Raw genomic sequence first — 66839 nt, 5'->3', positions numbered from 1 at the left:
CTTGTGAGAGAGAGAGAGAGAGAGAGGGTCAGGAGAGGTAGGCGAGGGACACCCACGCACACCCACGCGAGGGGAGGTGTGTATCGAGGTGACGGCCTAGATGGAGGAGGTAACGTTACAGTGATGACGAAGTCTCACTGATGACGCTACGCTGCCTTCCCATAATGGCGGTCAGTTTAAATGGAATGTGTGATTTACAATACGTGTCTGCTGGCAAAATGGCTGGCCAATCAGAACACGTGTATAGGTGTGTGCGTGCGTGTGTGTGTAAGAGAGGGAGAAAAGGAAAAGAGAGAGTGAGAATAACGCTTGCGCACCGGAGCCGAGGTTCTGACCTGCACCCGAGAATATCGAGCTGAGTTATGCCCACTACAACACAGCGAGATCAGACTCTGATGAGACGATCTCAGGATTCATTCAGCAATTCATTCATTCATTCATTTTATGACTTTCAGTCACCCCAAACAGGCTTTATGGCTCCAACAAGGCCCCTGAAACAGGCTTTGGGGGTCCCACAAGGCTCCTGGAAAATCTCTTTGTTCGACCACATGGCCGGACCCAACTACAGCGAGTCCTCCTCCAGACTTTTTACCGCTCTGTTTCTTCCTGTCTGCCCAAACTAGTGAAAATCTGGCTAGTTGCACTGAACAGTAAACTTAAGTAGCAATGACTTCATGAGCTTCTTCTATAATAAAATTATTACTATTAGAGAAAAAATTTATCACCAACTGCCATCAACGGTTATCAGTGGCTCTCCAAGTTCAGGGACTTCTGTCAATGTAAACTTAGATGTATATTTAGACTGTTTTTCTGCTATCGATCTTCATCAGTTAACTTCAATCATTTCTTCATCGAAGCCATCAACCTGTCTGTTAGACCCGATCCCAACTAGGCTGCTTAAAGAAGTTGTTCCCTTAATTGGCACTTCTTTACTGGATATGATTAATCTTTCTTTATTATCAGGATATGTACCACAGTCCTTTAAAGTAGCTGTAATTAAACCCCTTCTTAAAAAGTCTACTCTTGACCCAGGGGTTTTAGCCAACTATAGACCGATTTCTAACCTCCCGTTCCTCTCTAAGATTCTGGAGAAAGTAGTCGCCAAAGAGTTGTGTGACTTTCTACATAACAATAGTTTATTTGAGGATTTTCAGTCAGGATTTAGAGTTCATCATAGCACAGAGACAGCTCTGGTTAAAGTTAATAATGACCTTCTGACTGCTTCTGACAATGGACTTGTCTCTGTACTTGTATTATTAGATCTTAGTGCTGCATTTGACACCATTGACCATGATATTCTTTTACAGAGACTTGAGCATCAAATTGGCATTAAAGGAACTGCCCTAACCTGGTTTAAGTCATACTTATCAGATCGTTCTCAGTTTGTACATGTTAACGATGAATCCTCCATAAATACTAAAGTTAGTCATGGAGTTCCACAAGGTTCTGTACTTGGACCAATACTATTTACTTTATATATGCTCCCTTTAGGCAACATTATTAGGAATCACTCCATTAACTTTCACTGTTATGCAGATGATACGCAGTTATATCTATCAATCAAACCCAATGAAATTAATCAATTATCTAAATTACAAACATGTCTTAAGGACATAAAATCCTGGATGACCTGCAATTTTCTGATGTTAAACTCAGAAAAAAACCGAAATTCTTGTTCTTGGCCCCAAAAACCTTAGAGACTCATTGTCTAAAGATATAGTCACTCTAGATGGCATTAACTTGGCCTCTAGCACCACTGTCAGGAATCTTGGAGTTATCTTTGATCAGGATTTGTCATTTAACTCCCACATAAAGCAGACCTCTAGGACTGCCTTCTTTCATTTACGTAATATTAGAAAAATTAGACACATACTATCACAGACAGATGCAGAAAAACTAATCCATGCATTTGTTACTTCAAGGCTGGATTACTGCAACTCTTTATTATCAGGTTGCCCCAATAAGTCCATTAAAACGCTCCAATTAATTCAGAACGCTGCAGCACGAGTACTGACAGGAACTAGAAAAAGAGATCACATCTCTCCTGTACTAGCTACTCTGCATTGGCTCCCTATAAAATGTAGAATTGAATTTAAAATACTCCTCCTCACCTATAAAGCTCTTCATGGTCAGGCCCCTTCATATCTTAAAGGGCTCATAGTACCCTATTACCCCACTAGAACACTACGTTCTCTGAATGCTGGGCTACTTGTGGTTCCTATAGTCTCTAAAAGTAGAACAGGAGCCAGAGCCTTCAGTTACCAAGCTCCTCTCCTGTGGAACCAGCTTCCAGTTGTGGTTCGGGAGGCAGACACCCTCTCCACATTCAAGAGTAGGCTTAAGACATTCCTCTTTGATAAAGCTTATAGTTAGGGCTGGATCAGGTGAGTCCTGAACCATCCCTTAGTTATGCTGCTATAGGCCTAGACTATCGGGGGATTTCCCATGGCGCACTGAGCTACTCTCTTCCTCTCTCTTTCTGCACTCATTCATGTCCCTTTAATGCATGTTACTAACTCCACTTCTTCCCCGGAGTTCTTGTGCTTTCTCGTCTCGCAGGTTCTCATGGATCCTGGTGGAGCCTCCTGCCATGGTCCTGCTTGACTGCCATTGCCAATACTGTTGTTGCTGTGCACCTGTCTGTCTGTCTGTTCGTCTCTCTCTCTCTCTCTCTCTCTCTCTCTCTCTCTCACCCCAACTGGTCGAGACAGACGACCACCCACCTAGAGCCGGAGGATCTGTCCTAGGTTTCTGCCTTTTAACAGGCAGTTTTTCCTTGCCCTTGTCGCCAAGTGCTTGCTCATGGTGGTACTGTTGGGTCTCTGTAATTAATGTTAAAGAGTTCGGTCTAGACCTGCTCTATTTGAAAAGTGTCCTGAGATAACTTCTGTTATGAATTGGCGCTATACAAATAAAATTGAATTGAATTGAATTGAATTGAACAGTCTGGTGTAATGTCATTCAGACATGTCTCCGTCAGACATAATATGCTGCACTCCCGATACTCTCGCTGTCCGTTGACCAGGGCCGAGAGCTCGTCCATCTTGTTGTTTAGCGGGTGTACGTTTCCCATGACAACCGAGGGAAGACATGGCTCGTATCTCCACCGCCTCTCTGTCTTCTCGGTCCTCACCAACGTGCCTGCTCTGGTTCCTCTCCTTTGTCTCCTTAACTCCACCGGGATCTCCCTCGGGCATGCGACACGTAAATCCTGATACCGTAGGAAGTCCTCACGTGATTAACCTCCAGTGTTTTGTTGTGTGGTGGTTGTTGTGTCCACATTCCTACACATTGTTTATATTAAAAAAAACTAAATTCAACTACGGCTAAAAAAGTTAAAAAAATAACTACCAACACTGGAGGTCTGTTTACAACAATAAACACAGTGCTGTTTAAGAAGGAATAAAGCGCTAACGTTAGTAAGATTTAAGGCGAAAAAATAAGAGGCGGAGCGGGAGCTGTTGCGGCAAGCTGCCACTCTCTGCAGCGCTTCTAGAACGAAGGAGTTGTTTTCTCAACTGCTGTTCCCATGGTTACGGGTGAACTTTGAACCCCAGTGTTTAGGATAACATAGGCAAGTCCTTAAATGTCAACTGTGTAGCATTTAGGAGGATCTATTGGCAGAAACAGAATATAATATTCAATGGTATGTTTTCATTAGTGTATAATGACCCGAAAATAAGAATCGTGTTTTCATTACCTTGGAATGAGCTGTTTTTATCTACAGAGGGAGCGGGTCTTTTTCCACGGAGGTCGCCATGTTGAACCACCATGTTTCTACAGTAGCCCTAAACAAACAAACCCACCAAAGCAGTGTTTCCCAAACTTTTTTTTCTGGGGACCTACTTTTTAAAAATGACAAACCATGGCGACCCAATTGACAGAGAAGAGCAAATTTGAGCATAAATAAACATTACTGACCATTTTCACTGCTATTTCTGCATCATGTCATTTTCCTGAACAGATAAACCAGCCATTTTGAAGAGATATATGTTTGATAAATCATAACTTTGTTTTATGAATGTGTAATTGAAGACATGCAATAAATACTATAAATAAGACCTAATGAATGCTTAAACTAAGTGGACTAAACTTACCTAACAGACTGAACACAAAGAGGAACATACTGTATGTAATGGCTGATCAGACCACTTCTGAAACAAAAGCAGTAACACAAAGACAAATACTACTAACTACAAAAAGTGTTTAACAATCATAAAACCAAAAAAATAATCTTGACTAAATGGAAATGAACAAAATCTCTAAACTACAGACCCTCTTGCGATGGGATCACCAGCTGCAATGCCGATCAATGTGACCCCTTCTCTGGGAATGAATTAACTAAACTAATAAGGAGAACTTGACTCAAGCTATGCTAACTCAACATGAACTGAGTAGACATACGACATAGGGAACATACTGTATATAATGGCTGATCAGACCACTTAGGAAACAAAAGCAGTAACACAAACACAAATACTATAAACTAAACTACAAATAAAACAAAACAGAACAGTAAGTCTATTAGTATGAATATTTTAACAGTCTAATTGACCACGCTGGATGTAACAGCTCTGCTCATGTATTTATTCTAAACTAGGATGAGTGCAGCAGGGTTACTGACATTTATCACTTTATCACTTAAAGTGCGGCCATTACAGGAAGCAACATGTTGATAAGGCCTGAATCAGAAAAACAGCTTTTGAAATGTATTCAACTTTTAACACAACTCTCTACAGTTTGCAATATTTTCAGGCCCACCTCCATTAAACCTTATTCAGCCGTACATTTCAATGCTTGGCCTTATTCGCCTGTTTCAGATCAGACAACTCGTGGCCTCAGTCTGCTGTCAGAATGGAGGATGCAACGCTACAGATTCTGAGCATGACCTCTAACCTGAATGGCCTCTACCAGTGTGAAGCATCTAACACTTATGGATCAAAATGTGGTCACCTCTATGTGCATGTGACTTCAGGTGAGATCAGGTTTGATTTAGCTGTGGGTTTTTATCAAATAGATAGATAGATAGATAGATAGATAGATAGATAGATAGATAGATAGATAGATAGATAGATAGATAGATAGATAGATAGATAGATAGATAGATACTGGAAGTGTTAATTAAAAGTTCTTTTGTTTTTGTGACATTCAGCTGTAAATATTTGTCTGTGCACCACTGTGTGAACTGGGTTTATGCATTTGTTCCTCTACTGTGTTTTTGGATTTCATCCTGTTGTGAATGTTTCAAAAAAATTCTGGAGAAAGTGGCCAAACAGTTGTGTGACTTTTTACATAACAACAACTTATTTAGGTATTTTTTTCTCTCTGGTTTTTACCACTATTAAAACCCAGAGCTCCTTTACAAGCATTAGACAGTGACAGTAAAGAGGCAGACAGGAAATGAGGGAGAGAGAAGGGTCAGGGCAAGGGACACGCAACCAATGTCACCAAAAACAGTAGTACTGCAGACACTTACATACTGCTATGTATATAAGCATATACTATGTAAATCCTTTGTTGTATATTCATTGTTTTTTCCAGTATGGGAAAAGGTACAAGCAGATAGGGGTCAAGAAGGCGTAGCTGAAGCAGTGAGTCTACGTGCAGAAGTAAACATACAATATTTAAATTGTTACAGTTCAAAGTTAAATCTGTGTGCCTCAAAACCTTTTTTAATATAAAGTATAACAACTATCTCAAACAGTTAAATTTATGATGTTTTTTTACAGTGTTTGTTTACAGTATTACTGTTGCTTTTCTTGTTTATCATAAATGTTCTTTTTGAAATCTGCAGACATCCTGACACTCATTTGAAATTAATATAATGTTTTGAATTATCTGTCTTAGGAATCTCTTTGACATCCTTGGAAACTGGGTTTCAGTTGGAAGGAGAGGACAGGAATGTTGAAAGAGCCGCAAGAGGAGGAGGGTGAACTGAACCAGGAGGGTGGAGCAGCAAGTGGACCTGCAGGAAGGCCAGAGCTACCAAACCAACTCCAGAGTTTTGTAATACTCCTGAGATTATATATATATATAACAAATCATATATAGTTTTTCTAAAATAGTGTGTTGTGGTTAATAATACAAAAATATCTATTGAAGAGATTAAACATTCATAAGTTATCATTTTATCAGTAGAAGAGTATTTTTTTTAATAAATTGGAGGTTAATTTGAAATCATTAGAAACATCAGTTAGTGCTTTTTGCTGTAAGATTAAGGTTGATCTACAGGAAATATTAGTTAATGGGCATTGCAATAATTAAAAGCTATAAATGGACATGTTTCACTTGAATCATGTTTATTTTTTGTCTTTACAGCTAATGTGTGAGTTTTATTCAGTCTTTGGAATATAGTTATTAACACAGAATCATGTCAGCTGGATGTCTTAGCTTAGTGTAAAGAGATTTGCATGTTCTGTTGTGTTGTGTATATCATACTTCATACTATTCATGTTTTATTTAGATTAGATTTGTCTATAATATGTAGAGACGTGGCTATGTGGAGTTTGTAGGAGGAAACACAGGAAAGAGATTAACATCAGTACTCTGAGAAGCTTCAATGGTTGTTTCAGTCAATGAAGGAAGGATGTACGTCAGACACGCAATCATTTACACAGCTAAAGCTCCTTGTTTCAATAATCCTGTGTGAATAAATTGTAATCTGTGTTTGAAAGAAAGGTAGACAGTCTGAATGCCACGCTCATCACACCTTGTACGAGTCAGGATACACAGTTTCACAACTGTTTGTCTAAGTGAGGACTGTCTTCATGGTTGTAAAGGATGTGTAACGGGCTGTTAACAAGCAGAACCTTTGTGAATCAGTCACAGCAGCTATTATGTGCATTTATACGAAAATACTGTGGTATTCACAAACAAATTCAACACTTGGGAGTAAGCATTGATCATCTTTTGGTGACAACCACTTTCAGCCATCTTGTTATATAATTTTAAGGCAGGTTTATTAACCTGATGGTCAGTAACATTTATTTCTTCAGTATACTGATGAAGAATAGCATAAAAGGTCTATGAAAATATTTAGTTACATCAACATGTGTTTAGAGAAATATAGGAGTACTGCTGATGTGATGAACAATGCAGTATTTCCACTCACTAATGTGCTGTATCTAGGTGAGCTTAAGGAAAGTAAATGCCATGTACATAAATGGTAGACTGCTAGCTCATATATTTATATTACAGAAATGTACATTAAAGATGAGATGAACAGAAAGATCAACTCAACCACAGATTGTCATGAAGAAGCTAAGTAACCCACAGATTTCCACATGAGTCCATGGAAAGTAGTTTTACTGGTCAATGTGTATTTCCTGTACAAACATCAGGTTATGGGATGGGGATGACCTGCGAAAAGTTACAGGAGTCTGCTTTTATGAGTTTATGTAGTTATTTGTAGTACATTGTTATATATAAATTGTATTTAACAATTGTGTGTTTGTGTTATGTGCATGACGTTGCAGTGTGACTTGTATTTATGTGAAACTGATACAGATATTAATAATGTACAGCGAGAAGCAAAAAGTAATTTATTAAAAACATATGTTTTAATGTAAATTTAAATGTAACATTGAGTAACACATCTCTGAAGTATTTTTTATTTATAATAATAAGTAGGCTAATATAATCATTGTGACGAATGTGTTTGAGAAATTATTATTATTATTATTAATGAATTAAAAGTTACTAAATTGCATTAAGGTTTCATAGTTTACAATTTAAGCCATTATAAAATTAGTTTGTATTATAAACTTAAGATCACAATTATTTTCACAACTTCCGTTTATGACGTTTGTGTTGATGCCCCGCCCCCTTCCTGTACTGCGTTGTGATTGGCTGAATTCAACTTGTTTGGCGCTAAACGTATAAATTGTTTGTTCGCTGTGTAGATGTAGCTTTGTTTTTTTGCAGAACAGAGAGTTGTTGTTTTTGTTGTTGTTTTTGTAAGGCTTAGAGAGAGTGAGAGAGATATTTCAACCCTTTTCAAGGATTTGAACTAAGCGACTGACGGTGAGTTTATTTATATTTACAGTCAGAATGAGGTCTAAATTGTTGTTGTAGTTGATAATGTGTGTACTGTTGTTTAGTAAATACTGTATGTACTCACTGTGTTTGGCTAGCTCAGACCTAACGCAGGTAAACACAGCAGATACTGAGTGTTTGTGTGTATGATGTATCAATAATAACTGTAACTGTAAAATCTCATCATCAATAATCAATCATGTCACTTTTAGATGCCACGTGGCAGAAACTACCGTCGGTCTCAGGCTGCTCGGAAGAGAGCGGAAGGCCGCAGAAGACAAGCGGCCGTGGAGCTGCTGCCACCCTGCCCTGACTTTGTTCCCCGTATGTGTACAGTGGAAATTGTTTTATGATGACAGCCCAAAGCAATTTGTTGCTTGTTTTCTTTTCATTTGGGGAAGGCAAATGTTTGTTGTTGTTTGTGTAATTCTTGTAATGTTTGTTTATGAATAGGTTGTGGAACAGGGACACGCAGTCCTGTGAAACAATATCCAATTTCTGTGTCGGGAAAGACTCTCAAACTGGTTATTCCAGCTGAGTCTGCTAATAAGAAGGTAATTTATTCATTATTGACCAATGTATTAACAAAAGCAAATTAAAAAAGTAAAAGCAAAAGTAAAAAAATGTGATGTCTAAACAAATCTTTTCCCCCAGTTCGTGCTTATCATTGGGGATTCCCATCTGCGCGCCATTGCAGACGGAACTGTGGGAATTTCAAAGGGAAATCTTTCCTTTGGGGTCATGTCGACTCCAGGGGCCAGTGCGTCTCACCTGAGGACCGAGTTGCTCAACGCGACACTTCCTCGGACCCCCGATGCAGTGTGTATTTTGGCCCCCGGGAACAACCTGACGACCAGCAGTACCCACGATGTGGCCGGAGAAGAGTTCCGGGAGCTTCTGATCAGTGCACGTGATCGTTGGGATAACGTGGGTTATTTTATTTTCTATAACATTATATATTTTTTGGTTTAGTAATTGGGTGTTGTAATTTTAACGTATATGTATTCTAATGGGTTGTCATTTTAAACAACTAGTCTTGTAATTAACAGCTGTTGTTGTGTTTTTAGGTGTTTGTGTTGGACTTTGTTCCGCGGCTGTCTGTTGCACCAGAACTACAGAAGCTCATCAGTCAGGAGTTTCAATCTGTGGCGAAGTCAATGGGTATGTTTCAAATACCAGTGACATGTTTTTAATGGGTCATATTTTCTAGTTATATAGGATAATGTATTACAAATTGATTTTACACTTTCTTAATTAGCAAAAGATAACATTAATTAGTATATTAATTCATATATATTTTTCCCTTTGTAGATATTCCGTACTACTCCACATTTGAACATTTCCCGTTGGGTCAGCTGGATCTGTGGTTCAAAGATAGTGTAAGTAGAATATACTGTGTTCACATGGCAAATGGGGAAGTTTCATGCACAGTCTTCAGTTCAATTTAACTGTTTACATATTGAAAGCAAATGAAATGTTTAGTAGATGTATTGTATCCTTTTCAGGTTCACTTGAGCGATGAGAAGGGCATGGGGGTTCTTGTTAAGTTGCTGCAGGATGCTGCCTATAATCAACTGGAGGTGCAGCAGGATTCTCCCAGAACATCACCCTCAGGTCGGAGGTCGATGGTGATGGAAGAGGTCTTTGTTCCTCCTCCCCCCTCTGACCCATATGTCTGGATGGAAAGGGTGAATGGCAAGAAGGTAATATTTGTAATGTAATTGTGTTTTTGACAGATTTGCTAAACAGTTTACTTGAAAAAAAATGTTCAACGTGCACTGCTTTTAATAAAATAAAAATTTGTCATTGCAGAGGATCCAATCTGAGGAACAGCCCTCTAGTGCACCCAAAAGGAGGCTGGTTCAGCATCAGGTTTGTAGAATAGAACATTAATGGTTAGGATATGTTTATTGGTTGTATATCTATGTAACGTTTTTTTTTTTTTTGTGCAAATGTGACCAATATGCTGTTTCTGTTAATGTTCACAGGTGGATGGAAGTCCAGTTGTGTTGAAGGAGTGTTTCATCCCACTGAATCCTGTCTGGTTCAGCAGTTCCATGTTGGCTGCTATGGATGCTGTGGTTCCATCGCTTCTTCCTAGCCCCGACTGCCCAACCGTTCCACAAGACAAAGAGGTAATTTGATTACAAATGTGTTAATTGAGGTATTTTAAAACTGTTCTTTTCCCTTAAAACACTCCAATATCTGTTTATAAACGTGTGTGTGTGATGTTCTATCAGAAACCGGTCGTGGAACAAGGACTGAAACCTGTTGCCTGCAAGAGGAGACATGCAATGCACCAGGTTTGTCTTTATTTTATAAATATTTATCTGTACAAATGACACGCCCCAATAATGCAATTGTTTCTTTACCGTTGCATTACTTTGTCAATTGGCACTGCAGAACGATGAGTAAATGCATGATTTTGTTTTTGTGTAAACAGGTCAAGGCGACACTCGGTGTTGTGGAGGTGTCTCCCGGGTCGACATTTGCCACCGTTGTGGAAGTGGTTGCAAATGAGGTTAGTACACCTTACACAACAGTTTAGTTTAATTTGATGTGCATGTTTGCGTTTGGCCAATATGAACAAAATGATTGTATATCACTAGCAACGTATATACTATATACACTGTAAATGCAGTCAGTTTTGTTAATGTAATATATTAACCTCCCCCCCCCTTTTTTTTTTGTTAGGTGGATGAAACACCATCTGTTGTGTGTCTGCCTAAAATGAAGACAAACCCTACTTCAGGTTGTGTAGTTGAAGAAGTGTCTGCTATTGAAGATGTTACAGAACAGCAAAATAATACATTAACATTTAACCCATTGTGCCCTAAAGTTGCTAAGAGACTGTGTACTAAATTTAATGTGGACTTGGAACTGCAAGATGTACACAGGTCAGCAGTGTCTGGCTCTTTAGGTCATGTATGTGAGACAGATAAAATTAAAGAAGATGGCAATGGTTTCTTTAGAGCTGTAGCTCAAGTTATCAGTGGTTCTCAAAAGAGCCATAGGAAAATTAGGCTTGCTGCTGTTAAGTATATGCAGATTCAATGTAATGAAAAGATGCAGTTAGCAGTAAAAGACTACATTCAGGAGTCAAAGATGAACTTTGTTGGCATTTGTGCCACAAAGAAAGAAATTCAAGCTACGGCTAATGCTTTTGGAGTCGACATATTTACGTACAGTGATGGAAAATGGCTTAAGTACAGCTGTAAAGCTAAACTATCTAATGGAGGAATATACTTGAAACATTGTGAAAATAATCATTTCGAGCCAGTAGTTTGTGTCCAACAGGTTAACGAGCAAGTTTGTTTTCAATTGTGCAAAAGGTCGGAGACACGGTACCATCTAAGAGATCCAAAAGTACAAGAACAGAGTCCAATGGACACAACAAGTACAATGAAAAAGACAAATTGTTTATCAAAGTATATGAAAAACAAACGTCGCTTCCAAAGTATGTTCAGATATCATAACAATGTGTTGTATAGGGAGAAAGTTAAGGAAAGGAATAGGAGATACCAAGAGCGTGGTTTGGATAAGTTAAAATGAGTATAAGGAAATATCAGATTGATAATTTTGCAGAGAGAAAGTTGCAAGTATCATAGATCTGAACATAAAAACTAAGTGCAGGAACAAAAGTCAAATCGGAACAATTTTATTTTGTGTGCTGCGTTTTCTATAGAGGGCTGTTTAGACGTAAGGTTTTAACTTGTTGGGCTGATTATAATGAGATATAATTGCAGCTAAAATGCATGTAAGGTGTTGGTGTTTTGTGTATATATACATAATGTAATGATGACTGTGTAATGCCATGTCAGTGGTTAAATGCAGCTAGAGGTAACGTGTGGATCTGTTACAGTTGTCATTGTAAGATTAATAGATGTGAATGTTCATTAAACAATTTGGCAGTTAATCCTATTCCACCAGAATTGGCTTGTTTTGAACAGCATTAAATAGCATTACACACATTTATGTCGATGTTGGCGTTACGAAAAGGCTCCTACATGACAGACAGCAACATTGTATGTTCCAGGACAACTGTCTCATGCCTGTTGACATTGGTCAGGAAGCACTGCAATGCAATAGCAATAATCCTCTTAAATTGATCAGGCAAATAAGGACATAATGCATATCATCAAATAAGACAGCATCGTTTCACATTGTCACAGTATTTTAATGATCGGACGATGATGGTGTATATATTTTTTGCACACTAAATGTCTGAGGTTGAGCAGGTGTCAAAAGTAAATGGAGTTAAAATTCAAACTTAGTGAAGACATTAGACTTTGATGGGTATTGTTTCCTTAAACCTATTAGAGATTTCCAAACTTTTTGGTCTGGGAGCACAGCGTGACCTGTTGGCCTCTGTCCGTCAGATAGTTCTGTTTGTTTTCCTCCGCTGATATGCGCTAGAAAAGTTCTTTCTAGTATTTTGAAACGGGAAGGTAGAACAAAACCACTGAAGATTTGTGTGAGCAGATGTGATGTGACCTTTTGTTCCGCAATCCTCTAAACGCAGCAAAAATTGGATTTTTGCTGGCATTGTTTTTTGAGACAGGTCTTTGATGTCTCGTCTCATCCAATTTGCAAAATTGGGGACTACTTTTATAGGTCATACAGCACTGTGGTTTACGGTGTCCATTGCCTCTTTTGGATTGAAGATGCCCCGTTAATTGATGAAACACAGATGAAGAAATAGTTCAGTTCATTGATAAATATGTAACTTGTGAATTACCTTAAGAAGATGAAAAGATGTCGACGTTCAAAAAGAATAAAACTGCAAACCACTATTAAAATGCTGGAATGCTATTATTGATTGATCCAGTTTGTTGTTGGTGCTCACGCATGTATAGTGTACATTATTTCCTATATTTCAAAGGCAGAAACAGATGGGATTGTTAGGAAATGCACAGAGGGTGGCAGCAAAGGAAGGCAATGCTAAAGATGCACTCCCATTAAAGGGAAACACTGTATGTAGATATAGGTTGTGATTTGTGTTCTAACTTATTTAAGGTAGACTTTAAAAACTATACCAATAAAAAGCCTCCTGTCCACCAACTAACCGCCTAATTCGACTGCAGCCTTACATTTCGCCAGGAGAGGTCACTGTAAGTGAAGTTTAGAGTAATGAACCCATTTTCGACACAACTGGTTCAAGTGGTTCAGCAAAAGCTTCATTTGTCCACGTGTGCACGACGCGTGCACGACGTCAGAGCGAGTCAGCGTCATTCACAGTAAAATGGAGAGAACAGCCAAGCCTGACAGTTCACACTTGGATGTACCCTTACTGTCAATGGATGTGCCCTGAGACGTCCTTTCCTCTGAAGCCTCACTAGTATCGACGGCTGGATCACAGCTGGATCAGCGGTCAGTTTTTAAGTTTAGCTGCTTCATGATATTTTCTGCAGTGACATTACTGCGTGCATGGAAACGTTTAAAGTGACAGAAAGCATCCTCACCAGTAAAGTAAGAAAACACTCATCGGCTACATCAATACAACACAGAATAGATAAAGAAATCACCTGAAAGCTCGCGTTGCTCGACAGAGGAAGCACAGGACTAATTTCTACTGGCACCCTTTATATTATTTGTTCATTATGTGGATCTGTATGTAGTGAGATTGTGACTGGATGGAAATGACGACAGACTTCCGTGAAAGCTGAACTAAGGGCTGAGACGAGAGTGCTAGTGGGCGATCGTGGAAATAAGCGACCTAACGGGACAAGTGAATCCAAAGCAGCTGCGTCATATGGCCGTGTAAGGTCCATACCAGCATAAAGAGAAACGTAGTAATGGGTGTGGTCACTATTTGTGTAATTTCTATGATAACCTATGGACACCGTGTTTCTACTATGGTTTTATTGATGTCAACGATGATCCTGAGCTCAGTTACAGAAGGTATGAAGGCTGAATGTTTTTTTTTTAACAACTTACAAGGAGATTTATATATATGTGTTTGTATACACATATATTTTTATCCAGTATATATGTGCATATATACAATTTCTATGATGTTGGAAATGAAACTTTATCCTCCACAAACACAAGGTAAACAGTATAAAAATGCTCATTACAGATTATTAGGGACGGAGCACTAACAAGTGCAAGGACGCTGTTGTTCCTCTAGGAATTATTATTATACCTCTGGGACTTCGACCGCATATTTGGCCCCCACAACATGCTCAAAATGTCATGAAAATTTGCACAAAACTCAGACGTAGCTAAAATACCAATATGACATTGTCCCCGCGCACGTAAGTCCGACATGTTCGAAAATTGCTACGCATGTGTATCATGATAAAAGAAGCAGAAAGGCCTCTTGGACCCATGCCCCAAAACCCACAGGAAGTCTGCAATTTCAATTTTTAATTTTCATCATTTTATGGTCATTTTGACTTTTGGGCTTGTATTTGAACATACTCCTCCTAGGGAATTTCTAGGATCTGCTTCAAAATTGGTCAGTACAGTCAAAACATGGTGCTGAATGAACGCTGTTCATTTTTTGACTGTACGTTGAAGGGCGTGTCCGTGGCGTGCTGTCAAAGTTGGCCATTTGAATGTCACACTGTGATGTCATTTTTGGCATTTCAGGGCTCCTATTTTAACTAACTCCTCCTACAGGTTTTATTGGATCTACTTCAAAATTGGTCAGTGCAGTCAGTTTTTTTCGTCCAACATTGTGCCCGTGGCGTGGCGTCCCGTGGCATCCAATTTCAAACCTTCACCATGAAAGAGGGATTCGTCATAACTTCTGCGTACATGATCCGACTGCAACGAAACTTCACATGTCTGATAAGAGTCCCGCCCTGAACACGTCTATGCGATAATATTCAGACATAGTGATAGCGCCACATGGTGGCAACAGGAAGCAACCGCTGCGTGGCGTTTTTAGCTGATTTACGTGAGATTTTCATGTCGTGGTCCGCACGTGTTACGACAGCACGTGACGCGGCCGCAGCACGCCCCGAGTTGCGTGAAGTGCGAGGTCCGTCCAATGCTGCTTGCAGCTTTAATTATACTAATGTTTGCTTGTGTTATGTGATTGGTTGGATGGTGGTGCATTGTGTTGTTTGAGCCAGGCTCAGCTTCTCTCTGTTCCAATCCAGTGCTCTCATTACAATGAAAACACATCTCTACCTGAACATAATTTACACTATACTAAGCCAGCAAATTTTTATTTTGATATTTCTGAAAAGACAACTGAACATGACCGATGTTGTAACACCTGATATTCATAACATTCAAATGTTTACAGTCCCCTCTTTTTTAAAACTGAAAACAAAGACAACAACCTAAGAAACAAAACAAAGTGGCATATAACAGACAATTCTAACCCAGGCTGCATACTCAATACCACTGTGGACAACGAAATTCAAACAGAAAACAACAGCAAAAAAATGACAGTGATAATTTAAAAAAATACATAAAGGGTGCCTTGAGTATAGTTACAGTTACATCTACCAGTTAATTAATCGGAGGCCAGAAAGGAGCTCAAGAATGGTTTATAAATATCTTCCCTGTATGTAACTGTATTGAAACAAATTCAGTACATCCTCCAACAGGTGCTTTTTTCTTTTTTTTACACAGAAATACAACATGTGTAAAAGAGTACTAGGTTCTTTTTCACATCTTCCAGTGTGAATGCTTTCCATCTATGTATGTTTTTACTTGTGTTCGTGCCTTCTGAGCTGTGATTTTCTGAGCCTTACAGCTCTCCAGGTGACTGGAGGAAACATGACCGTGGTCCAAGGAGGGACCGTTGTCTTACCCTGCAAACTCACTGACACCACCGAGGACCTCAATCAGATTTCATGGCAGCGGAAGACCAAAGAAAGACCTCGGAATGAAAATTTCTTTACCATCGTACAACAAGCTGGACCAAAGTTTGTCAATGGAGAGGATCTTCGATTTAAATTTGTTGGGAGCATGAGTGACCTCAATGGATCTCTCCAGCTATCCAGTGTCACTTTGTTGGACGAAGGCATCTACACGTGTATCTTCACTTTGTTCCCCAGCGGAAACCACATCACAGAGATACCTCTAAACGTTCTTGGTATAATGCAATGAATTTAAACTATTGTACGAGAGAGAGTCTTGTTTCACCTTCTTGCTTGCATGTTGACTTTTTTATGTACCTTGACTCTCTTAGTGCCTCCGGTCTCAAGCCTGAAGGATAATCATCCTGCTTTGGGTAAAGAGGAGGTTTCCCTAGGTACCTGCACAGCTGCTGCTTCCAAACCTCCTGCACAGGTGAAGTGGGTAATTGGTCCTCTGGAAGGAAAAGTGAATGCAATAACCAGCTCCACCAAGCATGACAACGATACGACCACCACAGTCAGCTCGCTGTTGGGAGTACCAACCAGAGAAATCAACCAGCGTTTGGTCCATTGTGTCATCACCAGTGCAGCCCTGTCGAAAGAAGAAACCCTGCCCTTCACCATTCAGGTCTACTGTGCGTACACTAATATTTACATACATCATTAAATTACCTAGCTCACACCTACAGTAAATAATGTGCCTTTTGAGGGGAACATTTGTTTTTATAGCCTGAAGAGATGATGATTGTGTTATTTATGACAGTGAGATTAGAAGACTCAACAAGATTGGCATTCAGTGACTCTCTCTGCATGTTTGGCTTTTGCTGTTGTGGTCTTATTGTTAATCTGACCTTATGGACAGATTGCATTCATCGGCCTGAAACAAAACGTTTATGAGACGATTCTCTAATTTAAACCAGGTCTACGCAGCATGCATGAGCATTGAGTGACAGCTGCGTTGCTGAACTGCTGAGGCTCACACACCTGTGGTGTCCACACAGAGAGCATTTGTGCTGCTGCTCTTCTTTCTACATTGAGTTTGCCTTTGATAAATAGAATAGTAGAATTGTTAAACATTAATGGATTCTGTCCACAGAAACACCAGAGAGCTTTTTTTTTTTTCGTCTGACATTATACAGATATAGACACCGAAACTGTGTGAAAGACAATGACAAAGGAAAAATAAAGACTGATAAAGAAGAAGAGAATGACAAAACATGTTTTGCAATAACCATCATTTGGTTGCCAAACCAGAAGACTAAAAAGAAAAAAATATATGGGTAACAGGTCCTTTCTAAAGTATGTACTGTCCACCAGTCATTGCAAATGCTTAAAGCAGCTTTTTGAATAAGCACCAATGGAGCCTTAATTTATGTATACTCCCAGGCTACCGGAATGTTGCTGGTGGACTCAGTTGTTCCTACCCACTTTTCTACTGACAGAGATAACAATGCATCATTGTCTGCAGGGCACCCTGATACACTCCCACATACAATTTCAACGATCTGTTGTCAGTTATTAAAACATTCCTGTGTGAAACATATAACAGTCAGCCTTTGTCTGACAATAGCTCGACTGTAGCTCTTGCCTCCTGTAATGTTTAAGGTTCTTGTGAATGGTAGATACTTGTTCATTTGAGAAATACAAGCTTTAAATAAACACTGCTGGTGTCTGTGTTTGATAACCTGGGAATGAGAACGGGCTGTGAAGCTGAGAAACTATGGTCGCTGCGAAACTCAGGGTTTGGTTTGTCCATTCTGGGCTACTGTAGAAACATGGCAGACTCCATGGAAGGCAACCTATGGTGTCTGTAGATGTAAATGCCTCATTCTAAGAAAACAAAACCACAATTCCTATAATCAGATGATAATACACATGATTATTATGTATACACAAGTCCAAGGGTCCTTAAATGAAGTGTTTTAGAAAGCCAGATAACGTTGTATCAATATAGATGGGATTGGATCCACATTTAGAGGTTCAGTAATATTCTGATGTATTTTTAGCATTTTCAGCCCTTTCTCTCTCCCTTTGTCTCACAGTCGCACCCATGGAAGTGATCATTCATGAACGAACCAAAGACACATTTGAATGTGTGACTGAAGCCAATCCAAATGCAGACATTACCTGGAGCAGGTACAGTAGTTTGAATGAACCATTCTTAATCAAACAACATTATGCTTCCCTTTTCCCTTGAAGCATTGTTTAGTTTGTCATATTATGTTTCCTGCAGATGTAGCACAGGTAGTATGTCAAATGCAGGATTGACAATGTTTTTATTTCCTATTCTCTCAAACTCAGTCTCTGGGAATGAATAAATTAAACTACTAATACTACTAAATTAAACTACTAATAAGGAGAACTTAACTCAGGCTATGCTAATTTATTTTATGTAGACTAAAAGAAACAAAAGTGGTAACACAAAGACAAATACTACAAACTAAACTACAAATAAAACAGTATTAATATTTTAACAATTAATCATAATCAAGGGCCAAAAACTAATCTTGAACAAAAAATCTCTAAACTACAGATCCTCTTGTGATGGGGTCACCAGCCGCAACGCCAGTCAACATCTTGATGTTCTGGCTCGGATCACACCCATCTTAAAACTCTGCCTTCATTATGGCTGCCTTCTTATTCGCCTGTTTCAGATCTGACAACTCGTGGCCTCAGTCTGCTGTCAGAATGGAGGATGCAACGCTACAGTTTCTGAGCATGACCTCTAACCTGAATGGCCTCTACCAGTGTGAAGCATCTAACACTTATGGAACAAAACTTGGACACCTCTATGTGCATGTGTCTTCAGGTGAGATCAGGTTTGATTTGGTTGTTGTGAATGTTGGTTGGATTGAGTGGGTTTCTGTAGCAAGTTATACCTATGGACTCCTTACACGATGAGAAGCTCACACATCTAGGCCTCCTGTAAAGTTTCCAGCCATGTCCAGATAATTTAATTTGGTATCCGCCTAGCAGCTGAGTAGATGTTGTACTGCCCACTCTCCAATGCATATGGGTAATGATTGCAATGTACTTCAAAACTTAAAGCATGTCCTGTCTTGTGAAGTACTCCGGTCATGGTAATTTCATCTCTCAGTTGCTTTCATAATTCAGGACCTGCAAGGACAGAAAAGCTTGTAGCAAGGGTTCAGTTGGTGTTTGAACTCACTATTAATCAGCTAAACGTAAAGTGCAATATAAAACTAAAAATGTAAAACATCTGTGCATGTCGTAACATTTCACCATATAGACTGAAAACACAAACATGGGTAACTGCTTTCATTAGTAAATGATGTCAAGAGACCTTTTTTCCCAGCAGACATTTCAGGCATGTCATTGCAGGAAAAGCATGTAACACTGAAACCAGCTGCATTCCATTTAGGTGAGCTGGTTGACTCACTCTCTGTTATGGAAATCATTTGTTTCCCCTTCATAAGTAAATTCAAAAAGGTTGTCATTATTTTATATATACTATTAATTGATTCCTATTATAATTTTTGAATTGATTGAAATACTAGAAGTTATTAAGTGAATAAAATATTAAAATGTTGTTGCACATCAACTTGTTAATAGATGATAAAGTGTTTGTAAGCATTTAAAGAATATATTAAGTATCCAGTAAGAGTCTGGCTCCACCATCAATAACTGAATTATGATCACCAAGTTGCACATTTAAATTCTACAAAGCTGGACATGCACTCATTAATCAATAAATCACTGATCACCTGTTGCTTTGCTCATTAAACCAGTCAGACACACAGTAACACATTGAGCTGTCATAACTTAAGCTGGGTATTTTTTCCTCCCTGGTTTCCACCACTATTAAAACCCAGAGCTCCTTTAAAAGCTAAAGACAGACAGTGACAATGAAGAGGAAGACAGAAAATGAGGGAGAGGGGTATGACATGCAACAAAGGTCACCAGCTAGAATCAAACTGGAGCCAGTTGTGATCATGTGTTACATAGCATTCACTGTAACCATTCAGATACAGACCAACCAGATCTCATTTGACTGCCAACGGACAAGGATAGGCTTTCTGGTGGGAGATTAATCAAGATGTATAAATTGGCAGTGTGTATCAGTGTTTTCTGTTCCTGTATTCTTCTTTTATTGTGTCCTGTCTCCCTACAGAGTCCTGCACTGCTGGTTGGACCTTATTTGGTATTTTGCTTTTCCTGAATGCTGCTATTGCTGCTGCAGTGTGGTATCTGTATAAATCCGGGAAATTTCAAAGGTACCAAAAACAGTAGTACTGCAGACACTTACATACTACTGCTTTGTATATAAGCATTTTATATACTATGTAAGTCATGTGGTGGCTATTAGTTAAATAAAGCATACAAAGTATGATCTTGTCTTTCTGTAAAGTTTTATTCAAGTTGTCCATGAACTGTCACACACTCTCGTATATGAAAGCCTGAAAGAGTCAAAATTGAAAGCAGTATCATTTTATGTATCATATCACAGTTACACGTTCCTGAGTTCTGGGACAGTACACAGACAGATAGTGTGGTGCGATGATCATGTCATTGGCTTCTTAGTGAAGTCTCAACATCCCGCTGTTTACTTGACATAGAGTGCAGTTAGAAACAGGGTTAAAGGTTATGTATGGTTTTACAATGACCAGGTAAAAGGGTTATGTAGGTTCTTAAAAATTGCCATTACAATCCTTTGTTGTATATTAATTGTTTTTTTTCCAGTATGGGAAAAGGTACAAGCAAAAGGACGCCGGAAGCTGCGGGCAGGGATCAGGAAAGTGAAGAACAAGCAGTGAGTTGTTACAGGGAATTCTTTTTTTTATTTCCCTCAAAGTTAAATCTGTGTGCATTGAAACCTTCTTTAATAAAAAATATAACAACTATCTCTGATACACAAACATCATACCGGCATTTCTGAAAAGTGTGTAAGTGTAAATGTTCTTTCAGAAATCTGCAGACATCCTGATACTCATTTGAAATTAATATAATATTTTGAATTGTCTGCCTTAGGAATCTCTTTGACATCCTTGGAAGCAACAAGATGGAGCACAGGTGACTGATTTACAGGGTCCACATCAAACAACCTTCCTCACTCAGCTGGTTAGTGAGATGAAGCAGTCATCAACCGTTCAATCAAATGTCATTACTTTGGTAATGTTGTTGTGGAAATTTCTCTGCTGCTGGTGAAGAATGAAATAGAGAACTTCTGCCGTCCGACAAGGTTTTTATTTTCTTTGCAAAGAAAAGGTCAATCAACACGCGAGCGGTCAAAGATGAAGAAAGACCCCAAACATGGGGAGATCTAAACATTTATACCTGAGGACCACCTCTTTCACACCCCTTTGTCTGCTGTAGGGGTCTGGCCCTCCAGGAAGTGCTTTCACACCCCTCTGCCCACTGCAGACATCGGGGCCGACCCCCTGCTGGTGTGTTTTACATATGAGGTGTCCTGCAGGATCTTGCATTCAGGGGGGCATGTAGGAGCACGAGTGCATGGAAATATTAGCGCGAAGGGTCTTGCATCACCAGTTTCTTTTTCTGGGAAGTTAGGGGAGGGAATACCAACACCTGATTGGTTTACAAGCAGTTCGCTTCGCTCGTGTTTTAATATTTTCTGGTATATCTAAGAGTTACCCAGGAGCTCTGTTGACATAGGCTTAGCTAACGTTAGCTACAGCTTGATGAATTGAGTCATTGAACACAGCAGGAGAGAACGCAACGTTAGCCAGCTAAAGCTAGGGTAGACAATTATTATCTAACGCTATCGTTAACGTTAGCCTAACATTAGCTAGATATTGTTACTAAAGTTAGCTGCTAGCTTGTATAGCTAAGAGTTAATCACAAAAAAGAAATAATAAAATGTATTAAAATCTGAATGACATAACATTGTATTGGCTGTCAATCATGATGGAAGAGTAGACAAGTTAAGTTACAGCATGTCCACCATCTCTTGTGGGGGTTATGCATTAAGCCATTTGTGGTGCTTTTACCACATTGTGCCTCATATACTGTAAATGTTAGACCCAGGGACAGGCTGGCATGAAATGGCTTGCATAATACTGAGTAAGGAGGCCATAATATTTTTGACTCATGGCTGAAGTTAAGTTTCTCCAGCTCTCCCCAGGTTGGCAAAAAATGCATCTCAAAATGCATCACATTGATGCTTTAAAATATGGAATATCCAAAATGTTCTGATGCTGATAATAGCAGAGGATTATGAAGTATATTGACATGATATTCTCTATTTTGATATTCCTTCTAAACTGATGTTATGTGTTGGGCAGGTTTTAATCTTTCCAACATCAGTGTTACACAGCTTTTGTATTTTGAGCTCTATGTTCTGGGTAAACTTACTGAAGACAGACTGACCTCAAAGTCAGCCAAAATAAGACGACATGTTAAAGTTCAAAGGTTAAAATTAAGTTCTGTGTTACAAATGCTGCAGAAAAAATATTTTTTCTAAAATGAATACAAAGTGTTGTTACTGCATATTCTTATAAGAACATCATAATCAGTCAAATTCTTGTCAAGACAATCACTATGAACCGGTATGGAGCTGCTAATAGCGCTAGAGGAAACTTTAGTGGACCTCTAAAGTTATCAGGTTACTTGGTTAATCATGAGGACCATAAAGTTCCAACCTAATGGGGGTGCAATAAAATCCGAGGATAGAGACACTCAGGTCCATCCGCTGGGGACCCTGAATGCGGTGGACTAACAAATCCCCACCATTTCTAGATCTGTTTTTAGATTTATAAAGTGTCAATCATAAACCTGAAACCTGTCTGTTTAATGTTGTCCTTCCCTTTCTGGGCTTGGAGTAGAGTAGATAAGTAGATCTCCTTTACTCAATGTAAATATGGCAAGACAGTAAACACACACCTCAAACCAACAAACTCACTCTCTCTCAGGCCTCAGAAGATCATCATCAAAACACTGCACTGTAGCGCTTCAAAATCTCCACAGGGGAGTAAGGGAAGACTAACAGGGAGAAGGTGGGAGCGGTGGTAGGTAGGGATTGTTGATTTGCTATCATCATCATTATTTTATTTAATACTTACTATTACTATTTATTATTTTGTTTGGATGTCTCCTGCGCGTGCCTTTTGCTTTTCCTAATAATTGTATTGTCTATGAAAATGTACTGAATGTACTTATGTAATGTTTGTGAAACATGCAATAAAAACATAAGTTAACATGGCATTTACCAGACCTGTGGTAGCCCATTCCCCATCTCTGCTTGATGAGAGCAGCTCGGGGCTACATTAGCAACAACTACTTTGGGTTGCATTGTGGGTAATGTAGGCCCCAGGTTTTAACAAGGAAGAAGTATGCCTAGAATAAAAAAGACTCTCTGGATCTGCGGCATCAGTTTTGCCCTTTTTTTAAAACAATCTTAAAAAAAAAAAAAAAAACCTGAATGTGATGAATGAAGGACACAGAGAGAGAACCAGCTAAACAGTAAAAGGCTAAATCGTTGCATCAGTGTGAACAGTTTAGTAATTAGAATCATCATTTCTTAAGCCAAAATGCCAAACTTCTTAATTGTGAGGATTTCTGCTTTTCCATGAGATAGTAAACTAAACATCTTGGTGTTTTTAGTTTGTTGGTTGGACTAGACAAAACATTTGAAGAAGACATTTCATACTCAGACACAATATTTGTCTCTTAAACTCCTACAAACTGGTGCATGTTTATCTTGCTTTGTCCGAACACAGACAAGGTGGCTCCAAGGCTCTGAAAACACAACTCGCCTCTACTGTACTTCTCCTTTTGACTCTGTGACAGCAAGGCTGCACATTCACATGCTTGCACTCTTTGTCTGGCCACGGTTTTCATACAGTTGCTATGTGGGCTGATACAGATTCGGTCTAGCCCTTTCCCAGGCTTTTAGATAAGATATCATTACAGTTTCACAACAGTCACTCTTTGTCTTCTCACCTTTCTTTGTTCAGAAAAGTTTCCCTGGGAGGAAGCTTCTCTTTTTCAGGAATGCCCCTTACCACATTCACACTTGAATGGTGTTAGGTCATACTTCACCATGCACTTAATTGTGTTATGGCAGCAATAAGCACATGAGCATTTTAACACAACAATTCCTATAACATTATAAATAATACACACACACACACACACACACACACACACACACACACACACACCACACAGAGAATGTGTACTTTATATTAAGTACATCTGAGTACTTCTTCAACCACTGCTCCATTTTATAGATCTGCCACAGACTCCCAGTAAACAGCATCAACTCATTCTCATATAATAATGTGTCTGAAACAACTGGAAAGTGCTGTGCAGTGTGCAGACGTATTGTTGCTCACAATTTTACCTCAAACCAGGACTTAGTGAGTAGCAGGACCCTGACTTATGTCCAGTTTTAAGATATAGTGAGTTTATTTCCACTTTCTGTCCCCACAGGTTGTACCTGCTCGATACCAAAGTTGTGTAGAATACAGGATAAATCACAAGCAGGAGGAGTCAGTTCTTCAGTAGGTGCAATTCAGTCTGTGGCCTGAAAAGCATGATGTTCAGATTAAAGCTGAATAAGAAATAAGAGAAACGGTATGTGGGACAGAAAGTCCAAGAGAGAGGACTGTTTAGATGGAAAATGTTATGAAACCAGCCCAGAGATTGATGGTCTTGTTAAAAATAAACAAGGAAAAGCTTAGGGCGTTTCTTGTTTCTGTTTGCCACAGGCATCTGTATGATTCAGTTTGGGCACATTTAATCCCGCCTACTGCACCCTATTTCTATCTTTTTATTTTCAACTTGCGTTACTTTGTCTTCCCTATAATTTACTGAGATGAAGGGTCAATGATAAATACATCTTCTTGTTATACTACAGAGAGAAAACTGAGAACTCATCCTGTATCTCATAAATATGCCTACTATTGTACTATGTCTACAATTACAGTTACAAGAAAATATGTTAGAACTGGATGTTACGTCGTATTCTTTTACCTGGACTAGCTGTGACCAGATGTGTTGCCACCATGGTGTTCAGACAGGCTCACTGTGATAGCTGTTGTCTCTGTATGTGGGTGTATGTTGACGGTGTGGCTTCCTAACCCAGCATGTTACTAACCTCCACACCTGGTCTGTATCAAGTTAACAACGCCTGAAGAACCAGACTCCAGACTGTTCTGTCAATCAGGTGGTAGTGATTCTCCCTGCTTCCTGTGCTTTTTCTAACCTGGGTTTTTTTGGTTCTTAGTCCAACCTCAATTTTACCACTACCTACATGTTGTTTCAGCAAATACCTTTTTCAGCCATTTCTCTCTTCAGCATGTCTGCTCCTGCCTTCAAGCCCCATTACCCACACCTAGACTCCATTTACAAGCCATTTCCATGGACCCTGTGTTTGCTTTTGGGTGGACTTAAAGGCACAGAACCCAGCTGAAATGTGATGGATAGTATTGCCAGATGAGGTGTTACTGCTCTACAGACAGACATGTACATTAAAGTTTGTGCTATCGCAGCTATAACAACTTCCCTATCTAATATTGGAATATATTTGGTTACATTTTTTGTGCTGTCAAGAGGATCCCTGTTATGCAAATCTACTTCATGATCCACATCCTGTCTCCTTTTTAATCTCTTTTCATGACATGAGGGTTGACACAGCTCAGCTTGTTGTTGTAATGTCGTACAGACAGCAGTCTAATTGATTTCTCTACAAATAGAAGATAGTGTCAACAACTGAATATTAATTATGTTTGTTTAATATACATTTATATGATGATTGTGGATTAATATGTTAGTGCTATGATATAATACAGGATGTGGAAATGTGTTAAGTGACCAGCAGATGGTTAAAAAATGTGTTTTTAAAAACACAGGACCACCTGTTTTTAGGCTTTGCATGTTTAAGATGGATGTTCGATGTTGTATTAGAGGTTTATGGTTGGAGGTTGTCATGCAAAGAGTAAATCAATGCCTATATTTAAGACTGCTGAAGGTTTGATGAATATTTCAGACAAACTCATCAAGTTGCTTGTTTTATTTTTTTTATTTTTTATTGGAATTTCCCCATTGTTGGACAAATAAAGGAATATCTATCTTTAAGAGTTTCCTTCCTTCCTCTTCCTTTTAATTCTCTGACATATAATCTAAAATCTTAATAAATTTGTGCTTTGTAAGCATGATGCAATTTTTTAAGATAAACCAAACTGCAGTGGTGTAACAAACAAGTATTGCACCTAAGTACAATTAAGGGTAATTATACTTGGGAAAAGTCTACCCCAGAAAAGTCTTTATTCACCTGCTCCAAAAAGTTTTGTTTAATGATAAACATAATTTACTCACCACTCAGTAGCCTCTTATGGAATATGTTTGGTCTTCATGTATCACTCATACATATATACAAATATGTGTACAAAATTAGAGAAAGGAGTCTGACTGAATGTATGTTTTTTTATGTTCTTTAAAGTAAGATGGGCATTCTTGTCCCACATTTATTATTGTATTTTCTACTAAAAACTTGGAAGATACCTCTTATTACCACAAATTTGCAAAACAATTTTGAAAACGGCAAACTGTCCCTTTAAGTGCCCAGTACACAGTATGGGTCCCTTTTTATTTATTTTTTGCTATGTTTCTTCTTCTTAGCTATTATTTTTAGCCCCTTTGACTGCGTTTTTGCCCCCCTGAACACATACGAAAACTCGGCAAAGTTGTCAGGCCTGGTGAAAAACTGGATATTCTATGCGTTGCTTTCGGGTCAGCCACTAGGTGGCGCTACTATCATGAAAAGTGTGTTTAGGCTAATAACTTCTGCATAGTTTGTCGCACATTCAAAACACCTTATAGCCACACGTTCGGAAAAATAAGCATGCTATAAAATTAGGACTTCCTGTAGATTTTCCGTCAAAACAGGAAGTGGGGCTTTGCTCCACATTGGTATGTCCTATTGACACCACCTTGGGTCCATAGTTCCCCATGTCTTCCTTAGGCATCGTACACAATTTCAGGCCATCGCCACAAGGTGGCGCTCTTTAAAATTAAGAAGTTTATATCTCCGCATGGGCACGTGTGATTAAAATGAAACTTGGTACGATGCTTGCCCATGGCTCCCTGAGGCTTGCTAAAAAATACAATACATGGCGAACTTTTCGCCTTGTATTTGAATGAACTCCTCCTAGGGAATTTATTGGATCTACTTCAAAATTGGTCAGTACAGTCAAAAAACATTGCTGATTAAAAGTTGTACTATTTGTGACTGTACATTGAAGGGCGTGTCCAGAGCGGTCTTCCTCAGCTTCTGGTGATGAGGGCTTGGGAGTGGGGTCACGTGGGGTGACGTGGCGTGGCATGGCTACGGTGGACGACCACCGTGCTGGACCCGACGTTGGTTGATGGGAAGGTCCCGCCCAACGCTGCTTGTAGCTTTAATTTACTTTTTTTTTTATTGAACATGTTAAGTGTTGTAATTTGATGGCGCCCTTACTCCCTGTATTACGGTAGACTGATATGCTGTACTGCTGTATTGTGAAAGGTTTACGGTCACAGAAAGAAAAATGCCGACTGCTATGCTGAGCTAATCAAACTGATAGATGATAAAATCCTGTCGTTGATAAGGCATGAAGCAGCTGATGATGGCAGAAAGGCCCTGAAAATATTAAAAGAACACTATTCTGGAAAAAGTAAGCCAAGGATAATAAATCTGTACATGTCGCTGACCAAGCTGCACATGGCAGAGTGTTACTGACTACCTCATAAGAGCAGAGAACATCATTATGGCCCTGAGAGAAGCAGGCGAGGCCGTGAGTGATGGACTAACTGTTGCCATGATTCTAGGCGGGCTCCCGGAGTCCTTCAAGCCTCTAGCTGTCCATGTAATGCAAAACGAAGATAATGTTACTTTGGCAGACTTTCAAAGTAGACTGTGAGTCTATGAAGAGGCGGAGAAAATGAGCACGGCAGAGTCTACAGATAATGTGATGAAGACGTGAGACAAGGCAGAGGTCCCACTAAAACGCATGCTGGCTACAGAAAAGATGAAGATGCCAATGTGACATGCTATAAGTGTGGAATAAAAGGTCACAAGGCAAGAAAGTGTTACAGAAAAGTGTGGTGCAGTTACTGCAAAAATAATACACACCAATAATCCCTGTGTAAGAAAAACAAGACGGTGCCAGAAAGGTCGTAGAGAAAGAAAATGGTAACCAAGATCATCTCTTCAAGGCCAAGCACACAAAGAATGAGAGACCACCAGACAACGTAAAAATGAAAGACATCATGGTGGATGGAGGAGCAACATCCCACATTGTGAACGACATAGGAAAGTTTAAAAGCTTTGATGACACCTTCCAGCCGGAGACCCATTCAGTGGAGTTAGCTGACGGCACCAAATGCAGTGGAATAGCACAGCGAAGGGGAACAGCGATGATAGATCTACTAGACAGCGCTGGACGACAGCACAGAGCACAGCTACGGGATGCACTGTACATGCCTTCATACTCACATGACATCTTTTCAGTGGCAAGAGCAACAAACAGAGGAGCCACAATCATGTTCAAAAAAGGAGACAGTCGCATGGTTACCAAGGATGGTAGCAGGTTTGACATCCATGAGAGTGGAAATTTGTATTACTTGCCAACGGTTCAGTTGAATGTCGGTCAATGTAAACAATTTCATGACATGCAAACTTGGCATGAAATTTTGGGTCATTGTAATTATGAAGATGTGCAAAAGCTACAAGGTGTAGTGAAAGGCATGGAGATAAAAGGAAGTGCAGTCAGGCCAAATCGGTTGTGTGAAGAGTGCACACAGGGCAAATTCACCCAGACGAGAAACAGAGAGCCAGACACAAAGGCCAAGAAACCCTTAGAATTGGTTCACACTGATTTAGCCGGTCCCATGCCAACAACGAGCATAGAAGGGCACAAATATGCACAGTCTTTTACAGACGACTACTCAGGTACCATGTTGGTGTATTTCCTAAAGTCAAAAAGTGATGCTGTGCAGGCTACTGAAAAGTTCTTAGCAGACGTAGCACCTTACAGAGAAGTCAAGTGTATTCGTTCAGATAACGGCACTGAGTTTACAGGCCGAGACTTCCAGGCACTGTTAACCAAGAATAGGATTAGACATGAGACATCTGAACCCTATTCACCCCACCAAAATGGCACAGCAGAGAGAGGTTGGCGAACCCTCTACAACATGGGCAGAATGCTTACTGTTAGATAGTAAGTTACCAAATAAGCTATGGAACTATGCTGTGCAGACAGCAGCCTATGTGAGAAACAGTGTCGCCACAGTTACTTTGAAAAAGCAATCTGATTACTGATTGCTTTAAAAAGTAAATTAGTTACTTTACAGATTACTTGATTTTAAAAGTAACTAAGTTAGATTACAAGTTACTTTATTAGTTACATTCAGCAGCTGCCGACAACACCCCCGCAGCCTTTTGCCAACACTCACTTTATTGGAAGTGCATTTTTAACAGTAACGTCAACAATGTATCTCCTGACATTTTAAGTTGAACTTAAGTTGAACTGAAAAATATTTCCTGAAAAAAATACATGTTTTTATAAAAATAAAATAAAGACAGTCTTTCTTGACCTGACATATTTAACTGTTAACACTGTAATGACAAAACTTACTATTTATAATCTACATTGTTTATAAATGTAACTATTAAATTATTTTTCACATGTTTTATGAACATTGTTCCTGTTGTTCACAGCATTAGAGTAGCAAGGAGTGGTTTTACAAAACAAGCTAGCAGACGCACATCTCTCTCCTCCTCCATTGTTGTTTATGTTTGTGTCTGCGTAGCCTACACGTGAACTGTCCTCATGCTGAAAACGTGACTTCAATCCCAGAGACGCAAGAAGAAAGCAAATATATTTTTATTAAGGAAAATGACAAACATAGCGCACAGTGACGTGGATAAGTAACTTTAATCTGATTACCGGTTTGGAAATAGTAACGCGTTAGATTACTCGTTACTGAAAAAAGTGGTCAGATTGAATCAGTTGTGAGAAACAGGTGCTACAGCAGGCGCACAGAGAAAACACCCTACGAGCTGTTCACAGGCAAAGTACCAAACATATCCAAACTGCAAACATTTGGATCAATGTGTTTTGCTTACAAGCAAGAGAAAAGGAAGTTAGACTCTAGGTGTGAGCAAGGTATTTTTGTTGGCTATGATAAAAACAGCCCAGCTTACCTAGTGTACTATCCAGGCACAGAGAGTCCAAAAACACAGGTTGGTGAAGTTCACAACCAAAACAGCCAATGAAAAAGGAACACAAACATCTGAGTCACACATAGGATATGGTGATAGGGATGTACATCAAAAGGCCAATAACAGTGAAGAAAATGTTGTTGATGACAAAATGCAAAATGTACCAGGTCAAGAAATGCAGAGTGGTGTTTCTGGGACTTTACCTGAACAGACTAAGAGCACACAGCCAGGTAGAGTCACTGATACTGTAAACAGAAGAATCAGAAAGAAACCAGCTTACCTACAGGAGTTTGAGACTGAGGATACCGTGGACAAACTGCAAACATGCGTGGACTCTTGTTATAGAGCAGTATGTGACATTCCTCAAACTTACCAGGACGGCAAGCAGTGGGGGGCTGATGGGTCTACGCACTAAAGTTAACGGTAAATAAATATGCCAAGAGGCTGAAGATAATTCGAGTTTGTTCTACTTATCCTCCATACGCAGTAGAATGACTGTGCGCTGTAGTAAATAACCCCTTAACAGAACACAACAATAAAATGCATGTATTCAACACAACCTAATTAATATAATTTGTAAAAATAGAAATTACATCAGCGTGTCAATGAGAAATAGGTCATAATCTTTGTGACTTTATAACTTTAAAAAAAGCAGGTTTGTCATTAACATTTTGCATTGACATTAAAATGTGGATTTATAAAGGTAGATGGTACTAATTAATCTAAAAATCTTGATTTGTATTATTGTAACCAAAACACAACTTTGGAGCCAAAATTCCCAAAATTTGGGAGCCAGTAGCCTGAATAGTTACTTATGCTTTCCAGAATTTACTGATGTAAATGTAGGCTGTTTATAAGCATTAGGAGAGTCTGCAATAAGAACAGTGGAACACTCTGTGGGGTCTCACAAATGTTTTAATGACATACTAGTTTTAGGCAGCAGCACATGGTTTATGGAATGATACACATTATGTTGAGTAGTCCAAATTTCCCACTGCTCCCAAAGTAACACGGTGACGTGTACTACTGTGTGAGCAGCGGCAGCAGCATCGAGGATGTGTGGTACTGCTATCAACATCGAGAGAGACACGCGGTAATGGATGGAGAACCTTTCTTTGTGTAATTTCTTCTACAAGCTATGGACACAGGAGCTCCACTATGTTTTTATTGCTGTCAGCGGTGATCCTGAGTACAGTTACAGAAGGTATGCTGAATGTTTTTTTAAAACACCGTATCCTCTATATATTAATATAGTGTGTGTGTGTATATATATATATTAATATACACATATATATATTGTAATATAGTATATGTAAATAATGTAGCCTACATAGTCGAACAAGCAAGGTCAACTGAATTAAAAGCTGTTACCACCACCTGGCGCAATGGCTGCCGAACCAAAGAATGCGCAAAGGAATGAATTGCACTAAGAAACTCACATAAAGGTAGATAAATAAAGAGCAGCAGAGCACAGGGTAGTGTTTGTGAGGTGATGAGGAGTTTTGGTGTCCGTCTAGAGAACAACAGTTCCTTTATGTTCGTTATATTTCCAACACAGATCCGTGTTAAAAAGACCTCGGCTGCTTGAAACAGGTCTTTCATGGTTTCACTGCACAGCTGCACCATCTGTTCATTGTTTATTTAAGACTACCTGGACTGGTCAGAACATAACGGTGTTTATAACAACTTGAAAACAACATAACGGTGTTTATAACAACTTGGAGCAATAGAAGCAAATAATAATCCGTAAAGATAAACTGTTTTGAAGATTTCGATCAGGAGGCGGAGGAGATGAGGAGGTTCAAATTAGAGAAATGAGAAAACCTAGAAGGCAGACTAAACTTTGGGTCATTACACAGGATGAGTGACCTCTCCCATCTTAGTTATTAGTTTTTTTCCCCCTATCTATACCAGAAAACTAATTATTACAGGTTTATGATATGCATGAGTATACCGGTCTATATGCAAAAAAACCCAAAACGAATGCAAATGAAAAACAAAGAACTTATTTCTTCCACTGCCTGAGGTCTTTCAGGGCAAGTAGACAAATTCTTCTTTTGTTTTTTTGATGTTTACTTTTGTGATTATGAGTGTCCTGTAGTATTCTTATGCAAAATGGTACAAATGTTTGTCCACAACAAAAAAAAATTCAAAAACTGCTCCACCGAATGAAAATCGAAGGATCTTGTGGGCCAACTTCTTGAGACACTCTATGAATCAGACTAATCTGGGCTGACTCGCTACATTTCCTCCGGCTCCAAACAGCTCCTGAATAGTGAATACAAACTTTGTTCCAAAATTCGATTAATTCAATTCAATTCAATTCAATTCAATTTTATTTGTATAGCGCCAATTCATAACAGAAGTTATCTCAGGACACTTTTCAAATAGAGCAGGTCTAGACCGAACTCTTTAAAACATTAATTACAGAGACCCAACAGTACCACCATGAGCAAGCACTTGGCGACAAGGGCAAGGAAAAACTGCCTGTTAAAAGGCAGAAACCTAGGACAGGTCCTCCAGCTCTAGGTGGGTGGTCGTCTGTCTCGACCAGTTGGGGTGAGAGAGAGAGAGAGAGAGAGAGAGAGAGAAAGACAGACAGGTGCACAGCAACAACAGTATTGGCAATGGCAATCTAGCAGGACCATGGCAGGAGGCTCCACCAGGATCGACAAGAACCTGCGAGACGAGAAAGCCCAAGAACTCCGGGGAAGAAGTGAAGTTAGTAACATGCATTAATGGAACATGAATGAGTGCAGAAAGAGAGGAAGGGAGGAGCTCAGTGCACCAAGGGAAATCCCCCGATAGTCTAGGCCTATAGCAGCATAACTAAGGGATGGTTCAGGACTCACGTCATCCAGCCCTAACTATAAGCTTTATCAAAGAGGAATGTCTTAAGCCTACTCTTGAATGTGGTGAGGGTGTCTGCCTCCCGAACCACAACTGGAAGCTGGTTCCACAGGAGAGGAGCTTGGTAACTGAAGGCTCTGGCTCCTGTTCTACTTTTAGAGACTATAGGAACCACAAGTAGACCAGCATTCAGAGAACGTAGTGTTCTAGTGGGGTAATAGGGTACTATGAGCTCTTTAAGATATGAAGGGGCCTGACACTCCTTTGTTCACCACTCAGTCTTAAAATTAGATATGGAGCTTAATCCCAGTTCAAATGCACGTAATGCATGTATCTTTGTCTCTTTTACTAATGTATGTCTTTTTCTTTGATGTTGCAAATGAAGCTTATCACAGTCACTTTATCCTCCACAAACACAAGGTAAACGGTATAAAAATTCTCATTTCAGATTATTATTAATAATAATTATATTAATAATTTATTATACTAATGTTTGCTTGTGTTATATGATTGGTTGGAAGGTGGTGCATTGTGTTGCAGGACAAGTTGAGCCAGGCTCAGCTTCTCTCTGTGCCGACCCAGTGCTCTTATTACAATGAAAACACATCTATCAGGCATTAACATTAAGCCAGCTAATTCTTTCTTTATTGATATTTTTGACAAGACAATAGATCATCACAGATGTTATAATACCCGATATTGTTAAAATTCAAATTTTCACAGTCCCCTCTTTTTTTAAACTGAAAATGCCTAACAAACAAAACAAAGTGGCATATAACAGACTTAAGTCCACAAATAGACAATTCTTTCTGAAATTAACCCAGTCTGCATACTCAATACAACCGTGGACAACACAATTCAAACATTCAGAAAAGGCAAAAAATCCATAACAATAATAACAATAATAGTTGTCAGGTTTTCATGATGAAAAGCTCAGGATGAAAACATGTTTATAATGTAGTGCAGAAATAAACACGATGAATCAATCAGGATGTTTAGATTTTTTACTTGTGTTCAAAAGCAGGGTACACAAAGTTCACAATCCCCTCCACAGAGATCGCAGGCTGAAAATAACATACAAATTACAGGTGCAGCAGATTCCCAGCAGCCAGGGAGGTTTCTCCAATACTCGGACACTGTTTCCCCACCTAAACCCCTATACTTCCTCTACCCACTCACCCCTACCGTCTTGACTACATTCTTGTCTGCACTCCATGGAAACAGAAATAAACTTCAATGAGAGAGTGCTTCCTGTATTTATTATTTTTTGTAACAATTTAACTAGGACTGTGTTAAATGTAACATTTGTAGATTTCACTTTAGTGAGAGGGATGTTTTTCCAGCTCCCTCACTATAGTAATAAAAGAAAACAACTGCAAAAAAAAACAAATAAGTGAAAATAAAAGGTGCCTTGAGCATAGTTACAGTTACATCTAACAGTTCATTAATCAGATATTCCCTCTATCAAGGCCAGAAAGGAGCTCCAGAATGGTTCATAAATATCTTCTCTGTATGTAACTCCATTCATTCCTTTAAACATCATGAGCTAGACTGTTTCCAGTGACTCAGCGTTATTCTATATCCTGTAGTAAAGTTGTAAATTGCAATCCCCTCTCATCACCTGTTTAAGGCGTGTAGGAGAAACTATGGTGGCTTGCCAAAAATGCAGAAGACTACCAGGGCGCCCAAAACAGTAGATGTTCAAAACTAACACAAAAGTTACTTTAGCCTACTTGCTAACTAATTACTTTTATATGGAGTAGTTGGTGAAGTAATTTTTGAGATAAGTAACCGTAACTAATTTTTCAGTAACTTGCCCAACACTGCTATAAATTTATGAAAACATACCATATTCTACAAATAGATCCTCCTTAATGTTACACTCTGGACCTTCAACTGTATAGAAACAAAGTATTAGGTCCTTTCTCACATCTTCCAGTGTGAATGCTTTCCATCTATGTATGTTTTTACTTGTGTTCGTGCCTTCTGAGCTGTGATTTTCTGACCCTTACAGCTCTCCGGGTGACTGGAGGAAACATGGCCGTGATCCAAGGAGGGAACGTTGTCTTACCCTGCAAACTCACTGACACCACCGAGGACCTCAATCAGATTTCATGGCAGCGGAAGACCAAAGCAAAACCTCTGAATGAAAATTTCTTTACCATCGTACAACAAGGTGGACCAAAGTTTGTCAATGGACATGATCTTCGATTTAAATTTGTTGGGAGCATGAGTGACCTCAATGGATCTCTCCAGCTATCCAATGTCACTTTGTTTGATGAAGGCATCTACACGTGTATCTTCACTTTGTTCCCCAGCGGAAACCACATCACAGAGATACCTCTAAACATTCTTGGTATAATGCATTGAATTTAAACTATTGTACGAGAGAGAGTCTTGTTTCACCTTCTTGCTTGCATGTTGACTTTTTTATGTACCTTGACTCTCTTAGTGCCTCCGGTCTCAAGCCTGAAGGATAATCATCCTGCTTTGGGTAAAGAGGAGGTTTCCCTCGGTACCTGCACAGCTGCTGCTTCCAAACCTCCTGCACAGGTGAAGTGGGTAATTGGTCCTCTGGAAGGAAAAGTGAATGCAATAACCAGCTCCACCAAGCATGACAACGATACGACCACCACAGTCAGCTCGCTGTTGGGAGTACCAACCAGAGAAATCAACCAGCGTTTGGTCCATTGTGTCATCACCAGTGCAGCCCTGTCGAAAGAAGAAACCCTGCCCTTCACCATTCAGGTCTACTGTGCGTACACTAATATTTACATACATCATTAAATTACCTAGCTCACACCTACAGTAAATAATGTGCCTTTTGAGGGGAACATTTGTTTTTATAGCCTGAAGAGATGATGATTGTGTTATTTATTATTTATTTTCATTCAGTGACTCTCTCTGCATGTTTGGCTCTTATGGTGCTATCCATTTGTCTCGTAAACCCCCAGCCAGAGTTGGAAAGTGTAAATCTCACAGCTATCTCGCAACATTTCACTGAGACACACCCCCATTTGGTCATAATTTCAGCCTCAGAGTACACCGAGCTAAACGAGGACGAATGTACGGCCCGCAAAAAACAAAGATGGCAGCGCCCATATTGAGATGTATTTTCTTTGTATTTGTACTACGTTGGTCGTTTTAATGTCGATTTTAAATGCTCCTACACACTTGTTTACATTGCTGCTTTAGTCCGGTCACCAATTTATGCATTGCACAGTGTTGCTGTGCGTGCAATACAATGTAAAGTTTTGTTTTCGAGCTGGTTTGCTAAATAGGCTAATGTAGCTAACAGTAACACTAGCCTGCCACTGCCCCTGGTGGCCCCTGGTGGCACCTGGTGGTACCTGGGGGCACCTGGGGGCCCCTGGTGGCTCGAGAAAAAACGCCACAGCACTTGTTGAAATTGAAATAGGCAAAAATGGCAAAATATTATTGAAATGTAAGACTTACAATAACGGAATTACTTGAAATGTTAGTGTTTCTGTAGAAAAACATATTATTTCACATTGAGCTTGTTTAGATGAGCCACAAGCAATAACAACACAGCTGCTGCACTTCTTTCTGACTCGTAATGCCCAAAGACAACTGGAACGCTATAAGTGGTACAAGCCAGGCAATTACGTCACGTTCTCGCGGCAGAGCAACTCGGGCGGGGGATTTACGAGACAAATGGATAGTACCATTAATGTTAATTTGACCTCATGGACAGATTGCAGTAACCACATGTGGCTCACAGTAAAATAAGCGAGACCCCGACTGAGGCGTTGCTGCAATTGCAGCCGAGACACGTGGCTTGCGTTAGCATTGTGGATGCTGTAACCTGTTATGCTAAAATATGTTCCGCGATGCTCACGCATGCTGTGTGGACTTGGTTTAAGAGTTTGGTGAATTCAACTTGGAACACAGAAATAAAAGTGACATTTAGGATAGGAGTTGGAATACTGTATGTTGCATGAAGTCCAGTCTTTTAATGTCAGTCAAATATTTATCTGGTCGAATATTTGTGTTTTAGAGTCAGTGCAGGCGTAACTCTTAGACGTGATGTTACGCTGAAATTATGCTACTTATATTACAAAACCAAGTTCCATTTGTGCCAACTGCTTTGTGTAATATAATGTCTTTCTTCTGTTGTCTACAAGGCTACTTAACAGCTTTAGTTGTGGATCTTGTTTGTTAATGGGGATTGTGACATTATCCCTGCTGTTGTGTTACTCTCCATTACTGTTGCTTCATGTTCACAAACAGGCTGTGAAATGGCAAGAAAGAGTCAAGAGTCAAAACAAAGTTGAGAAAACTAGAATAAAGACAAAGGGCATGGTCACACCAGAAAGAGACAGAGCCAAATACCTTCAGACCGCTAACAACACAGCCGATTTAACCCACAGAAGCAGACGTTCCCACAGGGCTTCTTTTGGTATTTTGTCTAGAGCCAATTACTGTTCTTGAGTGTAGATACAGATGTGTTTCTCACAAAGGACAATCTTGCATTGTAATATTTTAGAATGATTGTCATAATTCATAATTTTAGTTAATTTGACTCTTTTTGCATGCTCAAGGGATCACGCTTAAATGCGAGAACTATAAAGTATGCCTTTTGAGTTTCAATAATTTTGTCAGATGGGAGCAAAAATAATGACGCCTCATTCTAAGCAAACAAAACCACAATTCCTATAATCAGATGATTATACACATGATTATTATATATACATGTCCAAAAGTCCTAAAATGAGGTGTTTTAGAAAGCCCGATAATGTTATATCAATATAGATGGGATTGGATCCAAATTTAGAGGTTCAGTAATATTCTGATGTATTTTTAGCATTTTCAGCCCTTTCTCTCTCCCTTTGTCTCACAGTCGCACCCATGGAAGTGACCATTCGTGAACGAACCAAAGACACATTTGAATGTGTGACTGAAGCCAATCCAAATGCAGACATTACCTGGAGCAGGTACAGTAGTTTGAATGAACCGGTTTCAGTGGAAACATTCTTAATCAAACAATATTATGTTTGTCTTTTACCTTGAAGCATTGTTTGGTTTGTCATTCTTGGTTAAATTATTGTCGTTAGCCAAATTAACTTAAGTTAACTGCACACTTTCCTGCAGATGTAGCAACGGTTATATACCGTTTGTAAACCACCCCCATCCTCTTTCCTACACTCAAAAGAACACACGTACTTCTTCCCTGTAAAACCTGTGCTCTTAGTATGTTTGCTGATTCAACATATCTCTATCAACCTGAAATCTCCCTGCCTACACCATCGTCTATCCTGTCTAACCATTTGTGTTTATTTGTCTCTAGCTATCTAGAATTATCTGCACAGGTGCTGATGTGTGACTTTCCCCCTCCTCTATGTCACTGTTGGCTTGTTATCGTTGTCATTGTTTCTGTTGTTATGGTTGTGGATCCTGTCACTGCCATTTGCTGTCGTTGTAATATGTGCTACGTCCCTACTTTTTATGAAAATGCAAAGGAAAATAAAAGTATAGAAGAAAAGAATAAATGACAGGACATTTGGGATTGAAAACACACTGTGGATCAATACTTTGGCTTAGGGGCAGAGCCAGTCGTCCAGTGATCAGAGGATTGGTGATTCGATCCAGTCTGCATGTCGAAATGTCTTTGGGCAAGATATTAAACCCCGAATGGCTCCCAAAAGTTGTGCCAAAATGTACGTAAGTTTAAGTGCAGAGTAAAAACTCAGATTCTCTCTTTGAAAGGGTTCAGCTTTATTGGAGGGTCTAGTATCCTGTGCTTCTTAAAATGACATCTTGCTTGTATAACGTGGGGTAATAAGCTGTCTCTATGTTGACTCACTGAAGCCATAAATCTCCACTAGTGCAAACTCCTGGTCTCATAAATAAAGCTGAGCATCATGTCCTGGTAAAACAAAGGGGTTGTTTTCTCAGCTACTGTTCCTATGGTCAAGGGTGAACTTTGAACCCCAGTGGATGTATCGGAAGAAATAGAATATAATGTTCATAGGTATGTTTTCATTGGGGTATAATCGCCGGAAAATTAGAATCGAATCGTGTTTTCGTAACCTTTTAGAGTGAGCCGTTTTCATCTACGGAGGGAGTTACAATCTGATTGGCCACTTCCTGGATCTAACAGCTCTAATTTAAACTAGGGTGAGTGCAACAGGGTTACTGACATTTATCAGTTGTGTGGCAACAAGTACAGCTATCACAGGAAACAGAGAACTGAGTCAGAAAAACAGCCTTTGAAATTAATTCAACTTTTAACACAACTCTCTACAGTTTGCAATATTTTCAGGCCCACCTCCATTAAACCTTATTTAGCCGTACATTTCAATGCTTGGCCTTATTCGCCTGTTTCAGATCAGACAACTCGTGGCCTCAGTCTGCTGTCAGAATGGAGGATGCAACGCTACAGTTTCTGAGCATGACCTCTAACCTGAACGGCCTCTACCAGTGTGAAGCATCTAACACTTATGGATCAAAACGTGGTCAGCTCTATGTGCATGTGACTTCAGGTGAGATCAGGTTTAATTTAGCTGTGAGTTTTTGTCCACTGTGTTTTTTGCATTTGTTTCTCTTCTATGTTTTTGGATTTGGGCCAGTTTTTTTATTTTTTATATTTTATTTTAACTTTTTAAACTTTTACAAAAAATAGAAAAAACCTACATACAAGATGGGCATACAGCACCTGACATTGTTACATGAAGTAATTGAAGTAATAAAAGAAAGACAGAGGCTATATGAGAATATATACAATTACCAACAACAATTCCTGTCTCATGATACCGTCAGGAGTATGAATAGAAAACAAAACAAAACAAACACACACTCACAAAAAAAAAAAAAACAAGCCCAGAGAGGAGGATCAAAACCTTAATCAGTACAGAAAAAATACAAACAAAAGCATACAAATACATAGCAGCCTGTTTCATATGTTGGTCATTTAGGTCTCATCAAGGAAAGCCAAAAATGGCTTCCACGCTGTCTCATAATAGTTTGGTGCATTCCCTCTGCTAAGGCAAATCTGTTCCATCCTAGAAACACACATGGGAGACACTGATTCATGTATGACTTTAAATTGAATTAACCGATATCTAGAGTTTACAGAACACTTATGTATACCGGACAGCCCCTCCTCCCATAATTATCTGCCCAGACAAATGACAGGACGGCTGAATACAGTTGTTAAAAAAAAGATAATGACAAATAAATAGGGAGGTTTTGAAAAAGATACAAAAACCTTGGAAGTGCAACCATTTTAACAGCATTGATGCGGCCGATCATTGACAAAGGGAGCAACTTCCAGTTCCTAATATTAGCTTTTAGTTTATCCATCATATCCAAAAAATTAAAAAACCATCTGGAACGGATGTTTTTCCAGAGGGGAAGGCTTGAATAGCATTCAAAAGGTCTGTTTTAGAAATTGGGGCCTCCATGTCATCTCACTATCTAATTGGGGAACATTTAAATTGGCAAAAAAGTTACAGAAATCTGCTTCAGTGGCCTTTACTTTACTAGAATACAGTTCCTTATAGAAGTCCCTGAAACAAGCATTTATCTCTCTGGGATTGTTTAGGAGTCTGCCTGATTTGGACTTTATCCTGTGAATGGCCTGTTTAGCCCTTTCACCTCTAAGTTGGCTAGCTAACAGTTTCTCCGGTTTATCTCCATTTTCAAAATGTTGAATTTTCAATAGAAGACTACCAACACGTTTGTTAAGAATGGTATTGTATTCATATTTTAATTTCAAGATCTTATTGTAATCAGCGGGTGAGAGGGAAAATCTATAGGTCTCTTCCAGTACTGGAAACATTTTTTCAATGTCCTCGACAGCTGTTAAGTTAAGTTAAGAGACCTCTCCGTTATCATTTGTAACAAGAAATTCGGCTATACGTGCATTCATATGCTCAATAAAAGACTGGTCTTCAAGAAGAGGTGCTGCAGTCGCCATATTTCAACCATATTCCTTGTTTTAATTAAATCACTCAGAATTATTAAGAGGTTATTCCAGGAGGTAGTTTTGTAGAAAGTATATCTAGGACTGGGTCAAGATAACAATTAAAGTCACCTCCAATAATAACATTAGAGGTAGAGGGCGGTATCAAATCAAATGCTTTACGGAAGAAATCGGGATTGTCAATATTTGGACCGTAGATGTTAAGCAGCGTTATTGGAAGGGAGTTTATGTGCCCAGATATCATCAAATACCTGCCATATGGGTCTGCTGTCATACAATCAAGGCAAAATGGTATATTTTTTCCGAAAGGAATAGCAACCCCCCTAGACTTGCGGGTAAAAGGGGCTTGATAGACTTGGGAGATCCAATTTGCTCTCAACCTGCGCTACTCATTTACACTAATGTGCGTTTCCGGAAGGAAAATTACGTCTGGTTTTAATGACTTGATTAATAATTTAAAAAAAAGAATTGATTGATTCTGATTCTGATTCTGATTGAGATGCGAGAAGACTCAACCCCTTTTAACCACATGACCCAACCCCTTTACATTCCATGAGACCAATGTAAATTTATCATTTATACTGCTATGTGTTATACTATCGAATACTGACATTATCTCTGGAATAAAAGCAATCTGGTATCCTCTCAAAAGTGCACAAAACACAATAAAACAAGACACATAAAGAACTTACATTGTAATCTGAGGTAACACACTCAAACAAACCCATGAGCCAGAACAACCCCTACCCGACCACAGGCACTTCCCCAAATGAAGCACAGACATCCCTTCATGCCCGGGACCGCTACACACACGACTGAAACTCGCTTTCAAACCTTTAACCTCGCTGTTAAAGCTGTGATAGCTAACTTAGCCCAGCTCCTCTGCCTAGCATACCTGACCGAAGTCAGAGAAATCAAATTGACAGTCTCTCAAAATGTTGAACACTGTTCTCTAAATGAGAAAAGCAGCATCAAAATAGCGCTATTAGCCCTTTATGTACTTATACACCAAGGGACCACAACAGTCTCAAGATCAGTTCTTTAAGTCAGTGTTCATAAAAGTCATTGCCTCACTCAGTGTGCTGAAAACCTCTTCCACCGACTCTACCTTCTCCAATAGTTCCCTTTGAGAGCTTTGCACCACCTGAAGTGTCTGCTCTAATTTATCAAACCAGCCGTTGATGTGGTCAAGGATCTTGTCGGAAATTTTCTCCCAGATTAACGGCAGATGCTCCGCGTCGCTGTCGCTAGAGTCATGACCTGGCGGGCTACCGCTAGCACTGTTAGCATTAGTGTTAGCGGAAGCTGAGGATGGTCGACGTTTTTGGACGACTACTTCAGCATTTCGTTGCATAAACTTAACTGGTTAAGCCCTTCGTGTATAAAGTTTTTCCCGAGGCTGATAAAATTAAGTACCTAGTAAGACTGTCAAAATAAAAATGTTAAATATTGGCAAGGAGGAGCCCCTGAAAGCACGTCTACTCCCTGCGCTGCTCACTAGCGCCCCCCAGATTTGGGCCTGTTTTGAATGTCGGTTGATTCTGTTGTCATTTTTTGTGTCTTTTAATTTAAAAAGAAAAAAAAGAGATTGAATGGATTTCTAACTGAAAGGACAACCTAGGACACACTCAGAACACACAAGCAGATGATTCCATTTGGTATCTGCCAAGCAGCTGAAAGGAGTGGCTGCTTAGCCCTTTGACACCACACCCCAGACAAATGGAAGAAAATTTCTGAGTAAATGTCTACTGAGTATATATATATATGGGTCATGATAATTTCATCCCTCAGTTGTGTTTGGGATTCAGGACCTGCCAGGACAAGAAAGCAAAAACTGTTTAGCAAGGGTTTAGTTTGTGTTTGAACTCAATATTAGTCAGCTAAATGTAATTTTTAAAACAAAACTAGATGTTTAAAACATCAGTGTATGTTGGCACAACATTTCACCATATAGACTGAAAACACAAACATGGGTAACTCAGAGCTGCCAACTCTCACGCTTTCGCCGTGTGACACGCGCTTTTGCCTGTTTTCACACGCACTCACGCTACACATCCAATTTCTCACGCAAAACAATCTGATCTTGGGCCGTTTCGGTCCCCTGCAGTTTGTACCGTCCAAAAACAATGTTACGCTATAGTAAACAGAGACTCGTCAAGCACTAGGATCAAGCGGAATCGGCCTCTCAAGCTGAAGCCTGTTACCCTTAGTTTAGACCGCCCACAAGCTCCTCGATTGGCTCTGCTGTTTCTTGTGTGATTGGCCGTCCCTGCTGTCACTCCATCTTGCTTGCACACCGGTCTTCTAGTTGCCCAGGTAATATCAGAGGTTTCATTTACATTCATGTTTGAGTCGGTGTCCATGTGCGTATGTGCGTGCGTGCGTGTGTCCAGAATGTTTTTTCTATGTTTACATTTACATGCTTTATTGCTACATGCTTTACAAGCAGTCAAACCAAAAAAGGGAACAGTAAACGTAAAAGTAGCAATAGAAAACTAGAAGAACTACTATTGTGTACTATTGAGCCAGTTATCTCAGTCGGTAGAGCTGGCGAACCATATATGGAGTTGCTGCAGCGGCGTGGGTTTGAATCCGACCTGCTGCCCTTTGCTGCATGTCATCCCCTCTCTCTCCACCCACCATCACTGTCTCCCTACAGCTGTCTCTATAAAAAGGCCCAAAACATAACTTAAAAAAAAATACTTGTCCCCCCCACCTCTGAAATCAAAATTTCATCCTTGATCTGAGCTGAGACTAGGTATGTATCTTTAACTTTAAATCTTGATATAAATTCTTTGTTTGTGCGTGTTAACATGATTTAGTGTGGTGAAAGCTGTCATAACAAGCAGCAGGAGAGCACATTGTTAACCTGGTGGTATACTGCATGCTCAAAATATCAGCTCATTGCATTTTTTATTTACTCACAGTTTAATACCATTCTAATCAAAATATCAATCAACCGACAGGTACCTAGGTCCAATCTTAAACACTGGTCTATGAATAAGGCTTTATTGTTATACAGGCAATCATTTAGGCAAAACAATAGTTTTCTGGTTGAATGTTCAGCTCAAGTCTAGAAGGCCCTACGAGTCATGATGCCGAACATGAATCAGAATAAGTTCAGGTATTGCACATCTTTAACAGACCACCCAAAAATCCACCAGAATGCAGGAAATCACATCTACTTAATCCAAAATTTCCTGGGGGTGGACCTTCAGCTATGTCTGCTTCTCAGAATATAACCAATATTGTCCATCTTCAGTAGCCTGCCTCTATCAACGGCTTTGGGCCTCCCCACAAACCACCAGAATGCAGGGTACAACATGGGTACAACATCAAATGAATTCCAATTCTCTGATATCTGAGCCACCAACTTGTGTGGCTGTGTGCGCGGCATTATTTTGGTCACCCCCAACAAAATCTCACTCCAAGGTTTTTGAAAAGTTGGCAGCTATGGTAACTGCTTTCATTGGAAAACAATGTCAAGAGGCCTTTTTTCATAGCAGACATTTTGGGCATGCCATGGCAGAAAAAGCTCATAACCATGAAACCAACTTAAATAAATTTAGATGAGCTGTTTGACTGACTCTCTGTGCTCTCAGTGCTGCAGCACTAGTTGGTGTTGGCTGCACAGACCAGTCTGCATGTTCTGCATCTGAGGAAGTTAAAAACCAGCGGGTTGACTTTATTTTTGATGAAATATCCCCACAACTACTTTTTCAAAGGAGTACCAGCTCAATGATGGATTGATACCGTCTGTCCGCGACTCGACTTCATTCTTGGAAGCTGTAAGTTTTTCCCTGTTTTATGTTGCTTTACTGTTTCTTGTGTAGGTTCACCTGTCGGACTTGGCATTAACATGCTGTCGGACTTTATGTTGTACTCTCGAGGGAGAGTCAGAAACTGTGGTAACACCTCTTTTGAAGCCAACAAAATACCGGGAGTAAGTTAGTACATTGTGTGCCGGTGATTGATTTTCATGTTGCTTTTTGTATAACTTTATACTGACATGCTAACATAAGCTCAGCTAGTGCTAACGTTCGCTCAGCTTGCATTTAAAGTTAGTGAATAAATTACCTGTTATCATTATAGCACTGTGTGTACCTGTTGCCATTAACTACACGTTGGTAACCTCAAACTGTTTCCTGCATACAGAACAACACATCACTACAGTTAGCTGCAACAGGGGACCTGCTTTATTTTTTTATTTTATAAATTAGGAATACTTTGAGTTACAATGCGCTCTTACAGCCTTTAGTAGTTAGTTGTACTTATACTGTATTATATTATACTGTATTATATACTCTTATATGTCTTAGAAGTAACACTGAATCTGCCGTTTTACAGGTCATCTAAGTGACACGAATGAAGCTCACGTGTCCCCCATCAGAGGAGGAAGCTTGTCATGCCTGTTAAGTGACAGCCTAAAGACTAGACATGCAGCATCAGGAAAGTCTGGGTACCCACAGGAAGAACACTGACCGCAGAGCTCCATCAGCAGCTGACGCTTCAATATACAAGAAAGCCTTTACCTCGATGGAGGACATGATCTGCACAGTTTACTTAAAAGTTATGGCTTTGCTACTTGCATCATACGCACAATTTATATTTCTGTGTAGCTGGAATTTAAATGTAACATGAATCAAATGTTTTATTTTTAAGGAACGTTTTGGTGGTTTTACATAAATAACGTCAAATGTAATCTTTGAAAATGAAAACGTGAAAGAGTTTTGCTATTAATCCTGTAGTAAATAATGACTGTAAGCAACACAACACATTTGTTTCTTTATTATGATGTTGACCGATAATATAAATTATGCAATATTCAGTATAATTTTACAGTATTTTGAAAGGGGTTCAAACAGACATTCTGCAGCTTTAACACATTTTGATGCATACATTTGGTTGTAATTGTCTGACAAATAAAAAGGTTTCAAGTTACTTACTATGAAACATGGATTCAGTACAGTACATGAACAGTTGGTTACTGAGCAGTTTTTCAACTACATAAGCAAGTTCACTAACAAAAACCACGGCAATAAATGTATGGAATAAAATAAGTTTATTGTACATAATGAACAAATGTGAACCGATGTGTTATACTGTGGGGGGATGAATGGATCAGGAAATGGTCGAGGGATGGGGGGAATGGAAGGATGAAGTGATGAAGGAATGGAGGGGTAAGGGTCGAGGGATGGGGGAAGGGGTCGAGGGTTGAGAGATGAAGAGGTATGGGAAATAGGGGTGAGGGTTAAAGGAAGGAAGGAAAATGGGTTTGTGGGTACGTGGATGAATGGATGGAGGAGTTTAGTGAGACGTTGGGAGGGAACCGTGTGGGTGATGAGACCGTGAGTGGGGGAGCCGTCTCTTTTAATCTCTTCGAGAGCCCCGGTGGTTCCTGTATTTGGATAAGAGAGAGGGAGATAAAAAGAAAAGGTTTGGGAGGGAGAGATGTAGAAAATGAGTCAAGGAGGGAGTGAACGGATAAGGTGTGCTTCAGTATGTTTTAAGCCGAGATGAGATGAGTGCAAGGCGTGGTCTTTGTTCCCGAACCTAGTTATAAAACTTACTTCATCAGCAACATGATTATTCATTCATTTTTCAATGAACAAATATTTGATATGTGCATAATGAAGATGAGAAATGTGAATAGTCTCAATTAGACCCCATCTTGACGTCATAGTCGTTGAAGAGGTTAGTGAAGCTGTCATTAGTCCCCTAAAACCCCCTGATGGAGTCCACACACTGGTTGTGGTGGTGATGAAGGAATGAAGAAAATTCTGAAGATATGGATATGATGAGGAGTAGACTTCTGATGAGCTCAGCCTGGCACTGGATACGAGGAACTCGAGGTGAAAGGGGTGGAGGAGTGTCGCAATGATTTTGCACTGAAATTACAGCTGAAAGCAGCAGAGAGGAGAACAGATTCAAAGTGTGACAGCAGCTACATGATTGGCTGGAGGAGACTGTGGCTAAATCTGATTGGATTAACAGAAAGCGTAAATGCCGTGATTAGAAAGGAGAGCAAGAGAATGAATGAGGCATAATGAGAAGGTCTTCCCGATTGAACTTAAGCTGAGCTGCATTAGATCAGTAATTCTTTCAGTTATGTTGACATGTTGTACAGGATAAAGTATTCCAGGCAATACGGTAAGTCTCCATGGTCGCAGTAAACTAATGTATACAAAGAGAATATAAGATAGAGGCTACAGTAATCATTATACTATACTGTGATTATTTTGGTATGTTTACTGGTTCTTTCTAAACTAGAAACAATTGCTTGATTACAGTTTCACATCGTCTGATTCATATCATACTTTCCATCCCTGCATCCGGGTAATTACTGTTTACATATATATGTATATAACATGCATATGCTACCACATTACCGCTTTAGCTCTTCACAACAAATTATTTTTACTTCACTTGGCTGTGTAGACTGTAGGTCACTTCTCACTACTGTACTTGTTAAGAAAAAGGGTGTTGGTTTTGATAGTTAAGGTATAAATACTAATTTAACATTATGTAATAGAGGGATATAAATAACATTAGTGGTACTTACCGGAGGAAATTGTCATGGAAAGCTGTAATCTTGATTGTTGATGTTGTTCATTTGTCTGTGATTCCAAACAAAGCAGTTATTGATTTAATATTTGCACTAGAAGTGCAGCTAAACTAGGTTACAGTGATTTTACTGCCTGCTAAAACACCGGCAACACTGAGGCGGAAGACGGAAGCTGCACCAGCTCATCGGAGCTGACCAATGAGAGCCTTAAAGAGACAGAAGCTGAAACAGAGCGTTTCAAACAGAGGCTGAAAAAAGGGGCTGCAGCTATAGGCAGTATGAGAAAAAATATGTGTTAGAACATGTAAACCTGTTCTAATAGACACACAAAATAAAATTATTAACCTGAAAATCAGTATGTCTCCTTTAAAATATTCATATTGTAATTTGTATTGAATTATTAGTAGTTATTAAGTTATTAAGTGAATAAAATATTAAAATGTTGTTGCACATCAACTTATTAATGGATGGTCAAGTGTTTGTCAGCATTTAAAGAATATATTAAGTAAAAGTCTTGCTCCATCATCCACCATCACCTGAATTATGCTGACTGGCAGCTGTCACCAAGTTGGACAAACTCTAAAACTCTACAAAGCGGGCTCCCGGTTAGCTCAGTCGGTAGAGCTGACGACCCATATACGGAGTTGCTTCACTGGGTTCGAATCCGACCTGAGGCCCTTTGCTGCGTGTCATCCCCTGTCTCTACCCACCTTTCCTGTCAATCTTCAGCTGTCTATCCAATAAAGGCATTAAAAGGCCAAAAAATAACTTAAACATCTCTACAAAGCTGGACGAGCACTCAATTATCATTGAATCACTGATCACAAAGCCTGTTGCTTTTTTTAAGGTGGTGTTCATTGCAGGGCTGTTTCAGACAAAATTTGATTTAGCTAGATGTATAAACCACCAGTGTGTATCAGTATTTTCTGTTCCTGTATTCTTCTTTTTTGTGTCCTGTCTCCCTACAGGGTCCTGCACTGCTGCTTGGACCTTATTTGGTATTTTGCTTTTCCTGAATGTTGCTGCTGCAGTGTGGTATCTGTATAAATCCGGGAAATTTCCAGGGTAAGGTACCAAACACAGTAGTACTGCAGACACTTACATACTGCTATGTATATAAGCATTTTATATAGCCTACTATGTAAATCCTTTGTTGTATATTCATTGTTTTTTCCAGTATGGGAAAAGGTACAAGCAGAAGGACGCCGGCAGCAGCTGATGGGGGTCAAGACGGCGTAGCTGAAGCAGTGAGTCTACATGCAGAAGTAGAGTAAACATACAATATTTAAATTGTTACAGTGAATTCTGGCTCTTTTTTTTAATCTCCCTCAAAGTTAAATATGTGTGCCTGCAAGTAGAGCTTTCAGTTAGGTTAACAGCCTTTCCCTTAGTGACAGCTGTCTGTAGGATGTGGCTTTTAACCACCTGCTTTTAACAGCAACAGCTTTAACTGTCAAAGTCACTGAGGGCATACGTACGTTTGCCCAACAGCATTAACTGCTGACAATAGCCGATTATGAAGTATATTTACATGCACACAAGAAACTTGCTTACCCTCAAAATTCAGTTCTTCTTCCATCCTGGTGCTATTACAGAGATACTTTCTCTTGTCATGAGTTTTGTGTATATAGGCCTATGGCCAAGAAACGATGATATCTTTTTTTTTTATCTTGTTTTATCACTAAACATCACATCTTATTTTAGTAGACTAGTAGCCTATTGACATGCTCTCAATGTATGATCCCAATGAACACACACAACAGTTGCTTTGTGCTGCTGAAATATTCTCTAACTACTGTCGAATGTGTCCTTTTATAAGCAAGAGAAAAAAATATTTATATTCCCTCTACAGCAGTGTGTATGCCACGAACTTATCACATGGGGTTTTTATTTTGGTATTTATTTATTTTGGTCATAAAAATATCCGTAATGTTTTGTGTTGGGCAGTTTTAATCATTCCAACATTAGTGTTATGCAGTTGTTGTATTTGAGCTCTATGTTTTGGGTAAACTTACTGAACTCAAAGTCAGCCATGTTCATTGATGGTCAAAATGAATTTCTGTTACAAATGCTGCAAATATTGTCAAGACATTTCACTATGAACCAGTATCAACCTGCTAACAGAGGAAACTTTAGGGGGCCACTAAAGTCGCCCCCCTTGTGGCCCAATTGTTGAAAAATGCGTGCTAAAGTGTCCTATTGGGAGCCAAAACTCGCTAAAGTGTCCTATTGGGAGGCCAAAAAAAGTGTGCTAAAGTGCCCTCCTGGTTGGCAAAATACACTAAACTGTCCTCTTCTAAGTTCTATTATTAGGTAGAGAGGCTGCCTAAAAGAGGTGCTAATATGGTGTTAAAATGCAATGTAAAAGTGCCCTCTACAGTGGTGAGGACGCGCTTTATGTGCCCTTTTTTTTTCTTTCCGCCCCTGCCCTTCAAAAAGTCTGTGCACGCCACTGATCAGAACATTGTACTGTAGTGCTCAAAAACTCATTTTAAAGCCTTTTAATCACAGTACAAGCAAAATAAACTTCAGATATAATATTTTTTTCCAGTGTGGAGCAATAATTCGCCTGTGCCTTACCCCTCCTTCACACACTCGCCACACATTAAAGTGGCCAGTTTCCCATATTGTTGGAAAATCTTATAGCACAAAAATGGTCAATTGTATTACTAATAAACCCCAAAATACAATGTGTGCTTATTTCTATTGCTGAATGTGTTTAATTAGTCGCTGCAACATTAAGGTCAACAGCTGTGTTTTTTTTTCTTGCAGAGCATTAGTGTGATGCAAAAAAACAACGTTTCAGAGAGGCAGCTTATTTTCTTGAGATTGTGTTTTTTTGTGTGTTTTATAGTGTGCACTGATTAACATTTGACTGTTTACTACCATTTATGTTACTTTTTCTTTCTGTAAAATTTTTAGAGATAATAAGGTATTTGGTACACATTTATTTGTTGTGCTTTTTGATGTTAAACTCTTGCATTCTTTGTTTTTTAATAAAACATTTTTTTTGCTGGAAACGTTTAATCCAAGAGTAGTTTCCCTTTGCCCCGTGTTGTAATTAAAGATAGACAAACATTAAACTTGCCTCAAGTATTTCTGTGGTATGTGCACTCAACACATACCCTCCCAACATGGTGTTTCAGACATTATTTCAGGGATTCAAGATGCATTAAAGCACATTATAGCGACTTAACAATATGCAGCCACAGTAGCAGACCAAACCAAAGACTTCCAATTGATCACGACCAAGTGGATGGAAACAGCTTTCCCATTTGAGCACTTGCGAAACAGGAAAGAATAACTTGGTTGTAACCCGTGACTGTAAGTCATGGGAACTGCCTCTCCTTCTGTATATAAATTAATGTATTAAGACAGGCTTGAAATATGCTAATCATAGCGGGCATTCCCCTAAATCTATCACATGAAGTTCAGTGTCCTAGTCACAAGGAGTACTGCTCAGCCTGTCAACAGTTGCAAAATGTCTCATGTGGCTCTTCGACAATACTTTTATTTGGAAAAGATTATTGTTGTCAGAGTTCATCTCAGCTTGGCTTAAAGGAGTCTCAACTGGAGACAAACAAAAGTTGTGTTTACTGACAGTCTTACTCAGTGTTGTACGTTGAAGGTCGTGTTTGTTGCATGGTGTGGCGTCAAAGACGGCAATTTAGAATTTTGCAGTCATTTTCTGCAATTTTTCGTGTTATATTTGAACGGAATTTATCGGATCAATTTCAAAATCGGTCAGTAAAATAAAAAAAAAACTGCAGATGAAAAGTTGTTCTATTTGTGCCTGTGGCACTCGAATTTCGACGATTTGCCATTTCGACGATTTGCCATAGAACAGATAGTACGTAAAAATGTTTTTTAAACTATTTACAGGACTACATAAAGAATCTGAGCTTTACTGTACGTATATATTCTTGAGGTCTTGGCTCTTAGCTGGTTCTCACTTTTCTCTCCTGTCTGCTTATCATTCATTTTATTGCAGTTTTCTTTGTTTGTACTTATTTTTCTAACTGATTAACTGCATGAGTTAGGCTACTTGCAGCGGCAGTGTACTCTGTTTGATATTTCATAGTAGAATTTCCTTCCAAATGATTGATTTTGAAAACTGTAATTTCACAGATCATTATCTTTAACCAGTAGGCCTATAATCAAAAACTCAAACCTAAGGTTATAACTACTAAACAAAATTCCCCTTGCACAGCCAGCAACAGTCAAGTGTACATCGCAGAACTAGGCAGTTAAAATCTGAATTAATCACCACATAAAGTCTGCAACTAATACAGTCACAGTCATGTCATTCCAGTTTGCGGTGGTATATTAGGATTTTTAAGTCTAAGGCTGATGATGATTTATTCAGAGGATGTCGCACACTAAATTACAAAAACTCTGTTTAATTTTAATATCGAGCAACTAAAATCCATATGTATAATCAGAAATGATCGATCTGACCACGCCTATGAAACAGTTCTGGCATTCATCAATGATTTTATTCAAATGGATCGAAGCACTGTGTAATGTGAAAAGTCGCTCATAGTGGTAGTGGCAGTTAATGCAGATGTTAAAATAAGTAAGTTTTTGCAAACACACCAAAGAAAAAACATTCATATGTAAAGATTATGCTCTTCATCACATACAGTACATTTATTTAGAAATTGCATATAAAAATATAAAAAAGGCTAAAGTAATGATTATTAGTGAAAGTAACTCACAACAGAGGATGTGAAAAAACAATGTTGAGTTTGTATTGCAGAAAAGATGGTTGCCCACTCGTAGTACTCTCTTACTCTTTGGATTCCCCTTTCCTTTTAGGGTGTTGGTGTGCCCTTCATATCAGTGAGCTCAGGGATTGAAATGACACGAATGATTATAGCCACGTCGTTCAGGAAACATTTCTAGGCAGTTTTCATAAATATCTTCTGTTTGCTCTTCCTGGTGGAAAGAAAAAAAAAGAAAACCAAAAAAAGACTTTTTTAGCTTAGTCTGATCTCAGTGTCTTTGTAATATGAATTGTCTTTATTTCACTTTGTTATTAAATGAATTCACCGTCAACCTCCAGTCCTCATAAATCAACAGATATATTATTATATTTACCGCTGTAGTGGGAGGATGTGTGCTATTTCTGTAAAGAGAGTGACATTAGTCCATGTTCTAACAGTATAATGCCAATAGTCATACATCTTTATGAATAGATGTTGGAAATGTTAGAATGACTTGAGCCAAATGCAACTTACCCTGCACACGGTTTGCAGACTCTGTGCAGAATGGTCAGCACAATTATAAAGATCAGGAAGCACACACAAGGAACAGCCACAGCAATCACTATCATATACAAATTCTCTTCTTCCACAAGCTCTAGGGGAAAAACAAAACAGTAACAAACTCACTCTCACTAATGTAATTCGTAACTAATATGCAGTTAAATTAAGTCATGTGATTTTTTTGTGCGAAAAAGACAAGTGGCAACCTTTGTTGCTGACGAATTGTTATTGTTTCATAAAGGAAGTCCAGCTGGGACTCGCATATCCTGTGGTCTCTCAAAATAAAGCCACTAACATTTTGTGCCATAATGAAGTCATACTCTAAGCTCTGGATTTGAGAAGCTATTTAGAGGTTTGAGTGAAGTCAGTAGTAATTCTCACAAAAATACCCTCAGAGGCTGTTATTGCTGCTATGTAGCTTTTGTATGTCTGTGTCTAGGTGCAGGTAGCATGAACAGCGTACCGTATAGCAACAGTAGCCATAATTGTTGGTAATGTTCTTTTTTAAGGCCTGTTCCTTTATACATCCTATTTTCTTTGCTGTTGCCACAGGGCTTACTTCTGTTTTATCTAATCTTATAATTTAGGACTGAGTACCACACCTGTAATTATAAGCTCCCAGTGCTTTGAGTAAGGTCCGTCATTTGAGGTTTTCTCACAGGTGTAGTTTCCCGAATGAGACGTCTGGACTCTCTCTATGATCAGTGCATATTGTGGGCTCTCTGAGTTATTTAGTGACATATTTATGCTGAGGTTGTAAGCCTTGTCACTCGTGTGTAAGGGTTTCCTGGGGCTGAAACTGAACAGGTTGACCCCGTTCATTTTCCACGTCAGCTGAGTGAGCTTGTTGTTGGGCTCCGTGTCACAGTGCAGGACCACTCTGTTGCCAACCACCTTTGAGATAGTGGTTCCTTCTGTGGAAAGGGAAATTTCAGATTATATATTTTATTTTCACTGTGACCATGTTGTCACCATTACACTACACTACAGTTTAAGCAATAGCTTTGGTATATTTTGAGACATATGTGTTTGTTTTCTTGCCAAGATTTAGAACACTGATGCCCATAGGCAGCGCTATCAAGGTACTAAAGGGAGAAAATTAGCACTGAAAAATATAAGTCACTTCAAAAGTTTTAGCTATAGTGCTGTCACCTTCACACTACACTGATCTGAGTTCAGAAGAAGATCCGTCAATCAAAACCCACACATTGAGATTATATATATATATATATATATATATATATATATATATGTATATATGTATATGTAACACCTGTGAGACAACCATAAATGAAGGACTCTGTCAAAACACAACCGCAGACACTGGTCTGGGTAATGCTGTTGTGAGTAGGCCTGTAGGCCTCGATACAGGGGTTGCAATTCAGTTTTATTACCCTCGCATATCGCATATGGTGTAGCCTACTGTCTGCTTATATGTCTGATACTTATCATTGTGGTGGAAAAAGCTATAATTCTTTTAATTTCAAACTCACTATGATATACAGATGAGTGTCGTTGTAAGGTTGAGATCCTCTCTCTACATCTGCCACACCTTATTGACACAGCACTTTGGTCAACTTTGGTTGTTTTAAAGTGCTTAACAAATAAAGTTGGATTGGATTGGATACAAACACCTTCTTCATTCGTCTCTCATATTCCTCTCTCATGTATATTGAAATCAGAGCTACAGTCAACATCTGGTTAGCTTAGCATAAAGACAAAACTGCTAAACTGGATCTGTCCAGAAGAAACAAAATCCCACTACTGTCCGAGCACTTATTAAACTCATTGACACCTTATATCTTCCTTGTTTAATACGAACAAAAACCAAAGTGCAAAAACATCCTTTTGCGGTATTATTCATATTCATATTCAGATTCATGTTTACTATACAGACACGAGCGGGGAATCGATCGTCTCACCTAACTCTCAACAAGGAAACAAACACCTTATCCAAAATGCCAAACTATTCTTGTAGCTGCTGTTAATTAATTTTACCTGTTGGTGAGAAAATCCAGAACGTGCAACATATCAGAGAAAGAGTCCTGTTGAAGCCCAAATATTTAGCAAGACCCTCCATTCCACCTTAAAAAAGAGATGATGTTATTGTGAACATACTTTGTGTGGGTATGCGATGTGGTAAATTGAAAAATAGAGTTTGTAAATGTTATTGGTATTAACTCAAAGGGAAGCCTCGCTTAGATAAAAGTCTTCCATTTCAAGAGAGTCATGACCACGATTGGCAGCAATAACAATGATTCACAAATACAGATACACACAAAAGCTACAAAATATGTCACCAGATCAGAATGAAACAAACACTTGGTTGTAAAAGAGTGCCAGAGAGGATCATAAGGAGGATGACATGCTCTGTTAACCCATATAGGCTACAGTATGGTAAATATAGTAACTGCACCTACTTACCGGTAGTGAGTATCTGCTGTTTTGTCTTGTTTCTTGCTCTAAGAAAATTAACTCTAAACTGCAGCTTTAATTTAGCCAAAAAAGGAGCTAAAATGATATATGGGGATAATAAAAAATAAAAATTCAGACTGAAACTTCTGCATGCACTTGAAGTGTTAAGATTAAACCTGACCAGGCTCCACATATACACCAGAAATGGTTTACATACAGGAAGTGAATAGCGATAACTTTGGTGGTCTGTGGCCATATGAGTAATGTGCTTTTTGTGTGTGTGTGTGTGTAGGTGTGTGTGAATCTTTACTTAGAGGTTTGTGGAAAATTGAAATGTAAAATGGACCTTTCTTCTTCATTTTGCCAGACATTGTACACCTTGAAAATTTAAAACGCTAACTGAGCCTTTTACATTTGAATTTGAGATGCCATTATGTCAGCCCAAATGAAAATTAAATGGTTAATTTTAATTTAGATAATGGAAACATTGTCACAATAAAGTGGAGTCACAAATCAATAGTAGAGGGTAGGATTGAAATGTACAACACCCAAGACTGTAATGTCATCATTGCTAAACCAGCTGTCAAGGCTTTAAGCACATCAGCGTTTTTTCCACTTGCCTCTGACATGCATAGAATGTATTTGACTCAAGATCCTCCTCCTGCTAGTCTTCTCCCTGTAGATGCAGGCTGGTTTCGTAAAAATGATAGGATAGGATGTCCGCCATAAATACCAAATGAAAAATGCTGAAATTCAATAGCCAATGACATTAATCTGTTTCCTGTATTTCTGGTATGACACACCTTTTGATGGAGGGTGTTGAGGTTATGGAGGAAGACTGCAGAATTAACTCTGGCTGAAAAACTTAGCCTATTGAACATTGCATGTATTTTTAGGTAAAAAACAACAACAAGGTAGCTTTTCAGGTCTCTGTTAAGGAAACATTGTTGTAAGTATGGTTAATGCATTAACAACACTTTTTTTTCCTAATGGAAATCACACCATATATTATTCGTTTTTTCTTAATAATTGTTCCCTCCCCCAACTTCTGAAAATAACCCTACATCCTTGATGATGTGCATGTATATTTAGCACAGACGTTATCAGATTATGTTTAACCTTTTTCTTTTATGGTTGATGCAGTGGAAAGTACAGGGGCAGAGGAAAACTCTGTTGTCCAAGTGCAAGTGAATGCAACAGCTGCAGGGGCTCGAAATACTCATTCTGTGGCAAGAAGATTTTAAGAGGTAGAAAAAATATATGCTGATTTAATTGCAAACAATCACACATATCAATATTTGCCTGGAAAAGCCCCCAAATGAAGATATTTACTTAAAAAACATTATTGTGGCACATTAGTAAAGCATTGATTAGGGAGTGGCAACTGCAACCCCGTGCTACACCTACAAAGCCCATTACTGCCAATGTGAGGATCCTGTAAGTCATTATGATGAGAAGCTTTCTCAAAATAATCACTCAGTATCAGTTCTTTTCACGTTGTTCACACATTCCTTCCATACTGTACCTTGTTTGTTGGCGGAAGAGCTTGGTCCAGGTCCAAATACCTTTTACAATACTGCCCCTTAGTGGTGAATTTATCATAACCCTCTCAACCTTTCATCATTCTCCAGGAATCAATCATAATGCCTTTTTGAAACAATCCCATTTTTTTTCATAATTTCCTCCCACAGTCAAAACACAGATAAGAAAATGTGCATATATATCGCCCTTAAATGTGAATGTGACTTGTATTGTATTGTATGTATCGTTCCTCTTGTCCAGTGAGTGCATGAATACACTTCAGCCCCCCTGTATAAGCAGAGAAAGAGGGAGTTTTTGTCCAAAGTAAAAAAAAATAATCTACATGCTACATACATCTTCATTTTTTGTTGTGAGTTTGGTGTGTGTTGCGGTGTCAGTGAGGTGTGTCTCAGTTCCAGATTGTAATAGAAACAAATTTGGGGAACTAAAATCTAGTTCTAGTAGAAGTCAGTGCTGGAAAGTGGAAAAATATGGTACTTTCTATCCACTACATCTATCTGACAGCTTTAGTTAATTGTTACTTTTCACTAGACAAATAAATGAGTACATCAAGTAATGCATCTATCTATCCATATATTATTCAATTACATATTATTGTATTGTTATAGGTTAAGATATAGACTCGATCACTTTGTAAAAATTCACAAAAGTAAATATCAGTAAATATTAGTTAATTTGTTAATACAAAACACATTTGTCTGTGAGTTATCTAAACATGCAGCATTGGGAACCTGTGATTGTTTTTTTTTTTTTTTTTTTCTTGAGTGATAATAAAGTCCAATGCTAGTTTTACTTCTGCTCCATGTACCGTTTACGTGTGTGTGCATGCACGCGTTTGAATACGTGTGCATGCCTGCGTGTGCTTGCGCTTTGCAGAGAAACACTGACACAACACTTCTTGACCACGTGTGACTTTTTATTGCGTTGGTTCACATTCCAAAAGAAGATACTGCCACACATCTATCAGTAAAGAAGACTACAAGTTAGTAAAAAGGATTTTTTTTTTTCAAAGATTAATCACGTCTTCTTACGAACATACAGGCAATGCAACGGTCTTAAAATACAAAAAATCATACATTACCAGTCATATCGATGTACACAAGGACCAGCATCTTGCTTTTGATTGTAACACTGTTAAATGCTTAAATGTGTTCAACAATTTTGGTGATTTATTGAAGGCTCTCTTTGATTCAGATTCCACAGCATTGGATTATGGGAGGAGAAGAGATGGCTGGGGGTCACAAAGGGGTCAAGCTGCCTTCTCTCTCAGAGTTTCTCTAGAGCCATTTGATCATACCCCCAAAACCAACACTGTGAGGCACATGTGTGAGCTTTATCTGTAATGTCTGTAAACATGCAGCTTTATCTTCTTAACGTATGTTGTTAATACTTTAAATACTTGCTATTTACCCATCTGAGCTGCATAATAGAGGCATGTTTTTATGTGTGTGCATGGGTGCGGGTGTGGGTGTGCTGAGGGGTCGCATACAGAAATTCAACTTTAAAAGAAAAAAAGAAAAGCAAATAAAACATCACAGTTCACATAGGTCCCAGAGCAATATAAGCACTTGCTACAATCTTACAACATTTGAGAATTTACATTTACAGATAAGGCACAGGAAATCATACAGTTGTAGCTGTTTGAATAAACAAAGCCAGAGATTGTGAGAGGAGGATTTGTGATAAACCTAAAGCATACTTTAAGGCTTAGCACACTTTGTATTAAAGTATGTCCTAATGAATTGCAATTAAATGAATTATTACCCAAATAGATGCACATTACTGCAGCACTGGCATTTTCTCTTTACTCTATTGGGTTTGTGAGATTAAATCAATATTTGGATCACAAATATAACTTGTGTGATTACTCAACAGTGAAATAACCAAAAAAAACAGCTGTTCTGCACATTATGTACATTATCACACATGAGATAGGGCATTATGTACAGTGGGAGTTGCCCCTTGTTGTTTGTTTCTCTCTGAATTTGAAAAGCATGTCATGGGTATTGTGTTTTCTTGTGGGGTAAGTAACCTTCTGTGGTCACATAAAATAAAGTAGAAAGATTTTTTTTCACAGCCAGGTCAAGGATGCTTGTTTTCATTGATGAGCGCGGTTTCTTTTATTGTCTCGCCTCCAACAATACTTTGTGCTGATGGTGCATGATCTTTATCACCCGGACGCCTGTTTGTACAGCACGAAAAGAGAGGATTTGGCCCGAGGTCGCTACTATAGTTCATTCTCTGATAGGGTCAAATGAGCCCTGCTCTCTTCCATGGACAACTGATATCACAGTACAGTTCTACTTAAAGCCTACAAAACATAAGCAAATCTAAAAAGCAGAGAATTACATTGAAAAAGACATTCAACATGTGGTCTTTTTTTTTTTTTCTTCACTAACTCAGCTCTGGCTGTGCTACATGGTATATAAACATGAAAAGGAGAGAAATGCTCTGAAATTGATGCACATCTCTCTTCACTTGAAAGAATCCTGTGTAAATGGATGCATAGATGAGGTGTTATGAGGGTTAAAGGCCTTGCACAGAGTCTAAACCTCTGAATGTGCAAAAAAAAAAGGTATGCTCTTCTCAACCTGAAAATTGACTTTTCTTCTTCCTCTCAAAGAGCTGTATACCTTTAAATGTACCGGCACTTTATCGTGTGATTTGTGTTTTGCGAGAGCCCTCTCACCCGCGCAGTGTGCAGCCACATGCTGCATTTGCAGTATGTCGCTGTCTGAATGGGAATGAAAGTCGGTGCCTAAATACAGCAAAATTACTGATTTGCAGACACACAAGTATACCATAACTCTCTTTCCCCTATCTACTCAAACCCCATGTAAAAATGTCTAATCCTCCATTGTATATGATTAAAACTCTTTCAATAGAAAAAGATGTTTCTAAAAATTTAACATGGATTTTCATCAAGTAAAAACATTTCCCCCCTGCATGTGTCCTTTCCACATTATTTTTTTTAAATATAAGAACACGCTTAATAAAAAAACTACTCCTCCCCTCTTTAACCTCTACTTTTTATATTTCATTTTTATCACAAACACGCAGATTTTTTGTCGCTTTGTAGAACAGTTTTAAAGTTTTTAATCTCTCCCTGTTTATTTTGTTTTTCATCCTTTGCTTTTTGACCTGCCTGTTCAAGAGTGTGCGTTGTTTTGAGTTAGGTGTGTGTGTGTGTGTGTGTGTGTGTGCTCTCTCTTATGTTGAACATTTGGTGTGTGCAGGTGTACATGTGCTCTCTCTCTCACAGGTTCATACAGTGAGATCGTCTGACCTGGCCCTGCTACTGGCTTTGCTCAGTCGACTCAGCGGTCTGGTGTCTTCTATCGTATCCGTGGCCTCCATCCCTGCCTCCGCTGGAGTTACCTCTTCCCCATTCACCACCTCCTCTACCTCCACATCCTCATCCACAACCGGCTCCACCTTCTCTGCTTCCACCTCTGCCGGCTGCACCTCCTCAGGCTCCTCCTCGTGTAATGTCACCCCCGCTGTCTCAGTGGTTTGGGCATAGGAGGGCAGAGTCTCGTCATACACCTTAGAGATGTCCTCCATGGGCAGCACCTCCTCCGCCTTCTCCTCCAGCCCCTGGAAGGGTGGGGCCCCTCTACCAGCCTCCATGCCCACCTCAGCCAGCGGGTAGAGGTGAGTTATAGGGGGCGCTTTCTCCTCCTCCAGCAGCCTGTAACCTTTCACTCTATGCAGGGAGGGCACAGCCAGGGAGGGCAGGCTCTTTTGTGGTGGCAGGGGGGCCGTGCCCTCGCCTTGGGCTGGGGCCGGGGCTGGCTTGCGAAAGACAAAGCGAATCTTCTTCAGGCCAAGGTGACTGATCTCCACAAAGTTGAGGAAGAGTGAGACACAGGCCACAGCCAACATGAAGATGATGAAGACGGTCTTCTCTGTGGGGCGAGACACAAAGCAGTCCACAGTGTTGGGGCAGGGCCAGCGGCTGCATTTGTACAGCGGCAGAATGCGGAAGCCGTATAGGAAGTACTGGCCCACCACAAAGCCCACCTCAAACAGTGTCTTGAAGATGATGTGGCAGATGTAGGTCCTCAGCAGGGTGCCCTCCAGCCTGAACTTCTTGCTTCCCTTTGTGCTGGTCTCCTTAGTGGTGCGGACACTTCCCTGGTCAGGTGCCAGAGGGAGTCGCTCCTCGCTCAGCTCCTGCTGCCGGCTAAGTTCAGCCTCCTCACGCTCCTTTCGTTTCTCCTCCATGTGGACATGGTGCACAGCGTGACCAACGTACACCAGAGACGGTGTGGACACAAAGATGATCTGCAGCACCCACAGGCGGATGTGGGAGATGGGGAAGGCCTCATCATAGCACACATTCTCACAACCGGGCTGCTGCGTGTTGCAGACATAGTCAGACTGCTCATCACCCCACACAAACTCCGCCGCCGTACCCAGGATGAGGATACGAAAGATGAAGAGCACTGTGAGCCACACCCGGCCGATCACCGTAGAGTGCTCGTTAACTTCCTCTAAAATATTACCCAGAAAGCTCCAGTCACCCATGATCGGTCCGTAGCTCTGAAAAATAAAGGGTGGGGTAGGTAGGAACATGGAGGGTGCAGACAGACAGGGAGGGTGGGGTAGGCAGGACAGACAGGGGGAGGGGGATAGAGTGCCAAAAGTAAGAAATGTAAAAAAGGAAATCTCATCAAAAATCAAACCTAACTCGTAATTTCATGCAACGCCACAAGATTATATTAGGAAAGAATTAGATGAATGTAAAACTTCTAAAGAGTTGCCTTCGATTATAATTTGATTTAAAAAAAAACCCATAATGAATCAAATATTAAATTCAAATTTTTATCGAGGTATTGATTTAACCTTTTAGAAGTCTGTTTGTTCCCAGTGTAAACACCTTTAACTATGTTGAACATTAACAGTGGTGCAAACCAAAAACTCTCTCTCTATCTCTTTTAAAAATTTCACACGATAACTCCTGAGAAAAAACCCATAAAGAGAGATCAAAAAATAACAAATAGTCCCCTCATCTGTAAGGTATGATATAGGTTAAATGTAATCAAATGGGCAACTTGCCACAGCTGCGGCTCCAGCGAAGTTGAGTCCTGTCCCGTTCTCTTGGCACCCGGCAGGGAAAAGTGAACTTTTTTCTGCCCTCTATCCCACCTAAAGCCCCGTCCTTGTCGCCCCACTGAGCAGATGTGAATGAATCGGCTCTGATGGTTGGTTTTTAGTTTGCTGCAATATTTAAGCTTGGAGCCAGACGGCCTTTATTTGCCGGGCGACGTGTGGTGACGCAGGAGACAATAGGATCAACAGAGCCAGAGCGGGGATGTATGGGAGCAGGCCTCAGGCTCCCACACCAACATGGACACTGTACGGCCGGGGCACCGAGTCCACAGCAGAGCCATTCAGCTCCACGTATGCAACTTCCTCACACATATATACTGTATGTAGAAGCACAGATACAGTAGATGAAACAACAGCAGCAGTTTATGTGCCTCCAGCTGTACTGCCATGCCCAACATTAGAGCAGAGAGGTGGGTCAGTGACAAACTACTGGGTCAGGCAGGGATGAGGGAGTGTATATGCCCTTGTGCATTAAAACTGGACATTAATGTTTTAACTATTCAGTACAGCCAGCAGTAGGTTCATTTCAACTATGGGTTTAAATAGGATGAATGCTCGCACGCTGAGCCTCGGAAATTATTTACTGATTTGGTTTAGAGGAGGTTTTGGCCAGTTCTTTCTAATTTTACTGTCTAAACTGTCTAAACTGTCTAAAATGCATACAACTTTGGCCATTTCATATGGGATTTACGAGACCCCCACCAGTTCATATAAGCCAGATCCAGAATGCCATGCATGCATTTTCAAGCCCAGCTCATTGCTTTACATTCCTGCATAGTATGTGCAGTACAAATGAAAATGGGACTGTATCTGCCAACTGAACTAGCCAAAGAAGAAGAATAGCTTTTAACTGTGCACCTAAAGAGGAAATGTAACAATGACCATGGCCAAACGTTTGTTTACTACACATTTGTTCTTAATTTTGTTGTTTTTTTGTTTTTTAATTTGTGGTAGTGCTTTTAAAACAGTGCCATTTTTGCATCTGTATTCTTCATTTTCTGTATCAAATGTTGTCATCGAAGGTGAATTTTAACATTGTAAATAATTCTACTTCTGTGTGTGTGTGTGTGTGTGTGTGTGTGTGTGTGTGTGTGTGTGTGTGTGTATCATCATATCTGTGTCACTTAGCTGGAATGTGAGGAATGTGAACCACTGAGTGAAAGGACACACTGAAATGTCTCTATTAGGGAGGTTAGTCAAACTTTCACAGCTCGGGGGAGAAAAACATTCGGCAGCAACCTTTGATCTCCAAATTATTCCACAGATGTTTGAACAGAAGAAAAGCTATCGCAGAGCTCAACCAGGCTTGTTTCCACTGTCTGAATATCTTGAATATCTCATTGTGGAATAAGCTCCAGGTTTGCACAAATACAATTAATAACTTTATAAACCTCTCTACAACTGAAAATATTAGGAATGAAATGAATAATGTGACTTCTTCTTGGATTCGGACTCTGTAGTTTGGATTCATAGCTTTGGAAGTGCACAGCCACAGTTTCATGATGGGTCACACTGACATGTTGGACCTGACAAATATATTTAAATATACAGTTTAAATACATAGTTTTGTATGTGTAAATATATAAACACACACAATCACAGCAATATCATTCCATTGCACCTAGATCCTTTTATAGCACAGTAGTATAGTTTTTAGGGGGTTACAATTGATTTGGCAAATTATAATCATTATAATATAATAATTAGCTATTGTATTAATTTAAACTAATTATTAATTTAAACAATAATACATTTAACACTTTAATGGGGTGTTTTAGTAAGATTAAAAAGTTCTAATTAAGTTGAGCTACTTAATGATTGCTCCTGGATTAGCTTTACCTCTTGAATTTATGACACATTTTACTTTTTTCAAATATGAATACATTCAACATATATTAAATTAGATTTATATGAGCCTAATTTGTTCCTGTGCCTATATTTAAAAACAAAATCAGTCTCATAATAACTGATTGAAAAATGTTTGAAAAAACTTTGAAAGAACTAAATTTACATATATTGATTGTCTACATACCACTTATCATTTGCAGGGTTGTGAGAGAAATTATACATTAATATGTATTATTTAATTATATATAATACAGTTTGCCTTTGAAAATATTTCTCTTTTCTTCAGCTAAAACAAAAATAAGTACATGCACCTGTTCATCAGCATCACTGAAAACAACCGACTGTTAATCATATTCATGTGTTTGAGTACTGGAGGCTTACAGGTGCAAGTTTAATAGTTGTACTGGTTTGTTTCTGAAACTAGAAAAATGGGACTGACAATTTCTGCTCAGTCGCATTTTAAGTTTTCCATTGTCTATATGTTTTTATATGAGTCTATCAGCAAACAGGGACAGGATGTTGTTTTTCCATACATTAGAAGACTACACACTGTGCTGAAATGCATCCATACAATTGTGAAAACCTAAGACCTGTTGTATATCAACAATGTGTTTTCTTTGTGCCAACATTTCATGCTTTCATTATAAACCACACTTGGAAAAGTTTATTTGAAGAAAGCTTTTGTTTGTCTGTTATCTAAACTGTTGAAAACTCGTTCTCCCTGTAAGCCACTGATGTGCCAAATTAAAGGAAGGAACAAAACAATTACATGGCGGTCTGAAACAGACAGTTTGTTTAGAGTTGCACAACTCATTTCCCTTTGCACAATCTAATTTCCAGGTTCCATAATTGTTTCATATTCCCAGGACCCAATGAAGTTTGAACACTGTCATTTTCTTTGAAGTCAGATTTCCCTTTATTATATTATAGCATATTCTTACACTAATATTCAACATATTTATGTTTAATCTTTTATTTAAAAAAATAAAAATAATGATGTTTTCATTTAGTCTAAATGCAAAAGATTTGCTGCTTCTTAAGGCAAAACTGCATCCATTCAGTTTTTTTGTGATAAATTAAAAGTAATTACTTCATGCACAGAAAATTGTGACAGTTTAATTTGATTCATAAATAAGAAAGGTAACAAGATATAAATTACATTTTTTAATAATTATTAATTATTTTAACTATACTTTTATTTATTTCTCAGATGGACAATGGAAGTGACCTCATACCACTATACTACTATATAAAATCAACAATCATTAATAAACAGAAGTCATCACTCCTTTTGTGGATGTGTCTCCACTCTGCCCATCTTATTACGGCCAACCCTCTCTGTCTCTCAACCAATAGCGTCCTGATGTCCTAGGTGACATCACTGGGCTGGTGAACTAGAAAGTCCACCTCTTGATGTCTGCTCTCTGATCTGTTGGTTAGCTGCAGATTTGGCCTCCACACTGAGCTTCACTGATCCCAAAGCTTTTCACAAATGGATGATGTAATCTTAGAGCAAAAACCAGTGTGAGGCACTATCCTGCCGTGTTAAATGTCCCCAAATCACTTGCTACAGTTTCCCTCTGAATGGTGTCCGGGAACACCAGTGTGTATGCTATCTGACTGGATAGCTAGAACTAGCCTTCGAATATCCAGGAGCAGTGATATCTTCTCATATAAAAATATCCCCAACAAAATACTCAAATCTCTCCTCTGGATGGCACATGGGCTCAGCCCGTTGTGTCGGAGGATAGAAGCCATGTTCAGAGCTCTGTGGAGGCATCAGGGTGTATCCACTGAGCTAGGGGACCAGAGGACTCCCTTTAAAGAGCTGTGTGTTGGTATAGTGGACGCTTGCACGCTAAGCCCTACGGTGGGCCCGTGAATGGCACCGGGATTTCACACAAAGACATGATGTCATGATGTAGGGTGCGGACTCTATTGAGCACGTGCAGTGAGGCGTGAGGCCAGATTAGACCTCTGAAGCAGGGCACCAACTGGCCGTTAATCAGAATGCTAACACGCTAACAAACATATCGTACGGCGATCTGCCTACGGCGCGATGGTGCCACGCGCTTCCTGCTCGCAGGGCCTTTGAAAGACAGGAAGTAACTGAAATCTTACTTTTGTAACGACCTTATCAATGTGATCCAATTCAAGACGTATATTTTATCTAACAATATGTATTATGTGAATTTGACACATGTTGGCAGGGGGTTGGTTTGATTTGGCCTTCTGGTTACTTTCCATACAATGAACATCTCACACCACTCCCTGAGGAAAAACACTCTTTTATGTACTTTACTGATGTGCCATAAAACAAGCATTTAATGACTGATGCATACTTTCTGATAATCAAGGTACAACATAGTTTCTGGTTTGCCCACATGAAGGGATCGTGTCCTTGTTACAGCACATGGTTGGTCTGTCTCCTTCCATCTGCACTCTTCCACCGGACAACAGTGGGAGTTATCAGCAACAAGGACTGCAGCGCAGGCAGTCGTCACAGCCGAAAACTGCAAGCAAGCAAACAAACATTATATCTAGCACCTTTCAGAAGGGAAGTCACAACATACTTTACAGGAAGAAGAAGAGGAAAAGAAGGAGACTAAACAGACAAAGAAGACAATATATAAAAACAAGCAGACTTAAGTGTACAACCCACAAAATACAATGTAGAAAATCAAAGACAACTAATAACAGCAAAAACATGATCACCTAAACAGCAGAGAGCCAAAAAATAAAAGATTTTCTCAATATTACCTGATGTAATGTGATGAAAATAATATTTTTTATCCTGTATGCACAATATTGGATCGATCTTCTACTAACTTGTGTAAACAAGATAATATGCAGTTTAGCTTCTTTCAGCTCATTGTTTTCAGTTTCTATCTTCCAACTTTACGGTTTTGGTTCACTCCCATTTCTCTCGTTATTTGCAGCAGGAAGCTATTTTCTGTTTTCAAAAAAAGCTCTGAAAACCAACTGTAGACAACCTGCCCAGCATAAAATGCCATACATAAAAAAAAGTTAGTGACCAGCTAGTGAACATTGTAGAACATTCAGCAGCTAAAGAGAAAGATATTTTCCTCAGGCGTTGGTGGAGACAACAACAAAGCTAAAAGGTCAGTCCCTCCAGAATTACGCCCTTTCAAATACGCCGCACTTTCGCCACATAAATTGCAGATTTCCGCCCAAAATATGCAGGGCTTGCATGATTTCATAATCCCCGCATTTTCGTTTAAAAAAAGTCACA

General features: G+C 39.3%; 5 protein-coding genes across 6 annotated transcripts; 3 read left to right on the top strand and 2 right to left on the bottom strand.

The window, feature by feature from the left end:
* The first annotated feature begins 6437 nt into the window (after positions 1-6437).
* LOC127365008 (uncharacterized) lies at positions 6438-11955 on the top strand. Its single transcript, XM_051402643.1, has 12 exons — positions 6438-8022; positions 8247-8358; positions 8488-8588; positions 8689-8961; positions 9102-9195; positions 9346-9413; positions 9540-9737; positions 9847-9906; positions 10023-10169; positions 10275-10337; positions 10478-10555; positions 10729-11955. Exons 2-12 carry the CDS (start codon positions 8247-8249, stop codon positions 11584-11586), a joined length of 2052 nt encoding a protein of 683 aa, XP_051258603.1. The 5' UTR covers positions 6438-8022; the 3' UTR covers positions 11587-11955.
* A 1296-nt stretch (positions 11956-13251) lies between these two features.
* Positions 13252-23036, top strand: LOC127365010 (nectin-4). 2 transcript variants are annotated; one of them, XM_051402645.1, is made up of 8 exons: positions 13256-13935; positions 15749-16090; positions 16187-16489; positions 17897-17990; positions 18509-18663; positions 19987-20089; positions 20556-20625; positions 20844-23036. In XM_051402645.1, exons 1-8 carry the CDS (start codon positions 13830-13832, stop codon positions 20853-20855), a joined length of 1185 nt encoding a protein of 394 aa, XP_051258605.1. In that variant the 5' UTR covers positions 13256-13829; the 3' UTR covers positions 20856-23036. The 2 variants fall into 2 exon arrangements, with proteins under 2 accessions (XP_051258606.1, XP_051258605.1); XM_051402646.1 differs by lacking the exons at positions 19987-20089; positions 20556-20625; positions 20844-23036 and having other exon boundaries at positions 13252-13935; positions 18388-18600.
* An 8024-nt stretch (positions 23037-31060) lies between these two features.
* LOC127365011 (nectin-1) lies at positions 31061-50482 on the top strand. The gene is made up of 7 exons (XM_051402647.1): positions 31061-31243; positions 34904-35245; positions 35342-35644; positions 37751-37844; positions 39238-39392; positions 48368-48464; positions 48577-50482. Exons 1-7 carry the CDS (start codon positions 31198-31200, stop codon positions 48671-48673), a joined length of 1134 nt encoding a protein of 377 aa, XP_051258607.1. The 5' UTR covers positions 31061-31197; the 3' UTR covers positions 48674-50482.
* A 1391-nt stretch (positions 50483-51873) lies between these two features.
* Positions 51874-55286, bottom strand: LOC127365013 (uncharacterized). Its single transcript, XM_051402648.1, has 6 exons — positions 55091-55286; positions 54665-54751; positions 53269-53580; positions 52640-52760; positions 52500-52527; positions 51874-52337 (listed from the first exon to the last, which is right to left on the bottom strand). The coding sequence occupies exons 1-6, from the start codon at positions 55272-55274 to the stop codon at positions 52248-52250; spliced, it is 822 nt and encodes a 273-aa protein (XP_051258608.1). The 5' UTR covers positions 55275-55286; the 3' UTR covers positions 51874-52247.
* Positions 55287-59807: 4521 nt separating this feature from the next.
* Positions 59808-61780, bottom strand: LOC127365009 (gap junction alpha-8 protein-like). The gene is made up of 2 exons (XM_051402644.1): positions 61685-61780; positions 59808-61168 (listed from the first exon to the last, which is right to left on the bottom strand). Exon 2 carries the CDS (start codon positions 61151-61153, stop codon positions 59888-59890), a length of 1266 nt encoding a protein of 421 aa, XP_051258604.1. The 5' UTR covers positions 61154-61168; positions 61685-61780; the 3' UTR covers positions 59808-59887.
* Positions 61781-66839: the final 5059 nt, after the last annotated feature.

This window comes from Dicentrarchus labrax, unplaced genomic scaffold (genome assembly GCF_905237075.1).
Source record: "Dicentrarchus labrax unplaced genomic scaffold, dlabrax2021, whole genome shotgun sequence".
Lineage (NCBI taxonomy): Eukaryota > Metazoa > Chordata > Actinopteri > Moronidae > Dicentrarchus > Dicentrarchus labrax.
Note: the sequence above shows the minus strand (reverse complement) of the source record. Positions and strands in the feature narration are given on the sequence as shown.

What these genes read in the sequence shown, in the direction of transcription:
- LOC127365013 (XM_051402648.1), bottom strand. Translation starts at nt 55,274, where the DNA reads ATGTGGAGCCTGGTCAGGTTTAATCTTAACACTTCAAGTGCATGCAGA. An exon ending in CTGGGAGCTTATAATTACAG is followed by an intron (nt 52,761 to 53,268) that starts GTGTGGTACTCA and finishes TTTTTCCCCTAG; the next exon opens with AGCTTGTGGAAGAAGAGAAT. An exon ending in GTCTGCAAACCGTGTGCAGG is followed by an intron (nt 52,528 to 52,639) that starts GTAAGTTGCATT and finishes CTCTCTTTACAG; the next exon opens with AAATAGCACACATCCTCCCA.
- LOC127365009 (XM_051402644.1), bottom strand. Translation starts at nt 61,153, where the DNA reads ATGGGTGACTGGAGCTTTCTGGGTAATATTTTAGAGGAAGTTAACGAG.
- LOC127365010 (XM_051402645.1), top strand. Translation starts at nt 13,830, where the DNA reads ATGGGTGTGGTCACTATTTGTGTAATTTCTATGATAACCTATGGACAC. An exon ending in CCTGAGCTCAGTTACAGAAG is followed by an intron (nt 13,936 to 15,748) that starts GTATGAAGGCTG and finishes TGAGCCTTACAG; the next exon opens with CTCTCCAGGTGACTGGAGGA. An exon ending in CTATGTGCATGTGTCTTCAG is followed by an intron (nt 18,664 to 19,986) that starts GTGAGATCAGGT and finishes GTCTCCCTACAG; the next exon opens with AGTCCTGCACTGCTGGTTGG.
- LOC127365011 (XM_051402647.1), top strand. Translation starts at nt 31,198, where the DNA reads ATGTTTTTATTGCTGTCAGCGGTGATCCTGAGTACAGTTACAGAAG. An exon ending in GCAGACATTACCTGGAGCAG is followed by an intron (nt 37,845 to 39,237) that starts GTACAGTAGTTT and finishes CGCCTGTTTCAG; the next exon opens with ATCAGACAACTCGTGGCCTC. An exon ending in AAATCCGGGAAATTTCCAGG is followed by an intron (nt 48,465 to 48,576) that starts GTAAGGTACCAA and finishes TGTTTTTTCCAG; the next exon opens with TATGGGAAAAGGTACAAGCA.
- LOC127365008 (XM_051402643.1), top strand. Translation starts at nt 8,247, where the DNA reads ATGCCACGTGGCAGAAACTACCGTCGGTCTCAGGCTGCTCGGAAGAGA. An exon ending in CACGTGATCGTTGGGATAAC is followed by an intron (nt 8,962 to 9,101) that starts GTGGGTTATTTT and finishes TTGTGTTTTTAG; the next exon opens with GTGTTTGTGTTGGACTTTGT. An exon ending in ATCTGTGGTTCAAAGATAGT is followed by an intron (nt 9,414 to 9,539) that starts GTAAGTAGAATA and finishes TATCCTTTTCAG; the next exon opens with GTTCACTTGAGCGATGAGAA.